Genomic DNA, 72089 nt, shown 5'->3' on the forward strand with positions numbered 1-72089 from the left:
CCGGGAGCTGGGGTTGATACTTGCCATTCCGGAGATCCAAGGAGCGCCTTTAAAAGATATCTTCCTGACTTCTGCTCCCTGAAAGATCTCACAGGGTGCTTCCATCTGCCTACCTAGGCTCCAGAACTGAAAACATCTGGAGCGTCTGCGGAGGCACGGCCCCCAGCAGGACAGCTTTCGCAGAGGTGCATAAAAGAGATTCCTATATTTCTTTCTCTCTCTCTCTCTCTCTCTCTCTCTCTCTCTCTCTCTCTCTCTCTCTCTCTCTCCTTGTCCTAACCATCTAGGACCTTTGAGAGACTTTCCTTTTAGGAACACTTATCTTAAGTCATGATCTCTAGGAAGACCGGGAATGGAATGGGGTGCTGTGGGCGGGGGGCGGGGCAGGGGATACTTGAGGGCTGCACTGAAATCCTCTGCGATGGAAATGAGGGTGCTAGGGTGCTGCCTATGAAGATCACACTCCCTCAGAGGAAGAAAGTAACGCCCTCAGGCCTTTGGGATGCAAGAACCCGCTATTCTGTAGGGCCACGCCCACCTAAAGGTGAAAAACTCTTTAAAAAGGTCTGTTTCCATTCCATAAGGTTCAAACCTAGTTCCAACTCCTCTCAATATTCAGTCTTTACTCTCTCCACCAACTCTAGGACGCCCCCTGGTGGGAAGGGGCTGAGGGCAGAAGCGATTTTGGAGAATGGGCTGGGAAGTGAGAGAGAAAGGGTACGCAGCACTCAGCCCTCCCTTGGAAATGCGGAGAAACCCAGACCTGTAGCGTCGGGGGACGCCGATCTGAAGACGCTTGTGGATTCAGCGCGACTCTGCAGCAAAGCAGACATACAGAGAAATGGCTTCTTCCTAGCAATTCTTCTTCTTCTTCTTCTTTCAATGTGGTGCTGGGGATTGAACCCAGGGCCTTGTGCATGCGAAGCAAGCACTCTTCCAACTGAGCTACCTCCCCACCCAACCCACCTCTCAGCTCTTCTTTACTATTTAAATCAAGACTCTCTAAGCCGGCCAAAGAGTGGACGGTGACGACTCCGTGATCCTCTGGGCAGCCCCCATCCTAAGGGGCAGGGACATCCACAGAGGCTCTTTCAGATGTGTATAGCTCCAAGGAAAGTTTTTCAAGTGCTTCTGAGATCTAAATGACAGATTCTAGAAGAATCTTCGTGAGGGCTTGGCTCTTTCCCTCCAGGGCCTGTGCATCCTCATCCGAAATATGCAGTGTTTTTTTTTTTTTTTTTTTTTTTTCCTGCCCTCCATCCACCACAGACCGCAGTGCCAACCGTGAGCCTTCAGTGTCTGCATTTCCCGCGGAGTCGCAGCCGCCCTGGGGTTCCTATCTCCGCTTCTTGCCTCCTTTCTGACCTCCCACCTTTGCCCTTTCTGTTTCTGCTCCTCAACACTTTGGCCAGGAAAAGGTTCTGGTGGCCGCAATATACGCTTTCTGGGCCGGCTCCGGGACTTCTCCAGGTCTGGGGTTTTCTGTGACTTGACTTAGGCGACATTTCCTCCTCCCGGCGGCGGACTTGAGGTTTGACAGTTTGCGGACCGAGGCAATCCACAGCGCCCTCTACCGGCTACATGGGATCTGCAACGTTAGAGTCCTAACGGAGAGTCTTTTTTACTAGGTCCAGGACAAAAAAATACTGATAAGTTGTCGAAGACTAGTAGTGGTTAACCTACCACTCATTTATTCACCCTAACCATTCACCATATTATCCACCCAACTGCATGTCAAGCTCCCCATAGGGCCATCCTGCGATATAGATTATGTCACTGCGATATAGATTATGATTGACTTCAGATCACCCAGCCTCCTGCACCCACTGTTTGAAAGATCCTGTGTGTATATCAGGGCCATAGGAGATCCCGTGATACCTAAAGTCCTCATCTAATTATGCTTGGCCTTGGAATTTTGTTATGCCCCATTTCCTCTCTGAGGATAATAGGACATATGGACAGTAGCTTGCACTTTCTGCATTTCCAAAGCCTGGAGAAAGCAGTAGATTTTCTTGCTTGGCAGCCTGACCTGAGGAGACTTTGCCTTGTACTGAAGCAGTAGGATCAAAGTCCCTAGAAAATAGTAGAGCAAGAAAATCTCTGGGACTAGCTACAGTTAGGTGGATGTATTCCAGTCTCCAATCTCTAGCACCCATTTATCCACATAGGCTCTCCTCCAAATTCTTCCCCCACTCTTTGAACTCCTGTCAAAAAAGAATCCTCTTCATCTTCCCCATCCCATCCCACCCAATATGCCTAAATCACACCGTAGCTCAATATATGTCTGCAGAGTAAATGCAAGAATGTCTGGTCACATTAATAATACAAAATCATTCCAATAAGATGATTTGCTATGATTTGTGTCATACGTATTTATGTTCTTTTTGGGTAGACCGTAAGCTTCTTGATTTTAAGGGCTATATCAAAACACTTAGACAATGTTCCCAGAAATGTACCCAGTGGTCTGAAGCATTTGGTGCTATTAATCACTCCATGCTCAAAATTCTCCCATTGACTTCAGAGTTACCACTCTTTCATGGTTCTCCTCTGTCTCTTGATATTTTATTCTCAGAATCCATTGCAGACTCCCGTTCTGCTTTGTATACCCATCCCCGTGGATCTTCAACTGCCACCTATTGCTGATGATTCCCAAATACTTCCCAGCCAACCTTTATCTAGAGCTTCTGACTAATATTTCCACTAAAATATCCCCATCTGAACTTATGAACACTGCCTTGTGCTTGCTTCTTATTTTGTGTTCTTGATGTAGATGATTAGCATGAGCCATTCCCACCACCCCACTACCCCATAAGCTCCTGTTTTAGTCAGCTCAGACTCCATTAAAAAAAAATACCACAGGCAGTTTCCACAGTTGACATTTTTTTTTCACAGTTCCAGAGGCTGGTAAGTTTGCAGGTTCAGCAAGATTCATTTTCTCGTGAAAATTCTTCCTAGTGTGTAGATGGCTGCCTTCTCCATGTGTCTTCACATAGTAGGGGGGAGGTTGAGAAAAAGGGAGAGAGGCATTTTTTTAAAATAAGGCCAGAGCTTGTTGAATTACGTAGAATATGTGCCTTCCAAAATTCAGATATTGCCAACATGATAGGATTAAGAATGGAAACTTGAAGAGCTTATAAACCATGGGGGCTTCTTTTTGGTTAATGGGATTAAGATCTTATAAAAGAGACTCCTTGTAGCATTCAGCTAGCTTTCTCTTGTACTCTTCTGCCATGTCATGACACAGCATTTCTTCCCTCTGGAAGATACAACAAAGGGCCTCACAAAATGCTGGCAATTTTATCTTGAATTTCATAACCCCTAGAACTATGAGAAAAAAAAATTCTAGTTTTTTAAACTACCCAGTCTCAGGCTTTCTGTTATAGTAACACAAATGGACTAAGACACCTCCCAAAGATTCTATCTTCAAGTACAGTCATGTTGAGGGTTAAGGATTCAATATTAGAATTTGAGGAGGACACCATTCAGTCCATGGAAATTCCCAAGGCTTTCTTCTTCATTACTTAATGATTATAAAGTTATTTCAATTCAGATGTCTCCTAAGTTCAGCCCCACCCCTCATAACCACTCTTCTTTCTCTGTCTTAACTACAGCCCTCCATCATCCACTGTCTCATCATTTATCTTCTGCTTCTACTGTCAGGCTTTAATCCACAACCCAGTCTGTAAGACAGAGTTCAAGCTTTCTTTCCTCTTGGCTCCCTATCTAGCCCTTTAAAATCTACTCTCCACCTGCTATAAATTTTTCATGTTTTCCCCCATTCATACAGCTTTACTGGAGTATAACTGATATGCCTTAAACTACACATATTCATAGCATAAAACGTGTAAGTTTTAAATGTTTTATATCTTATTATAAAAGATCATGTATATGTGAAATATATGATATATGTATATAAGCTTTGACAATAATATATATTATATATTGAGGTTTTCTATTTCTTTCTGGGAGAATTTTGGTAGTTTGTTTCCTTCAAGGAATTTGTCTAAGGTGTTGAAATTATTAGCATAAAATTACTCATATGAACTAATTCCTTATTATCCTTTTAGTATGTGTAGGGTCTTTAGTTATGTCATCGTAACTTTATTGCTGCTATTGGTAACTCATGTCTCCTTTGTCTGTTTCTCCCTTTCTCTTGAAAAATCTAGCTAGAACCTCCAGTTTCTCAATTTGCTTTGTGTTTCACTGCTTTTTGCATTGTTCTTCTGTTTTTCATTTCAATGATTTCTACTCCATCTTTACTATTTCTTTTTATTCTGCTAACATTGTGTTTAATTTGTTCTTTTCCTATTTTGTGGAGACATGGAAGTAGAGGTTATTGAGTGAAGACTATGGTAGTTTCCTGTGGCTGCTGTAAAAAAAAAAAATTACCACAAACTCAAAGTTTTAAAAGAATAGAAATTTATTTTCTCACAGTTCTGGGAGCTAGAAGTCTGAAATAAAGGTTATTCTGTTTTCTACCTCTTCCATATTTGGATGACTTTTGACATTCCTTGAGTGTGACTACATCACTTCAATCTCTATCTACGTTTTCATGTGGCCTCTCCTCTTTTTGCCTCTGTCTTATAAAGATGCATGGGATAGTATTTAAGGTCCATCTGGATAATTCAGGGTGATCTTCTCATCTCAAGATCTGTGAAGATTTTTTTCCTCAAATATCGTAAGGCAACTTTCACAGGTTCTGATGATTGTTTGGAGGTCAAAATTCTCTGGAGGCCACAAGTTGGCCCCCTACAGAGACCTTTCTTCTTTTCTAAAGAGGTGCTTAGTACTACAGATTCCCCTCTAAACACTGCTTTAACTGCATCATCCCATACAATTTTTATTGGTTATATTTTCATTTTTATATCAGTGAAAATATTTTTGTGTTTTCCTTTGGATGTTTTATTTGACTTGGGTTATATAATTTAATGTTAATTTCCAAATGTTCATGTATTTTCTGGAGATCTTGCTGTCATTGATTAGCAATTTGATTCTGCAGAGTCTTACTTATCACTAGAATCGTTTTAAACTTATTGAAACTTTTTTAATGATCCAGAATATGTTCTATCTTTTTGAAAAGAATGCTTACTCTGCTCTTGTTGAGTGGAGTATTCTATAAATGTCACTTAGTTCAAGTTGCTTCATAATATTATCAAGTCTTCTATGCACTTAGTAAAATTATTTCTACTTGTAAAATTATTTCTGCTTGTTCTATCAATTATAAAAAGAGAGGTGTTAAGGTTTAGATGTGGTATCCCTCAAACGCTCATGTGTGAGACAATGCAAGAAGGTTTGGAGGAGAAATGATTGGGCTATAGATTTAACCTAATCAGTTAATTGATCCCTGATTGGATTAACTAGTGACTGAAGGCACTGGAAGAAGTGGTTCATTGGGGGGCATTTATACTTTTTGTATCTGGAGAGTGGAGTTTTTCTCTCTCTGCTTCCTGGTGGTGTGAGCTGGTTCCCTCTGCTACACTACTATCTATGGATTGAGACCTTTGAAACCGTGAGCCCTTAAATACACCTTTCCTCCTCTATAATTGTTCTCTTTGGGTCTATAAGTCACAGCAGTGAAAACACCGACTAAAACAAGAAGTGTTAAAGTTCAACTATAATTGTGGGTTTCTCTGTTCTCTATATAATTCTATCAGATTTTGCTTTATCAGTTTCAAAGACTTATTATTAGGTTTGTGAACATTTAGTATTGTTATGTTCTCTTGAATCCAACACTTTGTTATTATGAAATGATCCTGTTTTATCCCTGCTAATATTCCATGTTCAGAAGTCTTCTTTTTGTGATAATATAACTTTCCTTTTATTAGTATTAGTATGGTATATCTGTTTCCTTCTTTTAGGCTTTTTGTGTCTGTATAGTTAATTTAGTTTTTTCAAAGCAGCATACAGTGGGGTCCTGCTTTTACTTTTTTATTTGACAATCTTTGCCGTAACTGGGACATTTAAACAATATCAGTTAATTATGATCATGATGATTCATATTGTTGGATTTAGATCTATCATCTTGTTGTTTGTATTATATTTGAGACTTCTCTTGTATTCTTTTTGCCTTCCTTCGAACTGAATATTTTTTATAATTCCATTTTAACTCCTTAAACAAACATTAACTATGATTTTTCTTGGTTTACTTTAGTCATCACTTTGAAATTCTACTTACAGTGTACTTTCTAATGGTGCCATGCCTTTCATGGGGTATAAGAACCGCCAACTGCATATTTCTATCTCTTCTCTTTCTGTTTTTTGTGTTTGTTGTCATACATAATAGTTCTAAATATACTATAAATTCCACAATAAATGCTTACCACCTTTATTTTACACTGTCTGTTATCCTTTAAAGAGATTTGAATACTGAGGGAAAAGCCTTTTATATTTCACACATAGTTACTATTTATGATGGTTTCCATTTTTTTTTTTTGTGTAGATCTATCTATATTTCTATCTGGTATTATTTTCTTTCTGCCCAGATAATTTTTTTCAGCATTATTTTGTTATACAGGTTGGGTGATGATGGAGTCTCTTAGCCTTTGCATAAATGAAAATGTCTTTATTTTAACTTCATTTTCCAAAGACACTTTCACTTGCCTATAGCTTTATAGATTGACATATATATATATATATATATATATATATATATATATATATATATATATATATATATATATATATATTTTACAGCACTTTAAAAATGTTCCAGTGAGTTTTGGTCTATACTGTTTCCAGGAACAGCACAAAAGTGAGGAGCACTGGAAGGACTTCACATCTACCCCAACAGTCTGCACAAACTTCCTCCAATCTCTGATACAGAAAGTTTACTTTTATTAGCTTGTGTAAGTATAGTTTCATAGCCCTGCTTCCCACATGCCCAAAAGGCATGTAAGATTGCTTTTCATCATCTTATCCTCACTGTATAAGGAAATTATAGAATTTAGAAGCTACTGCCTTTGATAAACTTCTTGCAATCTAAATAACTATAAAATTCTAAATTACAAAATGGTAAATTGTTTACAGAATTGTTTCTGATTGTTTCCAGAACAGCAACGAGTGTATTTCTATTGGGAATTTCAGAAGTAGACATTCTACATAATCCCGATGTTAAGCCCTTTTTGGGATATAATTACCATTATCATGGTTATTCTTCGCTTACCTAACATTATTATAAACTGTCCATCAAGATGCACTATTGGGAAAGTGAGGGGGGAATTACAGTGTAAGTTTTCAAAAGATTACCTTGTTTTAAAGTTGAAGTTGTTCGCTGAAGTCTTGCTCTCTTTACTAACAAAGTAGTAAAAGAACATAGAGTGAATTTCAAACTAATCATAATAAATGCATTTGCCTGGGTCTTTTGAGAACAAAGTTTGAATAATACTCTTAGATAAAAGGAACATCCTGGACCCTTCCTTCTTACCTGTTCAAGAAAATTCTCCAGGCATTTTGGCATTCATATTACAAGAGATAGATAATATTGTCCCAAATTTTATAGATGGAAAAACTGAGGCTTAGAGAGTATAACACATTGCTAGATATTATATAACTAGTAAGTAGTTGTATAAGTATTAACTTATATAACTAAGTAAGTAGTTATATAAATATTAACTAGTAAGTATTATAAAATGCAAGATGAATCAAAGCCTAAATAACAGGAACTTTAAAGAATTATCTACCTATTCACCATTTTGTAATTTAGAATTTTACAGTTATTTAGATAGCAATATAATTTTAGTATCTACATATAGTACACAAATTATATACACAAATTTTGTCACCATATTATGGGTTCTCTGGAGTAGTTTTGATGTAATTAAATTTTTACCTTAGGCATTATCACATTTAAAACTTGAGTACTATGGGACCACCTGTATGTTTCCACTCTATTAAAATGTTTCTCTGATTTTCAACAAATTGTTTCTAGTCACTTTGGGAAAGCATAGTATAAGGAACACTCTGTAGGGAAGAGTATGATAACAGTGTTTATAGGAGTTTACTTTTGGCTTTGAAGGAGTATAACTAATGTATCTGAAGAGTTTAAGTTCTTCTCCACAGTAAGGAAGATGACTTCTCAAAACACAAAGTTAAACTCAGAAGTTTATTGAAGACAGTAGCTCTCAAACTTTAGAGTACATAAGACCTATAAAGCTTGTTTTAAGTGTATTTTCTTGAATGGAAGTTCTTATTACAGTTATAGAAGCTACATCATATCAGACTATGCCTTTCCTGATAAAAATGATAAACCCTAGACACACATACACACAAACACATCTGGAGGCATCAGAAAGTGGTCAAAAGCAGGCAGAAACTGAAGGGAGTTCTAGTCTTTAATGGAACCATGCACTGGGTAAAAATTAAGTCTATGACTATTCCACTGAGGGCTCTCACACCACATAGCACAACAAAAAACAAGTAAAAAGTACAGTGTTTTTGACTTGGTATCAGAGAGCATGGAGTTAGGGGCAAAAAGAATATCTGAAAGATTTAGGTGGGAAAATCCCAGAAGAGAGGCATACTAACTTCCTAAAATGTGTTCATCATAATGAACAGATCATAATGACTTGAAAAAAATTACTAGGCATTTAAAGACATATGAGATAACACCCAAAATCAAAAGAGAATGCTGTCAACAGAAACAGAGCTCTAGGTAACCACAGTTTGGAATTAGCAGAAAAGTATACTATAGAGGTGTAAATATTTGAAGGCAAATTAAAATATTTTAAGAATAACTGAACAATTGTGGGAACATTATCAGGGAAATGGAAGCTATTTTAAAAATTAAATGGAAAAATTCTAGAACTAAAGAGATGTACCATCTGAAATGAAAAAGAAATCATAAGATGGGCTAAAGATTAGAGACAGCAAAAGAAAAGGGGACTTGAGAAGAGATCAATAGAAATTATCCAATCAGATAAAGAAAATACACAATGGAATATTATTCGGCCATAAAGAAGAATGAAATTATGGCATTTACCAGTAAATGGATGGAACTGGAGACTATCATGCTAAGTGAAACAAGCCAATCCGGAAAAAAAAAAAAAGGCTGAATGTTCTCAGATATGTGAATGCTAACACAACATAAGGGTGGGGGAGAATAGAAGTTCATTGGATTAGACAAGGGGGAATGAAGAGACTGAGGGAAGATAGGAATAGGAAAGATAGTAGAATAAATCAGACGTCACTTTCCTATGTTCATATATGAATACACTACTAGTGTAATGCCATATTATGTACAGTCACAAGAATGGGAAGTTATACTCCATGTATGTATAATATGTCCAAATATGTTTTACTGTCATGTATAAATAAAGAACAAATAAAAATAAAAATTATCCAATCCAAGCAGAGTGAAAAAAAAAACCAACCTCAGTGACAGGTAGAATAATTACCAAATGAACAAAAACATAAAGCAAAAATTAATTTTTATGCTTTATTAGATTGGACAGGTAGAGGTGAATTTTCCATTTATAAGTTATTTTACCCAGGAAAAATATTGTTGGCATGACCATCATATTTTTGGCCCATGAATAAAAATGCTTCATACCATTAGTTGGTTATAGCATGCAAGAGGTCCAGCCACTATACCAATGGTGTGGCAAACACTTCATCAGCATGATCAGGGCATTCACTTATTGGCTGTCCTGATTAAGCTTTCAGAACAAAACTTAACATCCTTCTAGACAATATAATTCAACAGAAGTTCTTCTACCTACTTATTAGCTAACCAAATGTTTAGTGCTTGGTTTGACTTTTCCTTCAACCAAAAGTTCATCAAAACCTCTGTTAAATAAGTTGTAAGTTCCTTTTTTTTCCCTCGGAGGGATTGGGGAGAGTGTTATTGAAGGAAGTCATATCACCTTGCTCTCAACTTCCTTTAGCCAAATCTCCTATTTTTGGAAATTGTAACATGCTCTTTTCACCAGTTTGTCTAGATCTACTCTGACTTGAAAGTTCAACTGAGGATTTTTTTTTTTTTTCAGTAAAATGGATACAGCCATGAGTAATTTTACAAGATCTCTCTGTATTCTGGCTAGTTGATATTCTAACAGGACTTTGATAAGAAAATATAGATTGATTCCATACATAATCATATCTAACAGGCTAGCTACTATGGTATTTGATTCTGAGGTATGAAGAAACCATTTGGTTTCTGCTGAAGGGTCTGCAATGTTTGGCCATAGAACTCCTTAGAAGATCTATGAGAAGACTCATTGATCTGATGTCTTTTCAGTCAACACTTTTCATTCTGTGAAGCTGGAGATTGTCCAACAGGAGTTAAACTAGGCATTAGGCTGGGTTCTGTACCTTACTAACTGGATGCATGCAGGCAGCAGGAACCATCCTATTCCGAGCCACCCTATTGCCGGACAGCAGGGGTCCATATACAACTGAATACACAGCTTAAAATAGCCATCATCATCTCAATGGCTCGCTAGTCACCTCTCAACCACTCCCTTCTGGCAGAATGCCATGCGTGATCCCACTGGGCTGTGGCCCTCAACAATACATTTTATAGTTGTCCTTCCCTTGTCATCACCAATGGGCTTGTATGCCAGGGTTAAATAAAGCCCCCACCCCAGAAGCAGAGTAGACTGTACTGGATTGTACACCAGTCATCATCATCACATGTGTTTGTGAGAAAGCAGCCTACAGTTGGACTCTGGAAAACCAGCAATGCTGAGTTGACAGTTCTAATTAGTTATGCATGATAGTAGAATGTATTTATGCACTTTGATGTATCATATATAAATGGGGTATGATTTCTCATTTTTCTGATTGTACATGTTGTAGAATCAATGGGTCATGCAGTCATATATGTACACAAGGTAATAATGTCTGTTTCATTTTATTATCCTTCCTATCCCCAGACCCTCTTATCCCCTTCATTCCCGTCTACCTAATCTAAAGTAACTCTATTCTTCCTTAGTGCCCCCACATTGTGAATTAGCATTCACATATTAGAGAAAACATTCAGCCTTTGTTTTGGGGGGATTGACTTATTTCACTTAGCAGTTTTATCCATTTACCAGCATATGCCATAATTTCACTCTTCTTTAAAGCTGAGTAATATTCCATTGAATGTATGTATCACATTTTTTTTATCCATTGATCTATTGAAGGGCACCTAGGTTGGTTCCATAGTTTAGGTATTGTGAATTGAGCTGCTATAAACATTGACATGGCCCTCATTGTAGTATTCTGATTTTAAGTCCTTTGGGTATAAACCAAGGACTGAGAGAGCTGGGTCAAATGGTAGTTCTATTCCAAGTTTTCTGAGGAATCTCCACACCACTTTCCATAATGGTTGCACCAATTTGCAGTCCCACCAGCAATGTATGAGTGTACATTTTTCCCCACATCCTTGCCAACATTTATTGTTGCCATTCTGACTGGGGTGAGATAAAATCTTAGAGTAGTTTAAATTTGCATTTCTCTAATTGCTAGACATGATGAACATTTTTTTCATATATTTGTTGTTTGATTATATATATCCTCTTCTGATAAGTGTCTGTTCAGGTCCTTGCCCCATTTATTGATTGGGCTATTTGTTTTTTTGGTGCTTAGCTTTTTGAGTTCTTTATATATCCTGGGGAATAATGCTGTATTTGAGGTGCATGTGGTAAAGATTTTCTCCCAATTTGTAGGCTCTCTTTTCACATTATTGATTGTTTCTTTTGCTGAGAAGCTTTTTAGTTTAAACCCATCCCATTTATTGATTCTTCATTTTACTTCTTGCACTCTAGGGAACTCATTAAGGAAGTCAGATGGTAGGCTGACATGGTAAAGATTTGGGCCTACTTTTTCTTCTCTTAGGTCTCTGTTCTAGTGCTTAAGTCTTTGATCCACTTTGAGTTTTGTGTAGGGTGAGAGATAGAGGTTTATTGAGTTGAATTTCATGGAGGGTGAGAGATGGAGATTTAATTTCATTTTGTTACATGTAGCTTTCCATTTTCCCAGCACCATTTGTTGATTTGGGATTTTAATAGGAATTGCATTAAATATGTATAACACTTTTGATAGTATGGCCATTTTGACAATATTAATTCTGCTTTTCCAGGAGCATGGGAGGGCTCTCCATTTTCTAAGGTCTTCTTCAGTTTCTTCAGTGTGCTGTAGTTTTCAGTACAGAGCTCTTTCACCTCTATTGTTTGATTGATTCCCAAATATATTTTTTGAGGCTTCTGTGAATGGGATAGTTTTCTTAATTTCTCTTTCAGTGTATTCATCACTGATGTATGGGAACACATTTGATTTATGGGTGTTGCTTTTATATCCTGCTACTTTGCTAAATTCATTTATTAGTTCTAGAAGTTTTCTGGTGGAATTTTTGGATCTTCTAAATATAGAATCATGTCATTGGCAAATAGTGATAGTTTGAGTTCTTCTTTTCCTATTTGTATCCCTTTAGTTTTTTTCTTCTAATTGCTCTGGTTAGAGTTTCAAGGATGATGTTGAATAAAAGTGGTAAAAGAAGGCATCCTTGTCTTGTTCCAGTTTTTAGAGGGAATGATTTCAATTTTTCTCCATTTAGAATTATGCTGGTCTTGGATTTAGCATATATAGCCTTTACAATGTTGAGGTATGTTCCTACTATCCCTAGGTTTTTTTTTTGTTTGTTTGTTTTGTTTTGTTTTTTTGGTGTTTTGAACATGAAGGATGCTGTATTTTGTCAAATGCTTCTTCTGCATCTATTGAGAAGATCAAATGATTTTTGTTTTTAAGATTTTTGATATGATGAATTACATTTATTAATTTCCATATGTTGAACCAACACTGCATCTCTGGGATGAACCCCACTTGATCATGGTGTATTATCTTTTTAATATGTTTTTGTATGTGATTTTCCAGAATTTTTTTTGAGAATTTTTGCATGTACGTTCATCAGGGGTATTGGTTTGAAATTTACTTTCCTTGATGTGTCTTTGTCTGATTTTTGTATCAGAGTAATATTAGCCTCATGGAATGAGTTTGGAGGGGTTTCCTTCTTTTCTCTCATGGAATATTTGAGGAGTATTGGTGTTAATTCTTCTTTGAAGGTCTTGTAGAACTTGGCTGAAATCCGTCTGGTCCTGGGCTTTTCTTCAGCCCAGGCTTACTAAATACTTTCCTCTTTGAACTGCCTTCACGGTGTCCCAGAGATTTTGATATATTGTATTGGTGTTCATTTACCTCTAGGTATCTTTTTTTTATTTCATCCTTGATTTCTTCTGCTATCCATTCATCATTCAATAGTATATTATTTAGTCTCAATGTGTTAGAGTAGCTTCTATTTTGTATTTTTATCATTGATTCCTAATTTCAATCCATTATGATCTGATAGAATGCAGGGTATTATCTCCATTTTTTTGTATTTACTAAGAGTTGCTTGGTGCCATAAGATATGGTCTATTTTATAATGATCCAACTTAAAGGACTTTTTAAACAATTTTTGTTGTTCAAGTATGCTGGCAATGAAGACTATCAATTTTTATTAGTATGGAAATGTTTTAGTTTCTTCCCATTTAAAAAAAATATATATTTTCATTGGAGATGGAATTCTAGGTTGAAACATTCTTTTCTTTTGGAACTTTAAATATGTTATTCCATTGCTTCTTTTTAATAACTCCCCTATCATTCCTATCTCTTAAACTGTTTCTAATATTTTTTCTTTGTTACTGCTTTTACCATGTTTACCATGTACCTTGGTGTTATTTTCTTTATGATTATCATGCTTGAAGTCTGTTGAATTTATTGGATACGTGGGCTTATAGCTTTCATAAAAGAAAGTTCTGGGCCATTGTTTATTCAAATAATTTTTTCTGTCCCCTTTTGGGGGGCTCTAATTATAAACTAAACTGCTTTAAACACTTCTATATATCATTTAGTATTTGTACAGTTTTCTTCTCTGTGCTCTAGTTTGAATATGTTCTAATGTCATGTATTTAATGATATTTTCTCCTATACTCTCTAGTCTTTTGTAAAGCTCATCCATGAATTTATAATTTCAGGTATTGTATTTTTGTGTCTAGAAGTTCCATTTGTTGGTGGTTTTCATGTCCTCTATTTCTCTAATTATTATATTTATGTTTTCCTTTAAGTCCTTGAAGATATTTAAAATCTACTAATCCCACCGCCTCCATCAGTTCTGGATTTCTTTCTCTCGTCTTATTTTCTTCTGTTTCAGGATTATGTTTTCCTGCTCCTCTACATGACTATTCATTTGTGTGTGAATGTGCATGCTGAAGCCAGGGCCTTATGCACGCTATGCATACATTCTACTACTGAACTAAATCCCTAGCCGCCTAGTCGTTTTTAAATTAGGTTACAATGTTGAGTGTCTACATTTTATTACTTTCTGCAATGAGTGTCGATTTTATTTTGTCAGACAAGTTTTTTTGCTGATAAGTTTGATGATTTCAAGAGCTTACATTTAAGCTCTCAGAACAAAGCTATAGTAGCCTTTGTGATTAACTTAGTTCTACTACTTAGATATAACATTTTGGGGATCCCTACTGAATATAAACAGGACTCTTTACTTCATCTTATTAGAACCCAAACACTCCCCAGTCCAGTTCAGAGTAAGCTCTCAATTTATACCTAGGTTTGTTGCCTGGACTTCTGGAATCTCCTCCTAATTATGTGAAGCTTATATTTCAGTCAGAGACTCAGGAGGACATTATGCATATTTCTGGAGCTCTTTTTTGGCATAACTCCCTCCTTCATGGCATAGCACTCTCACACATTCAAGCCATCTCATTCTCCTTTGATGTCTGTTTTCTTATCTTGGCAAGACTTTCACAGGCTGCCTGGGATATCTTCCCTATGTCACTGTCCAAGTTGTCCTGGTAGGCAGAAAGCTTGGGTGGGTCATAGAGCTCTTGTTATTGTTTTGCTTTATTATGCTCGAATTCAGGACCCCCAAAGACCACCAGAGACCCAAGATCGATGTAAGCAGCAAAGAGGTGTTTATTGCGAGCTAGCTCGGTCCTCCGCGCACACACACAGCAACTGGTGATGCTGAGAGGCCCCGAGCCCAGGGTTTGCAGCATTTTTATACATTTTTTTGGAGAGGGCAGGGACTTCACATACATCATAGCCTCTTTTAGCAAATCATCACACACCGCGGGAAAATCAAATAACAACTCTAAAACATGATTAGCACATTCACTGGCGGGAACAAGTTGGGTAGGGGTGATTGGTCAGTACAAAGGGGTATTCATTTGAACTGATTGGTTTGAGCCAAGAGGGGTGTACGTGCTGAACTACATGGTTTCCCAACTTGTTATTAACCACCATAAACCACTGGGAGGGTCATCTGGCATCCCAGGTATTTCCCTGTCTCATGCTAATTGGTGGCTGCTTGGGGGCTGCTATGGATCCCCACCTAGCCTGACTGAGTCAGGGACACCTGGCGCAGCAGATCTCTCCTGTTATTTGTAGATGTTTAGGAGTGCTCTGTGGGTTTTTCCAAGGACTAAGGTCATGTCCCTTCCTTGGACAGGCTTTGCTCTGAGGTAGAGGCTGGTTTTTCAGCTTTTTTCAGGGAATCATAGTTCTGAACTATTTGTGATCCAATGACTAAAATGTTGTTTTGTCTAGTTTTCTACTTGCATACAGTAGAAGGGGATGTTTGACACTACTTGGTCATGGCTGAAAATGGTACCCTTAGGCATGGAGTGAAATACACATCTGGGCTAGGAGTTGGAGAAGCCAAAGGAGGATCCTGGGGAAGATGGAGCTGCTGCAAACAAACCTACAGGTGAGCCAGAAGGTCACTGGCAATGTATGTACACCCTCTTAAATAATGTCTTCTGCTTCATGTTTGCCTTTCAATCTGATACAAGTACGTCTCTTGTCACCCACTCTAACTGGAAACATAAGGGAAGAGAATTCTGGGAATTGAGTTCAGCCTAGCCAGTTGACATAGTACAAAGTCACCACAGAAACACTTGTTTTCATGAAACTTGCTTGGGTTCCATTTTGCCACTGCAATTATTAAAAAGAGTGGCCATGAGAAACCTCTGAGAATAGAGCTAGTCAAGTGGCAGGGCCCTGAGACCCATGAAGCTGGCAGCAGCATAAAAGAGATTCCCAAAATACTTGTATTCAACATGAATGACTAGCTAAATAGAAACAGAGTATTCGTTTTCTGGTGCAGAAATTTAGTTTCCAACATAGCAGCTTCATTAGTCACAGTAGAGAAAGGGATCGATAGAGATGGAATTCCTCTGCTTGGATTTTTCATGTTTCTATACCCCTCTACATGCCTTAGGACTCTAGCTTACTGAAGTTTATATGAACTAGACTTCTGACTGAAAGGAAAGTATAACAGCACTGTGAGGGATAATGAGGGGACAAAGTAGAATATAGCTATCTTGTTTATGGGGGGAAACAGGCCAGCTCTTTCAAGAATAATACATAGAAAGAAAGGGAACTAACATGGGGAGAATGAAAAAAATATTACAAAACTGCAAAATGGAGGAGATAGCTTCAGGATGGGCAAGAATAAGCTTTTGAAAAAGATTTTCTGAAAGAATAGGATATCTGTTTAATGTTATAAAAAAACTTCCAACTTATTTTCTGAAATAAGACATTAAAGATGAGATAAAACAGCAGACTGAGCTAAAAAGAGATTATTTTGAGGCAGGCAGAAATATAAAAGAAGTGGGATGGCATAAGGAAAGAAACAATTAATGAAATAGCATATATTAAATTTGTATTAAAAGAAGCACAATTTAGACTTTTTTTAAAGTTACATGAATTTAAAAAAATTTTTAGTTGTTGATAGACCCTTTTTTAAAAAAGAAATTATTTATATGTGGAGCTGAGAATTGAACCCAGTGCCTCACACATGCCAGACAAGTGTGCTACCACTGAGCCCCAGCCCCAGCCCCAGCCCCAGCCCCATAATTTAGACTTTTAAAAATAATTTTAATATTTCATATTGTGAGATGTTTAAAAGACAAAAGTAGAGAGATTAACTAGTCATGTGGTGCACATTTATAATCTCAGCTACTTGAGAGGATGAGTCAGAAGGATCAAAAGTTCAAGGCCAGCCTAGGCAACTTAGTGAGACCCTGTCTCAAAATAAAAAACAAAAAGGGCCGGGGATGTAGCTTGGTTGTAGAGCAGCCTCAGGTTTAATACCCAGTTCCAGAAAAACAAAGTAAAGAGGTTAATATAATAATTGCCACTTGCTCACTGTCCAATTTATATAATTACAAATATTTTGTGAATAATTTTTAAAAAATCTATCTTTCTTAGCTCTTTTTGATTAGAATATTTTAAAGCAAATCCCAAACATAATTTTACCTGAAAAAACCTCAGTATCCCCGACACATACATAAAGCCTTTTTTTCTCCTCTTCATTTTAAAAAAATGTAACCATGATTCCATTACACATTTAGCAAGATTAATAATACTTCTTTAGTATCATCTAATACCCAGACTGTGTTCAAATTTCCTCAGTTGTCTCAACAATTGTTTTAGAAAGTTGGGTTGTCTAATCAGAATCCAAACCAGCTCCACACATTGTGTTCAAATGATATGTCTATAAAGAGTTTCAACTTGATACCCAAGGACACCAAATTAATAATATGGAGAAAATACTTGAAAGATCTACTGAAGTTATGAAGGAAAAGGATGTAGACATGAAAACAAGGAGTCAGAAGCTAGTGGTAGTGGGAAATAGAGCATTGAGGTTCTACATATGGATGGTTGAATCTTACAATCATGAGCAGTGGAGACAGAAGAAATAATCAAATATATAATAATAAAATAACTTTAATACAATAAATAAAGAATTGTGTATACAGAAGTAAAGGGATAACTAAAAATTAATGAAAACATACAAACACTTGGACCAGGGATTCTCCCCCCCACCCTTTTTATTCTTAACTATACATGACAGTAGAATGTATTTTGGTAGAATATACATACATAAAGTATAACTTATTCTATTAGGTTACCACTCTTGCAGTCATACATGATGTGGAGTTATCCTGGTCGTGTACACAAGGCTAGGAAAGTTATGACTAAGTAATGTCTTTCCTATTCCCCTCGCCCCTCACTTCTCTTCATGTCCCTTTGCCTAGTCCATTTTATTTCTGTTATTCCCCTCCCCAACCTCCCTTGTTTGGGGTTAGCATCCACAAGTCAAAGAGGACATTTGGCCTTTGATTTGGGGGGATTGGCTTATTTTGCTTAGCATGATATTTTCCCATTCCAGCCATTTACTGGCATATGCCATAATTTCATTCTTCTTTATGACAGAGTAATATCCATTGTGTATATATACTACATTTTCTTTATCTATTCCTCTGTTGAAGGACACCTAGGTTGTTTCCATAGCTTGGCTATTGTGAGTTGAGCTACATTTTCCATGGATGTGGCTGTGTCACTGTAGTATTCTGTTTTTAATGAATCAGGGATTCTTAACTTGAGGCTTTCTGTAGATGCATTTCAGGGTAGTAATGAAAATTTAGAGAGAGAGAAAAAAAAAAAAACTCAGATGTGTGGCCATATTGAACCTATCACTCCCTGACATTCAATTTCTTAATTGAGATGTATGAAAATTAGAGGGTCTTAATATTTTTGTTGGTCTTATATCCTTGTAAGGATTTAATTAAAGTTATTGATCTCCCCAGGAAAATGCACAAAATGCACAGATATTTACTATTTATCAAATATCACCATAGTATCCCACTTCCATGTACTGATTTCTCTTTCAATTAGATAATGAAGACAATTACAAGCATTTTGCAACAGTTAGAGAAATTGTGTAATGAAATGTCCAAAGCATAGTAGATTAAAACAGCAATTAGGAGGACTGGGTTGTGGCTCGGGGTAGAACAGTTGCCTAGCATGTGTGAGGCCCTGGGTTCAATCCTTAGCACTGCATATAAATAAATAAATAAATAAATAAATAAATAAATAAATAAATAAAATAAAGGCTCATTGACATCTAAAAAACTATATTTAAAAAACAGCAATTAGTTGTTTCTCATGGTTTTGTGAGTTGGCTGGAAGGTATAGGGATAATGTAGTGATTAATATGAAAATTAGCAAAGCTTAAAACTTGTTTCCATTGATGTAAAGAGTTTGTCAACTCACTACATTTTTCTTAAAGAAACATGGTAATAGAGACACAAAAAGTTTAATCAGCTTAATGATTTTGAAATAAACAATGAACTCAATCATCTTCCTAATTTAACAGAATCTTATTAAGGTAATTCTGGACAGTTTTAGTCCATTTTAAACACAATGTTATATTTTTTGTTTTGAGAAATTTTATATCACATTGCTGTATAGCTCAATGAGAACATTCTTGGTTTTTTTTGGGGGGGTGGATGGTACCGGAGATTGAACTCAAGGACACTGGACCACTGAGCCACATCCTCAGCTCTATTTTGTATTTATTTAGAGACAAAGTCTCACTGAGTTGCTTAGTGCCTTGTTTCTGTTGAGTCTGGCTTTGAACTTGCAATCCTCCAGCCTCAGCAGCCTGAGCCACTGGGATTGCAGGCCTTTGCCACCGCACCCAGCTGAGAACATTCCTTCTTTATCCTGAAATACAGACCATGGATTGCTATGCTTAACTGAGGAAGCATCAAGACCAGCAAATATTATACCAAATCAAAAACAAATTATATCAGTCAGAATGGGTCATACACTAATCATAAACAATCCCCAAATTTCAGTAGCTTGAAACAATATGTCAACAGGTTATTTAATTATAATTCCTCAGTTTTCACTTATGTATAAAGTGGAAATAATAATACCTTTGTGTGAAACTGTTATGAGGATATAATAAAAAATATGTGTAAAATTTCTTATTCTCAGTTACTTCCAGCACTATAGTGGAAATTCAATAATTTTTTTTTTTTTGCTTTTCTTTTCCCAGTTGAACAACCCAAAGCTGCAGTAACTGGGGATCACTATCTCCAAGAACATAAGAGATCCTTAAAAGGAAAGAGTCACCTCTGAAATGACTTCCAGTTCAATACTCCAGGCACTGTAAACCTTCTGAAATGGTTATTTTTCAGGGTAATCAGTTTAGGAATCATGACTCACCAAAACTACCTCAACCTATTTTTCTGATGCCTGAAATATCTTTTAACAAGAGACATTTCTGTTTTACCGGACTATGGCATTTTATGAATAGCAGTAGTGAAGACAGAAGATATGGAGTCAGAAATACTCCATATTGAAACAGTGCCATACTAACTTAACGACCATAGGCAATTCACTTAATCTTTTTACAGATGGTGAAGCACAGTCTTTGTGGTGCACAGTTTTGTTCTCACAAAGCATAACTGTGTAACCACCACTAGAATCAAAACAGTACAGGTTTATTATCCCCAATTCCCTCATGCTTAGTTAACCCTTCTTTTCCCTGCTTTCTAGCAACTACAGATCTATTTTCTGTCACTATTGTTTGGCCTTTCCCAGAATGTCATATAAACAAAAATCATATAATGTATTCATCAGATTTTCATAGCTGTGGCCCAAATACCTGACAAGAACAATTTAGGATAACTTAGAAGAGGAAAAGTCTGAGCTCATGGTGTCAGAAGTTTCATTCTAAGACTGTCTGGTTCCAACACTGTAGATCTAAGGTGAGGAGGGACATCATAGTGTAAAGGCATAGCAGAGAGAAGCTGCTCTGCTCATGGCAAAGTGGAAGTAGAGAGGAAAGGAGGAGCCAGTGGAGAAGACATAATTTCCAAGAGTCGGATGCTCCATTGACCTAACTTCCTTCAGTCATGGTCCACCTGCCTACAGTTATCACTCAGTTCATTCAGTCTAGAATGGACTGATTAGCTTTCATCTCATGACCTAATCATTTCATCTCTGAATATTTTTGCATTAACACAGGAGCTTTGGGGGGACACCTCATATCCATATAGTGTATAGCCTTTTGATTGTGCCTATTAACAGAATGTATTTGAGATTTATCAGTGTTGTTATGTTTATTCACAGTTCATTCCTTTTATTTCTGATGACTGTTCTACTTTATGGAGATACCATAGTACATTCTCTAGCTGAAGAACAATTTGTATTGTTTCAAGAAGTATTTGTGAGTGTGCGTGCTTAGGAATAAAGCTACTAGAAACACACACATGCATTTGTGTGTGTGTGTGTGTGAAAACATTGTATTCATGTCTCTGAGGTAAATCTCTAGGCATATCTGATTTCTGTCCCCTATTTTTCCACTCACAATCATATACTTAGGTACCTTTTGACCTCATTAGGGGGGAAATCTAATGTTCAGAACTACCAATAACAGGAAGAAGAGAAAAAACGATTTTTTTTTTTTTTTTTTTTTGAGAATGAAATCATAGATAGTAAATTCTTAAGCACATTCTCCACATATGCCGCGTGCTAGTTGGGTATCTTTTGGAATCATTGTTACACGTTTGGCATGGGTAGCACAAAGGTTGGTGTCTTCAAAAAAGCCAACAAGATAGGCCTTGCTTGCCTCCTGCAAAGCACCAATAGTTGCGCTGTGGAAGTGCAGATCTGTTTTGAAATCTTGGGCAATTTCTCGCACCAGACGCTGAAAGGGGAGTTTGCCAACCAGCAGTTCACTGGACTTCTGTCTGATAGAGTGTAATTTCATGGAGTGCCACAGCACTGGGCCTGGAACGATGCGGTTTCTTCACCCTTCCAGTAGAGGGTGCCTGCTTGCCAGTCGGCTTTTGTGGCCAGCTGTTACCTGGGTGCTTTACCACCAGTGGATCTGGGGGGCAGTCTGCTTTGTATGAGCCACGACAGAAAGACCTTCTTACTTGCCCGCCATCGGCTGGAGCTCCGTGAGCTAGAGGCGGCGCTGGTGTTAGAGAGTGACAACTGCGCGGTGGCGACTGCGAACACAATTCCGTTTGCTTATTTTCTAAATACAAATACAGAATGGACTGAAACCCCCATAATTTGCCGCAGTCTGGCTGGGCACAAATCACCCAGCCGCCACAAAGCACTTGTATGTTCAAACAGGAAACTTTATTGCCTGAACTCCAACAGCACTCCACGCACACTTCCCGGGAACTCTCTCAAACGCCACCCACGTGGCCCCTCTCCCACACACCACACCAACCGGAACTCCCTCCACCAGAACTTCACCAACCAACACAACTCCCCAGGAAATCCCTGCAAGAACTCCAAAGTAGCGGGCGTCCCAGGCGGACAGCAGGAGTCTATATACAATTGAATCAATCCAGCATCATCTTAATGGCTCGCCTCTCAACCATTACTTCTGGCAAAATGCCAGGGGCCATTCCGACTTGGCTCTCAACAATAATTCATATTTTGGGGAATCATGGGAGCCTGCCTACCCTGTATTCAGCAGACCACAAAGTTTGGTTCAGGTTCAAAGATGAGCAAGAACTTAGACTTTGTTCAATGTTGGTTATTTTTATTCACTCCTAAAGCAGCCAACAAAAAGGGAAAAGTTTAGACATATAAGGAAGATATAGGTAGGGAAGTGTGGCTTCCCATTGCATCTCTCACATCCCGAGGAGGAATGCTAGATGTCTAGTTCCTCTTGTTAGCCTTCCCAGAGAGAAGTGCTTCACCTGCCTGGAAAAGAGAAGACCTTTATACCCCCAGTCAAATCAGCACACACTGTGCGCCTCCACATTTAGCAATGATTCTGCACATCATTCATGTGTAATAGTTCTGGACCTTGAAGTTCTTTCAATGACAACGCTGGGGAAAATCCCTTATCAACTCCCACTGTCCAGCAAGTCTGTTGGGGAAGTCCAGCCCTAGCTATCCCATTCCCTTGTCCCACCTGGTCAGTTGTCCCAACAAACTGTGAGCATTTAAAGTGATCCCAAATCAGAAATTATTTTATGGATCTTCTAGATATACTCTTAACTATTTAATATATATGAGAATACTTTTAACCAAAAAATATTTAGTAGCCTGAAATACCCTTGTTGTCATACATAGTTATTTTGATTTTTCCTAGTTCAGGCACTAATTTGAATAAGTCTCTTCTTTGTTGTTTAGTTACTTCTGAAGGACTGAAATTAATTGTACTAGTTTTTAATAAATATTATGTCTAATTCTTAAGGAAAATTAAATAATTTGGAAAGTATACCGAAGCCAATCTATGAACATGAGTTATTTTAAACTTAAAGTTTTGAGTTTCCTGTACATGGGGGTTTACTGCAGTTATTTCCTGCAAAATCCAGTTCTGTGGCAGATTCTAATGGCCTCATCACATTCGAGATTCAGTGGAGTTAAGTGTTACTAGGTTTTCTTTTGCTAGTCGGAATGAATGGCAATCTTTTTTTCAAATCATATCCTTAAGTTCAAAAGCTCATTTCATTCACTGATCTTTTTAAATTTTTTTGTAACAGTATTTAAATTTAACAAATTGCTGCATGTGATTTATTTTCAATTTAATTACAGAGCCAAAATGCTACATATAATGATGGATGTAAGTACCAGTCAATTCTTCACCCTGATGGCTTGAGAAAGGCTGTAAAGTGTACCATAGTCTTTCTAAATAATCTCCTATGAGCCGTCTTTCCCTGCCATTGAATCAGTGCTGACAAATAAAGTATCAGAATAGTAACTAATAAGAGGTCATGCTTTTGTGCCAAGCCCACCCCTTGCTTCTCTTTCATATTGATGCTAATGTGATGCCATTTAACACAGTTCAAGAAAATTCATAAAATCAGTCTCTGCTTAGGAAGAACCTTTGATCAAAGATGGATAAATCACAGTGCCCCAGGAATTGGTTTAAAATAAGTAGCAGTGTAATATATTTCTTTTTGTTATGAGTTAAAGCTCTAAAATGTATTTTTATATTCTAGGGGGGAAAAACTCAGTTCTCTGAAACAAAATGACAAGTAAAAAAGAAAACAAAACAAAAACCCTGCCCCACCCATTGAAAACATCAATCTTAATTCTATATTATGCAACTAGTGGGTTCCAAAATAAAGTTTCAGTTCATACCTATTTTCTGAGAGTTAGTCCACACAAGTGAAGTTCTTCCTTGAGTTAGAAGTCTTATATCTTTAAAAAATTTTTAAATTGATTTTTATTATTGCATAATAATTATCATAATAGTAGGACTAGTTGTTACATATGCCTACATGCACACAACATAATTTCATTAATTTTATTACTGAGTACCTCTCCTTTCTCTCTCCTCTTCCCTTCTCCTACTTTTCTTCCTTTATTCTACTGGTCTCCCTTCTATTTTATTAGATCCCATGCCTTTTTCCCTTTTTTTGCTCTCTAGCTTCCACATTAGAGGCCTTATGTATTCTTAATATTATATATTTGTATATACATATAATCATGCAATATTACATAATGTTAAATAAATATATACCTTACTACAGTACATATGCAGGGGTCATTTTTACTAGCTGTGAGGTCTTGGGCAGGTTAATTACCTATTCTGAGTCTCAGTTTCTTCATCTATAATTTACTTACTTGTTTATTTATTTGTTTACACTACTGGGGATGGAATCCAGTGACTTGTCTATGCTAGGCAAGTGCTCTACACTGAGCTACATCCTTAGCCCTTTAAAAAAACTATTTTGACACAGGGTCTCACTAAGTTGCTGAGGACAGTTTCCAACTTGTGATCCTCTACATCAGCCTCCCAAGTAGCTGGGATTACAGGCATGCACCAGCATACCTGCTCTTTATCTGTAATTCTGAGATAACAGTCTTGGGATTGTTGTGTGGGTTAATCAGATATGTGTAATAGCACTCAGTGGAGTGCCTGGTGTATAGTAATAACCAATAGTGGCAGTTGATACTGTTAATTTATATTGAAGTTTCCTTTCCTGCTTTTTTATCCCACTTTAGTCCCTGCGGCCAGACAAATATTATATATTTATGGATTGCTTATGTATCAAAAGTTTTGGTGTTGGCAGTACCTTGTTTCTGTGGCTGTGAACCCTGGGGAATTCTGGCTTTGCTGACCCTAGCAGCCCTGTTTGGGTCAGCTCCTTTCTCTGTCCCTGTGATATGATTAAACATATCTCCCAAAGTTCACGTGCAATGGTGTTGAGAGGTGGGACCTTTAGGAGATGACTAGGTCAAGAGGGCCCTCACCTCATAAATGGATTAATGCCATTATCACCGTGGTCAGTAGGTTATCACTGGCTAGTGAGTCCCTGAGAAAAGGACGATTCTGACCACTTCCCTTCTCTCTCACTCTCAAATGTGCTCTCTTGCCCTCCTGCCTTCCACTATGGGAGAATGAGGCACAAAGGGCCTGGCCAGAAGGGGGTTCCCTGACCTTAGACTTCCCAAAACTAAAAAGTTGATCTCTGTTCTTAGAAACCATTCAGTCTAAGGGTAGTTCTTTTATAATAGTACAAAATGGACAAAGACAACCTGACTGAATGTTTTTTATACAAGTATACTTTCATAAGAGCTTAAATCAATCTTTAGTATGAATAGGGATACTTGAAGCTTATTATAACTACCAATTTAAAGAAACTAAGAAAGATTTCATAAAATAAATCATAAATCATACTTCAGTGTCTCCTACTTTCTTAGCTTTATATTTTTTCCTATGCTAATGCATTTCTAAAAGAAAACTTGGGATTCTCTTGGTTCTAAAGTGACAAAATGAGCTCTAAAAGGCTACTCTCTTCTATTTCAGTCTGGAAGGAATTCAAACAATGAGAAAAAGGAAAAGGAAGGAAGAAGAAAGGAAGCTGGAATTGGATGGAGAGGTCCACCAAAGACTAGTGCCCACTGATTTTTCTGTTGTTGTTGTTATTGTTTTTTGTGGTGCTGGGAATTAAACCCAAGGCCTCAAGCATGGTAGGCAAATATCTGCAACTGAGCTATATCCTCAGTTCTGACTTTGTTTTTTAAACCACTTTGTTGACTACAGTTTATACACCATAAATTTTTTTTCCATCATAAATACATAATTCAGTAGCTTTCTTTCTTTATTGGTGCCAGTAATTGAACCCAGGGGTGCTTAACTATTGAGCCACATCCCTACCCCTTTTTATTTTTTATTTTGAGACATGTTCTTCCAAAGTTGCTTAGCATATCACTAAGTTGCTGAAGCTAGTTTTGAATTTGCAATCCTCCTGCCTTCCAAGTCACTGGGATTATAGGTATGTGCTACAGCATCCTGCTCAGTAGCTTTAGTATATTTTCAGAGTTGTACAGGTATCATAACAGTCAAGTTTTTAGAACATTTCCATCAGCTCAAAAAGAAACCTCACATCTATTAGTAGTCATTCCCACCCCCACCCTCAGCCCTAATCAATCATTAATCCGCTTTCCCTCTATATAGATTTACCTATTCTAGGCATTTTATTTAAATGGAATAATGCAACAAGTAGTTTTTTGTAATCTGGCTTCTTTCATTTATCATAACGTTTTTCATTCTTTCTATTTATTGATTGATTTTGATGCTGGGGATCCAACCCAGAACCTTGCACATGCTAAACAAGCATTCTACCACTGAGATACATCCCCAGCACCCATTTTTTTTAGGAGAATTTTATAATTTTATTTTCATTTTCAGTGAAAATGTCAAATTTTAAGTATCTGCTGAGAAAACTGAGATACAGTACTGAGATGTGAAATATAGTACTTTATAACAAAATCTGCACGTATCAGTGCATTTCAATCAATCCTGAGTGATTGAATAAAAGGAGGAAATAATGTGATGCATATGGTAGAACTGACCTTCAAAGGGCTAGCAGAGTTTCTTGGTACTAATATTAGTTGAGAAAAATACCTTGGATAAAGAAATTAGAAATGGTAGAGAAGAGAGGATCTTTCATTGGACAATTATAATACAGCTTAGGGTCCTAGAAGGTGAGATCTAGTTCTGAAAGTTTCCACAGATAAATTGATAACTCATATAAGATATCATCACAAAGTGCCCAAAGAAGGATGTATGAAAACTATTAGGGGGACAGCCCCATCTCCCATTTTTCCTTTCCACACTCAAGGGCTGTGCCCTTCTTTAGTATGTCCTTCTGATGTCCTTTCCTATGGGAAATAGATCTGATTAGCCAACCTTCACTGAGATGTTAACTGAATGACTGTTGTTTTCACTCTACCTATTGATATTTTTATTTTTTAATACTTGCAAAGACAATATTTAATTCTAAGAAAGTATTGTAAATCTGAGGGGTTTTAGCTATCATAAAATATAGTTAAGGGAAATATTTGGTACAGAGGAATATTTCTTTTTGTATCCATTTTATTTGCATATAGAATTTTTTTTTCAGTGTTAGGGATTGAACCCAGGGCTCCCACATGCTAAGAAAGTGCTCTATCACTGAACTATATACCCAGCCCTTTTTATTTTATTTTGAGACAGGGTCTCACTAAGTTGCCCAGGTTGGCCTCAAACTTGTGATCCTTCTGCTTCAGTGTCCTAAGTAGCTACAATTGCAGGCAGGTACCACTGCTCCTGGCACAACTGTGGTTTTTTTTTTTAAATACAATTTCAAAATATTTGTTCTAAAATATGAGCAGACAACATTTTCTAACTCAATTAGTTCCCAAAGCAACTTACTTATTTCTGGGGCAAACTGTGACTTAATCAAAGATTTATAATTATAACATATTTAGACAATTATATGACATCACTGTTTAACAACTGTGTAAACTACATGGAGTAAGAGTTAGACCTGGTCACATCAGTGGGAGCTGGGGATGGAGGGCAACATTCTGTCATTGTCCTCTAAAGGAAAGGTCAGGGTCAGGCACTTGCCTCTTTGTGTCTTAGGTGAGGAATGAGGGCAACTGTCAGCTGTCTCCAGGCAGGAACTGGCACAGCTGGCAAAAGGAGGAACTGACAGGTAATGGGTAACAAACCAACGTGGAGTCATGAGGTATCCCTCACTCTGGACTCTGGACCTGTGAGCCTCTGTTCTTGTCCAGTGAGTCTCCCAAGGTCTAGGAGAGGATGTTAAATTTCTAATATTAATATAGAAGTGGATGCACTGGATTATATCTAATGATATCTGATGCTAATATCTAATAAAAACCTGATAGATGAGAGACTGAAGAAAAAACATGGGTACAATTTAGCATCACAGTGTTCCTGATTTTTTAACAAAGTATCTGGCATTTTCATTTTGTGTCATTTGGAAGGCTCTGTCACACAAGGGTGTAGAACTAGTGGCTAGAAGCCATAACTGGGTTGGGAGGGAACAACACCACCAGATAAAGGGCAAGTTTGTAGGAAAGGTCCTTCCTTTACTTTGAGGGTACATTTTATTTTGTTTACTTTTTTGCTATTAAAAGATATGAATAAAATTAAAAAATAAAATTAAAAATTAAAATTAAAAAGATATTAAAAGATATGAATAAAATTAACCAAGCCCATTTGGAATGTTGTAGGAGAGATCCAAAATGGGCACATGTTCTCCCAACCCCATCCAGATCTTCCCTACTTTTGTCAGCAAGCATCATGGAATAAACAGCACAGAAAGGGAACTCTCGGTATTATTTGGTGATGAGAACAACTTACTTGTTTGTGGTTTGACTAACAGAATCAAATTATAAGTGCAAGTCTGAAAGATCCTTAATTCAATACATAAAAAACTACAAAAGTGAGAAGTCCTCATATAATATATGTCTATTAGTAACATTTACTTTATTATTTAAGTAAAATTGAACATATTTTATTTTCAAATATATTAATTCAGAATAAAGTCTTAAAAATCCATCTAAAGTCCAACATTCCAATATTAATATTTAGTATTTTGGGTGCCAGCAAATCATTCTGCTTCCCTCCAAGGTAGCTGGTTGATAAAACTCCAATTCATCTTAGCAAGTTAAGAATGGAATTATTCACCTGGAACTCTACGTTTTTTAACTGTTCAAGGTGCTTCTCCAAGCATTCTTCTCCTAATACAGAAGAATTTATAGTTAGGACATCATGGTGAAGATACTATCCCTGATTTTCCTGGTCACAAAGAGATCATCCTTCAGTCTATGTTGAACATTTTAGTTCTAAATCTTTGTTTGGTACTAGTATTAAACTGCTCTACCACTGAACTACATCCCCAGTCCTTTTTATGTTTTTATTTCAGGATAGAGTTTCACTAAGTTGCTGAGGCTGGCCTTGAACTTGCAATCCTCCAGCCTCAACTCCTGAGTTCCTGGAATTGCAGACATGCACTGTGCCCAGCTTTAGTTCTACTCTACCATGGCATAAATAACATGGAAAAAGCTATGTTGGAAATTGCATTTTTCTTCTTTCTGCCATCTTTACTTGTCATCTAAAAGGTGATAAATGTATTATGTTAACTTATTAGGAGAATTGAGGAATGTACTGATATCTTGCTACATGTTGGTATTTCTAAATATTTAAGACTGTATTTGATCTAAAAGGGAAATGTCACTATGATTTTCAACCCCTCCCAGGTATTTCTTAATCAACAACCTTGGTTAGTGACTTTCACTCTCTTTGAGGTCTAAGTGGGTAATGGAGGGGGTTAAGCTATGCGCCACAGGCCAAGCTTCACTGTCCGTTTTATTAGAAGAACTTTTGTTGGAATACAGTTACACCCATTCATTTATTTGTTGTCCATGTTTGCTTTTACATTACAATAGCAGAGTTGAATCCTAGAGATAAAGACCATATGTCTTGCAAAGTAAAAAAAAAAAAAAAATATGCAAGCAATGGAGCTCAGTGGTAAAGCACTTGCCTATCAGGTGCAAGGTGCTGTGTTTGAACCCCAGCACCACAAAACAAAACAACCAAAAGGAAAGAAAAAGCTAACCCTTGCTTTGTTCATAATCTACCCCATGCTGTCTTACTCTCTCTGTTTAAAAAGAGAAGCAAAATATGTCCAGTTTCAGAAGAAAGATAATGTGAAATAAGCCACATACAGCGGTTTTGTCCATTTACTGTTGTCATTCATCCATTGAAATAAGTATACTCATCTCATCCTTCTATTCCCAGACAAGTGGAAAGAGTAAAACATTGCACAAGATGATTCAATTTAATATCACTTTTTAAACTGAAGAGTCTTCTCACGGTATAAGTCATTTTCAACCTTAAACTGTTGAGGCAAATTAGAAATAAAACTCCTTGTTGTCAATCAGTGTTTTCTTTATATTTCTTTTAAAAGTATAAAGCAAGGGTTTGGGACTTCAAACTTTAGTGTACTCTGGTATAGATTGATTTGTCACTCATCTAGCTAGCTAGCTAGCTTCTAGCAATTTGGCAGTGAATGTGCACAGAGGCAGGAAAAATACCAAACAAATTCACTAAGTTCAGTTATTTATAAATAATTTGCATTTATTTGTTTTATATTTCTACTTATTATACAAATCCCTGTCAGTTAAGATAGTAATTTTACATATATGTTTTACTAGATTTTTCTTTAAAAAAAAATTTAGTCAGGGACTCAGACTCAATATTTTCACTAGTGCTACCTATAATTAAAACTACTAGAAAGTCCTCACATTGCTAATGGTTTTACACATCAGAAACCCCAAAGAAATTGCGGCTTAATAACTTCACACTCCCCTCTTTTCCCCTACTACTGTTACAGTTCATCTTAGGTTATAAAAGAATAGACTCACGCTCCAGGACAAAACTTTTCTGAGGCATGTAGGACTTTCAGTGCAAACAAACAAAAACAGAAGGAAAATGTAAAATTATAAGGTATTGCATAAGTGATATTGCATTTTGATTTTTCAGAATCTAAGTGTCTAATCTCATTTTTGTCTTGAATTATCTGTTATTTAGAATAAGATGTTTGATATTTTCATATCAAAATGAAAATATCAGTATCTATCTTACATCTGTATTTTGGGGGAGATATAAACAAAAATAACTAGTCAACTAATAATCTTATATACAGAGGATTTCCGTAGCTCTAGCCTCTCTTAATTAATACAATGGCACATTTAAAAAGTGAAACATTGGGCTGCGGGTATAGCTTAGAGGTAGAATATGTGTGGAGCATACATAAAGGCCTTGGTTCAATCCTCTCTGGTCTGGGGGTGGGATGGCTGAAGGTGGAAGCAAAAAATTGAAATTGGGGGTATCTAACTTTATTGTCTTCTAAATCATTTTTTGCCAAGACTATTAAACTACTCTTTTGTCACTGAACTGAAATGGCATATTTATCATATGAACTTGGATCTATTGTTGAACTTGCTAATGAGTTCTTTGTTTATTCTAGCTATGTACCATTATCATATTTGTGATCACAGTAACTTTATAGTAGGTTTTATATTTGGGATATATTTTGCCCTTTTCAAAAACATTTTCTGGCAATTCTAATATATCTCTATGTATCCGTCTCTCTATATATTTATATATTTCAGTTCTAGGAAAATCTTGTTGAATTTTTTAGTGGAATTGATTAGATATGTATTTTTATTTTTAAGAAAGTGACATTTTTAATCATGTCATCTTGCCATCCAAGCCACATTATGCCTTCACATTTATCCATGTCTTATGTCCTATAGAAAATGTTATGATTTTTATCTGTAGGGTTTTTTATTTTTTGTTGTTGTTGTTGTGTGTGTGTGTGTGTGTGTGTGGAGTTGAGGTTCTGGTTATCAAACCCTGGACCTCAAGAATGCCAGACATAGTGCATAGCTTCTTTTTGTTCAACTTATATGTGGGTATATTTTATTTCATTGTCTTGTGCACTAACATTATCTGAATCTAACTCTTATATGGGGTGCACAAAATCTGTATTGTCCAATAGCCACATGCCACATGTGGTTATCTAAATTTAAATTAATTAAAATTAAATAAATGAATTCAGTTCCATTTTAACTAGTTAATACTATTTTCTATAAAAATTTATATTTAGCTACTTTCTCAATTTAACTTATTAATTGTAATCATTTTAAAATAAAGTTTCTCTGATTTTCTAGGTATGTAATTAAATCATCCACAGATATGTAGGAAGATATTTGGATAGCTTTAAGGTAGGGGAGAACTTCTTACATAAATTAGAAACTCAGAAACCATAAAGGATGGGTTTGGTGACATAAGATTTTTAAATTCCCATATAATGACAGCTAGCACACACTGAGCATTATTTTAAGAAATTTACATCTAGAAAAAGCTCAGGATATGGTTTTAATACTTTTGACAACTGTCTGCTGACAGTCTCATCAGTTCTTTGGGAGTTTCCAGCCATGCAAGCAGAGTATTAGGATTGAAGCCAAGCAAACGTAGGATTCAAGAAGAGGTAGGAATGGCCAGAGAAGAGAAGAGGAGCCCTCACATTGCCTGGAGAGTGGCTGTATCAGACTGTGGTTTGAGTAATTAGGCTTTTGATGGCTAAAGAGGGTAATAAACAATATAGAAGGTAATAGAGTCAGAAAGGAAACAAATATATTGGTGAGCTTCATTTTAGGGAGCACAAATTAGGAAGTAAAAGGCCCACATCTCTCCTTTTAAGCCTAATATAAGAACAAAAGTTTACCTTAACCTTATGGAGGTGACTACGTGTGGTTGTAAGTCAGTGCAGGAGGTAGCAATAGTGTCTGCATTTCTTTTCTAGACAGGTGATCAAACAGCTGTTTGGAATTTAGTGCAGTCTTCAGCCAATCTACATCATCTCTGAATTGATAGAATACAATCTGAGACCATCTCTCATCTTGAAAAATGCTTCTTGGTCTGCCTGGGGTCCTAGGATATTCCATTATTCAAGTCAGATAACCAAAATGTACAATGTTTCTAACCAGTTTTAATTGTCCTTCCATGTCCTGTTAACAAGCCCAACAATAGAAACTTATTACCACAGGGAATTTAAAATAGCATAATTAGTCCCTACATTCTTCATTATTCCATACCTTACTAGCTATGGAATTTACAAATCACATTCAGCGGCAGTTTTAGTATTAAAAATGTGTGCCCAATTCTGAAATATGTGCATCTTAAAAAATCAAATCAAATCAAATCAACCATCTTAAAGTTGTGCTCTGTATCTTGCAGATAACATTCCCCTCCACCAGAGGTCTCTAGCTCACTGACATTATTTGACTCTAACTCTTTAAGGAATATGCTCTGTGCTGTCCCATACAGTAACCACTAGCTACATGTGGCTATCCAAATTTGTTCATTAAGATTAAATTTTTAAAAATTAAATAAAATTAAAAATCCAATTCCTCAATTGCCCTAATCACATTTTAAGTGAAACAGATGCATATGGCTGGTCGCTCCCACATTGGGTAATACTCCATCACTGCAGAAAGTTCTAGTGGGCATGCTGCACTAAGTCTTGTAAATTTAATTCATAAATGTAGAAATAGTAGTTCATAATTACACTATTAGAAGGATAAAGAAGCAGCACCTCTCCAGTATCATATTTAATCCTCCCTTTATTCAGGTGGTATCTCAGATGGAAAACGAAAATGTTCTTTATGGTCATATTCAACTTAGTCTCTCCTCAATCAGCCTGATATGTCACTTTGTTTTAGCAACTCATAGATATGTTATTTTTGTCTTTTATTGAGAAAATCAGAACTAGCAAATTATAAGAAAGGAATGGTTAAGAAAGAAAGAAAAAAAGAAAGAAATCAGGTCTTAATTTTTCTCCTCAGCCCTTGACAAGTTGAGATAGTTGCTAAATTTCTCTGGGCCTACTTTTGATCCAGGATAAAATGAGTTGAGGGGGCACACATATTCTCTAAGACCTAAAACATTAGAACAAAAATCCAAAGTGCGGGAAAATAGTGGGTACTCCTAATAACTAAGACTAAGTTCTGACCCATAGAAGAGGTTGCAATATGCCAATCACACAATAGTGTAATTTTGCCAACATACTGGTAGCTTCTGCTTCATGTCAAGATGAACTCTAAAGTCACAGAATAGTGTGGCTTCAGAATGTGGTTAAGAATTGGTGAATTGTTTAGACCATATTGAAGACAATTACTATTTTTAATTTAAACATCATTTTCCATTTTATTTTGATTATTGCCTTAAGGGATAATGCGAATTCTACTTTTTATTGCTAATATGTCACAACTAATCCATTGCCTCAGTGAGAATATTTCAAAATAACACTGTGGCTTTATCCCAAGGACCTCAATTATAGACCTAATCTAAATTTTGTGGTAACTGAAAAATAAAAAAGAACAACCATCACTTCTCTGTATGGTTCCTCTCTATAAGACAGCATTCCTTAAAATGGATATCATTATTTTATAGAAACATAGACATGGACTAGATTGTCTATTCTTTATACTCACATTTTCTACAACTGTTTTTGCCTATTAAAAATTTGTTCTTTTTAGATACACATGACAGTAAAGTGTACTTTGACATATTATACAAACATGGATATAACTTAGCCTAATTAGGACCTCATTTTTGTGGTTGTACATGGTGTGGAGTTTCACTGGTCATATGTTTGCAGTACTGGAGGCTGAACCCAGGGTGCTTTATCATTGAGCTACAATCCTAGCCCTTTCTATTTTGAGACATGGTCAGGTTGGCCTTGAATTTGTAATCCTCCTGCCTTAGCCTCCAGAATAGCTGGAATTACGAGTTTGCACAAGAGAGGGTTTAAAATTATTTTAAAGACAGATGAGCTTATTTTCATTCTCATATTCCAGCTTTTCTCAAAGTCTAAATGAGAATGTTTTTGTACCTGATATTTCTCTTGCAGGTAGCATTCATCCTTCAATCTCGTCCAATCCGAATTCTCATCCATTTGTAGGTAGTTCATTGCTTGTCTGTAATTCACGGTGGGCTGATGTGGGGAAAATAAATCATAGAGTGAAGTTTAAGGAGAAAAAAATGTGGGGAGGAGGAAGCAGGTGGTTAAAATGGAAACGGTGGTCAGGAGCTTCATTGTTCTCCCAGGTGCTTTGTTGGCAGAAATTTAAAAAACAAACAAACAAAAAAAACTTTTCTATCAAACCCCACCTGAATTCTTTCAACTACAATGATGCAAAGAAAATACACGCTAATTATGAGCAGGAACATTATCTATTAATATGTTAATGAAGCAGGTTTGCTAATGGTGAAAGACCTGAATTTTAATAAAATTTTAAGAGCTTCTTGATTACGTGTTTGTTAGTCGATATGATCATTTAAAATTATCTCTAGGTGGCTTTACATGGAATAAAACCTACATTAGAACTGTATTCTAAACAGGCCTTAATGAAGCAGGTGAGGATACCATCTGTGACATAAACACTGTCAGCCAGAAATTCACTTCAAAAGAAATGTAAACTAGTTAACAGGAAACATGTCATCATATCTGCCAGTAACAGCTTTCAATGTAGGTAATTTATTTATGCATTTACTTGCTAATTTTTTTCAAACATATTTGCTTATGAAAATAATGTTCGATTGAATTAATGGATACTGCCTTTCAATATTGGAAGGGTTATTTTTCATTTTAAAAAATCCTCTAGTGTCCTGTTTTGACAACATCCCATACATTGATGAAAACTGTTTCATCCCTCTGAAGCCAGACATTTTTGAAGAAAAAAGGAGTCGCCAAAAATCCAAAAATCAACAGGAATTAGTACAGAATCCTCAATGATGTGTCTCTATGAATAGGAGAAATTGTGTTACTTTTTCCTCCATGATTTTGGCATCAAAGAGCCTGTAATCCCCATCTGCCTCTCTAGAACGGGGATGAAGGCACTTGGCATCCTCCTTCATTTTGCATATTAGAACCATGGGGCTGGGGATGTGGCTCTGGGGCTGGGGATGTGGCTCAAGTGGTGGCGCGCTCGCCTGGCATGCGTGCGGCCCGGGTTCGATCCTCAGCACCACATACAAACAAAGATGTTGTGTCCGCTGATAACTAAAAAATAAATATTAAAAAAATTCTCTTTCTCTCTCTCCCTCTCTCACTCTCTCTTTAAAAAAAAAAAAAAAAAAAAAAAAAGAACCATGAGGCTTCGATTAGCGGTGGAACCCAGAATGCATCTAAGGCTCCAGGAGAAAGAAACAGAATGGAAATTCAGGCGTTAAGGCACCAGCACTATGAGCCCAAGGAGCCTGCGGGAGGAGCTGTGATGGAGAGTCTCAGAAGCCTGTGTGCCATGGGCTTTATTTTATCATTGGAGGATTTGTGGTCTGACTGTGGGCAAAGACTATGGGCTAAGCCTCCTTTATATTTGCACTGACGACGGTATTAGCGGGCAAAGCAAAAGTGAACTCTAGAAACAAAGTAACAGTGTCCAAGAACCTAGGCTCTGGAGCCTTGAACGTCCCCTCCCTCCACCTGACCCATACAGAGGGTGGAACCCAGGGCCTCATACATCCAAGCAAGGCAAGCGCCCTATCTCTAAGCTACATCCCCAGCCCTGAGCGCCTCTATTCTTAGTGGGCCAAGAATGAAGGGCAAGTGGAGGAGGCAGGTGGGTGAGAGGAAATAGAGCAGAGAGACCTCTAGCCATGGCTCTGTCACTCTGAGGTTTGAAGAGAGCCTGCCCAGGGCAGATAGGCCAGGAAATCACTTCTGCTGGAGAAATCCCATTTGAGAAAGCACGTGCTTCTTCCTGGGCAAATCCCAGATACTTAATATTATTCATTTGATGATCTTAATAAAGCAGTACTGTGATAGCCATTAATTACAGCTAATACTTTTTAAAACTCTTGATAGTGTGTCTAATGAGATTTTTCGAAGGTCTTTTTTAAGGTCGATGAGAAACAATTGGATCTAAGGTAAGTGGCCATTTAAATGGATTCTAATTGGGCCTTGGGTGAGTTTCTTTTAGTGCATGCTGCCCTCTAGGGGCTGAAGAGAAGGGAGTAATGCAGGATTTCAGAGATGTGTGGGCCTTGTTGGAAATGACCTGCTTTCCTAGACGTGTTTGATTTTTCATAAAAATGGTTCAATCTTTTCATCCAATTGAATTTCAAGAAAAGTGTATTTCATAGAAAGTATCAACTATTCTGAAGGCCTTAAATAAAGTAATATCAGATCAATAGATTTTTTTCCCTCTCTATTTTCTTTTTTCTCTTTTTAAGAACTGCCACGAGGTGAGGTGGGAATGGAGAGAAAATGTGCAGGCATTTAAAAAAACAGAATACAGCAATTCCTAACTATTCAGAGCAGCAGTCTCTTAACCTTTATTGGATGACTTGAAATGCTCTGCGTAGGCTACTCCACACTCAAGGTATGTTTAATTCTTGCCTCAATTTTACTGAGATGATAAAGATCACAAAGCCAGGAAACTACAGAAGTAGAACCTAAGTCTCCTTATTCCATGGAGAAACCATGCACTTTTTATTTTGCCATCAAAAAGACACTACTGGCTATCACTTCACTATTTTAATGACTGGTTCTTTGACTCTTTTCTGTGTTTCTAATTTTCTACAGTAACCAGGTCTTTTAATTTCTTTTTCTTAATAAATTGAAGGATTTATAGATGTGTAAAAATATAACAACCATATATTTTTATCATTTGGCAGCACATAACCTAAAAATCTCAATTTTGCCAAGAGAGAAAAGCAAATATGAAAATTGTAGTATTCGTCAAGGGCTAAAGAGAAATCCAAGTCCCAAAGACTCTGGGAATGAAACAGAACAACAGCCATATAATTTATACTAATAGATAATAAAACTGGAGACAAGATAGACTAAGGAAAATGGAATAGGTAGACAGTGAAATGAAAACCTCCTGCAGCTGGGTGCTTCATACACCACATGAAGACAGCAGAGAGTCAGGGATGGTTCTAGGTAGGACATATACTCCCTGGAGGTTGTTTCCAGCTGGGACACTCCTTTCCCCTGCATCCCCACCCCCATGTAACACCAAACAACATTGGAAACAAAAAGGACAGAATGGGCTATAAAACCTTCTTGCTGCTACAGATGCTTATGTTTGTGAAGTGGAAAGCCACAGTCCAGAGAAAAGAAATCATTCTCAGAGTAATAAACAGTTGCAGCTGGCACTTTTACACAACTGTGCCTAACACACTTACCCACATGAGTAAATAATAGACACAGAATCTTAGATTTGAAAAGCACTCTACCGACTGGCTTTCTAATCCAACTACCTACAATGCACAAATCCTTGTCTGAGATTTCTAGCAATCTTCTAATGTTTAACAAGTCCTTGCTTAAATGACATGCACTTAAATCTGCCCTTATTTTCGAATCCATTAGTCCTAACTCTGGCTGCTGCTGGTGGATTTGAGAGGAGAAAATATTTAGTTAGATATATGTTTCTTAAATTCATTATACATAATAATAAGGAAAAACCTTCCCCCCACCCTGCTCTTAGTGACCCCTCCTTATATTTCTAATGCATTGTCCTCAGTACGTTCAATACCCAGCATGATTGCTTTTCTGATGATAGAACTGTTACCAGCAATTTTCACAATTTCTGACAACATCTCCTTGACATGGAAGAAAGAGTGCTGAGAAAGCCATAAACAAGAGGAGAATTGCTAGAGGAATAAAAGTTCTGCCACTTTGCTTAAAGTTGCCTTGGAAGTTGTCTGGTATACCCTTGTATCCTTTAAATCAGAATTGCTTTTAAAACAAACTTGGTATTAATTGATCTGCTAGACAGGGAGTAGGGGTGGAGGGAGGGAGAGGCAGAAAGTATGTGTGTGTTTGTGTGGGTGTATGTGGGTGGGTGGGTGCTGGGTCTCTCAAATTGCCACGATCATTTCCCTGTTGTCTAACCTAATACCTCCTGCTATATTTTCAGGCTCATTTCTCTAGTCTAGCCCTCAATCAAAATTCAGGGGGGATATTTAGCACCTCTACATCCTCCTCCCTCTCATTCCTTTTAGAAGTTTAAGAACTTATTTTCCTACAGAGATATTACTTTAGTCTTTGGGGGTTTCTTTCTCCAATCTTCTATAAATTTTGTTCTCTTTATCTGAAAAATATTGCTTAAGTTAAAGATACAGAAAAATGGAGGTATAGCACCTGACACCTTTAATGCTGAACACAGAGAAATACCACAAGTGTTCTTTGTAATGCACATTGGAATTTTTGTTGTCTTTCAGAAACACTGAATTTCTTATGACATCTTCTGTCCAATGTCGTCATCAACTGAAGGTCAGAGCACTCACTGATACTGAGGGGTATATTAACCTGTTGGCACATAAAGAACTACATGACCCAAAGTGAATATAGAAGAAATTTACCAAGAAAATGCTATTTTTTCTTTTCTCTCTTCTCCTGGAGATCAGTTTGGTTCTAATTCAAGGTCTACTACTCATCCCAACAAAGTGTTAAAAGTCTGAAGCACTTCTGAAACCAACCTCTTGGTTCAGTCCCTTTCTGAGAAGGCCTGGTCCTAGAGATCACTACTTTACTCACCTTCATGCATTTTACATTTATTTCCTGAAAGACTGCTGTTCCCCGAGCCCCATACAAGTTGCTGGTAATACAGACATGGACACATTTATATGATCCCTGTCTTCATGGTAAGTGAAAGAAATAAATACAATCATAGAAGTCCAATTAGAGCTGTGATGGGGAAGGGGAGTGGGCTGTGTGGTGACCAAGCAGGACTCTGTCGGTCCCTGAAGCTGGCCTGTATTGGGGGACAGTTGGGAAAAAACTCTGTGAGGAGGATATGTTTGAATCAAGGACTGAAGGATTCTTTAAAGTTAGAACAAGAGAGAACAAGCATGAATAATCAGAAGGCTGGAGTGTAGCTCAATGTTAGAGCACTCACCTCGAATGTGAGAGGCCTTGTGTTTCCCCAGTACTGGGGAAAAAAATAAGTATAAAGATGAGCTTGAGGGCTGGGGATGTGGCTCAAGTGGTAGCGTGCTTGCCTGGCATGTGCAGGGCACTGGGTTCGATTCTCAGCACCACATAAAAAATAAAGATGTTGTGTCCACCGAAAACTAAAAAATAAATATTAAAAAAAAATTCTCTCTCTCTTAAAAAAAAAAAAAAGATGAACTTGATGTTTTAAAAGAACTGATGGGGATGGGGAGTTGTCAGTATAGTGTTAAGGTCTGTAAACAAGTCAGGATGGCGCCTGGCAAATGTTAGAGTCTGTAAACAAGTCTGGATGGCGCCTGGCATTTTGCCAGAGGGAGTGGTTTGTGAAGTAACGCCAGCGAGCCATTAAGTGTGGAGATTCCTTATTGGTTGACTGCTGTATCTAGTTTATGTTAATTAAGATAAGCTGTGTGGAATGTATAAATACCTCTGTTGTCCTACAATAAAGGGCTCCTACTCCTGCTGTATCAACGTACACAAGTTGTTCGTCACCCCCCGGTTATTTTGCTGCAGCCGGACTGCGGCAGTATAGCTGATTAGACTGTGTATTTTGTGGTGAGTATAGGTCTTTGAAGACAAGGAATGGGACTAACCAATAGCTGTATCCCATTTTTACAAGTTTGGACTTGATTCTATAAGTAGGGGGTTGGCGCTGTAAGGTGTTAAGCAGATGAGCAACATGATTAGACATGCAACATATAAACATCACCATGTCTACAGTGTGAAGGTAGTAAAACTAGAAGCAAGGAGAAAACTGCAGCAGCCTAGCTGAGAGAAGACAGTGGCCCATTCACAGTAGTGTCCCTGGTCACCAGACTCATGACTAGATCAAACTCTCCAGGAATTATCACATCTCTCTCATACCTGATGAAGATAAATCTCTTTGAGGTGGGTCAATTTGTTGTAGCTGTGTATTAATCATGTTTTTTATATTCTGTATTTTATGATACTTTGAGGCTTGCCCCTCTTAGAGTTAGCTAATTCCTAAAAGTAGCAAACAACCTGTTAGCAAGTATGCCTCTTAAATGCAAACTAACCAGTATAGTGCCCCACTCCAAAACACCTCCTCTTACAATTTCTACTCTCCTGGAAGCAATGTTCCTCTGCCCAAATCATCCTATAGCCCACTGAAGAAATTCAAATATCCAATCCTCAATCTTCACAGCATTTCACCTACGTAAGCCCCACATTAAGAAAGTGTGAGAATTCATGACAAATGCTAAACAAATTTACTTAGTGCTTCTATATGTTATTTATGTCCTCAATAGTAGCTTATGTGTTCTGAAGAAGAGTTAACCATTTTCTGTGAATCTGAAATACAGGCAAGGGTTATACGGACAATTTGGAGATCATGGATGACCTTGATGCAAAGAGTTTCAGCAGAATGATGAGGTGAATGCTGGTCAGATTAAGTTTACAGAAGACTGGGGGACTTCTTTGAAGATTCTGAAGAAGTCTTCTCCCCTTTGGCTAAGTACTGATATGAACTTTCTTCACAGAAAGTTTCTTAAGGTTAAGGAAAGAGTTTCCAGAATAATTTCTGGAGGTCACACAGTGCTCAAAGGAATTCATCACCAAACTAGGGAGACTCTAATGATATATGCTAGCTAGAATCCTCAGAAGCTGCATACCTTAGTGATGAAACTAAATTAGTCCCAAAAGAAAGCTGGTGTGGTCCCAGCCTAGTAGAGCTTAAAAATCAAGTCTCAGTAGGGTCAGAATGAACCTCAAGCACCATAACTGGATCTCAGGAAAAGAACCTCAAAAATCTTTAAGTGAATACAATAAAAACCCATAGCAAATAAAGAAAGATTCACAATTCTATGTTCAATAAAAGCCACCAAGCCTTTAAAGAAGCAGAGAACTATTACTTATGAACAGAATAAAAGTCAATCAATAGAAATAGACCCAGAATAGACAGAGAATGTGGAATTCATAGTCAAGGACCTTTAAAAAAGTGCTATGCATCTTACAAGTATGTGTGAGGTTGCTAAGAGAAACAAACTTGAGAAGAAGAGAAATGGAAGATATAACAAAGAGTCATAAAAGGTAACTGAACTTGAAGATAATTCAATAGAAACTGTAGACATGAAGCACAAAGAAAAAATGAGCATGCACACACACACACAATTAGTGACTTGTGTGACAGATCAAAAAGTGCCTAGAGTTCATTTAACTGGAGTTCCAGATGGAGAGAAGGTGATATAAAATATAGAAAGAGAAAGGTGATATAAAATATAGTTGAAAAAAGAATAATAAAAAAATCTAAATTTGTTGAAAATAAAAACTCTAAAATTCAAAAATCCCAAATATAATAAACTGCCGCAGTCCGGCTGCAGCAAAATAACTGGGGGGTGACGAGCAACTTGTGTAGATTGATACAGCAGGAGTGGGAGCCGTTTATTGTAGGAAACAGAGGTATTTATACATTCCACACAGCTTATCTTAATTAGCATAAACTAGATACAGCAGTCAACCAATAAGGAATCTCCACACTTAATGGCTCGCTGGTATTACTTCACAAACCACTCCCTCTGGCAAAATGCCAGGCGCCATCCTGACTTGTTTACAGACTCTAACAGTAAACATCATCTACTTTAGGCACATCATAATCAAACTGTTGAAATCCTTTGGTAATGAAAAAAATATGAAGAGGTAGCTGGATACTATTGATGAGGTAGCTGGATACTACTGATGAGGTAGCTGGATATATACATGGAAAAAATGAACTTCAATATATATACTACATAAAGAGAAATAATGACAACAGACTATCAGAAACCACACAGATCAGAAGACAACTGAACATCTTTAAAGTTCTGAAAGGAAAAACAAAATCTGTCAATCCAGAATCCTACACACATGAAAATATAGGTGAAATAAAAACACTTTAAGACCAAAAAAGAGGGATGTATTCAACAAGTATACAATTTTTCAGTTATGCAAGATGACTAGATTCTGGACATCTGTTGTACAGCCTTGTGCCAGGAATTAATAAAACTATATTGTAGACTTAAACATTTATAAGAGTAGATGTTATGTTAAGTGTCCTTACCACAAATTAAAAAACAACAACAAAAGCTGACAAAGGTTATTACCAGTAGCCCTATACAACAAATGAAGGATTCCTCAGATCTACACAAAGAAATGAATAGTGCCAGAAATAGTAAGTATGTGGATAGATGTGAAACTTTTTCTTATTTAGATATTTTAAAAGATAATCCACTATTTAAAACACAACTAACAACATTGAATTAGATGGTTTATAGCATGCAAAGAGGCAAAGTGTCTGAGAACCATAGCACACAGGAAGGAAAGGGATTGAGAAATACCTTTGTAAGGTCTGAAACTTCTGCATGAATAAGTATAATATTTTTTGAAAGTAGGATGAAACAAGATGCATAACTGTAAACCCTATCACTTTTGAAAAACAAAACAGGTGTAGCTAATAAATCAATGGTAGAGATAAAATCATCAGTGAAATGCAAATTAAAATTACAAGGGGGCATCACTTCGCACCTGATAGGATGTCTATTACCAAACAAGAGATAACAAGTGTAGTGAAGATGTGGAGAGAATGGAACCCTTGTGCACTGTTGGTGGGAATATAAATGAGTACAACCATTATGGAAAACTTAAAAATATAACTACTTATGTGATCCATCAATTTCACTTTGGGATATATATCTGAAGAAAGTAAAAACAGTACTTGAAGAAATACCTGTATCTTCATGCAGCATTATTCAAAACAGCCAAGATATGGAAATATTTCCAACCTTTTGGAAAACTCAATATTACTAAGATACTGATTTTTCCAACATGGGTTTATAAGTTCAAAGTAATCTCCATCAAAATCCTAACAGGCTTTAACAAAATACAAATTGACAAGCTTATTCTAAAATGTATTTGATAATGCAAAACATCTAGAATAGCCAAAATAATTTTGAGGAAATAAAAGAAAGTGTTAGTGTTTACATTGCCTAATTTCACAACTTACTATTGGGCTACAGTAATCAAAAAAGTGTAGTATTCATTTAAGTATAAACATATAGGTCACCAGAACAGAGAATCCAACAATAAACCTACACATATAATAAATTCACATTTAACAAAAATACTGGTATAATTCAAAAGGAAAAGACAGAGTGTAATAATGTGCTATTCATCTATTTTAACAGGTGGGAATGTAAAGTATAAGAAAACATACTGATAAGGTAGCTGGATATATACATGGAAAAAATGAACTTCAACTCTTATTTCCCAAAAAAGATTAAATGAATCATAAACATATGAAATAAAAGTATAAAACTTCCAGAAAAAAAAAATCTTCCTGACCTTGGGGTCATGAAAGTTTCTTAAGAGCATAATCTTAGATTAGAAAAAATCTCAATAAGTTGGGCTTCATCAAAATTCAAAATTTATGTTCTTTGAAAGGCATCACTAGGAAAATAAAAATGTAAGTCACTGAGAGAAAATATTGGCAAAACTCACATCTGAAAGAAGAGAGGATTTCTTCCCAGAATACATAAAGTTCAAATCACCCAATAACAGAAATACAAACAACCTGGTTTTGTTTTGTGAATTTTTTTTCCCCAGTGATGGGAATCAAAACCACTTTGCACATGCTAGCAACTGCTCTACCCACTTAGCTATACTACCAGACCTGTTTGTTTTTAAATGGGCAGACAATTGAAACTATATGATGCTAAATAAGTACATGAAAAGAGGTCAAGGTCCTTAATCATTGGATGAATGCAAGTTAAAGACATTATGAGATACTTCTCTACAACTCACTAGAATGACTGAAATTTTAAAAGCCTGAAATCCCTGTGTTGTTGAGGATGTAGAACAACTAGACCTATCATTCTAGTTTTCATTTGTATGGAAAATACACAATAGTACAGCTAACTTGGAAAACAGTTGGAAGTTTCTTTTACAGTGAAATGTATGCTTCTTATGTGACTCAGCAATTGCATTTGTAAGTATTTACCCAAGAGAAATGGAGGCATATGTACACACAGAGACTTGTTTATGCATGTTTGTAGCAGCTTTATTCATAATAGCAAAAAGTTGATAATGACTCAAATACCCACCAATGGGTGAACTGATAAACAAATTGTGGTATATTGATATCGTGACATGAAGCTTATTAAAAAAGCAAACAACTATAAATAAAAAACAAAGTATTATACTGACTGAAAGAAGTCTTACAAAAAGGCTATGTACCTTGTAATTCCATTTATATAAAACTAGGGAAGGGCTGGGGATATAGCTCAGTTGGTAGAGTGCTTGTCTTGCATGCACAAGGCCCCGGGTTCAGTCCCCAGCACCAAAAAAAAAAAAAAAAAAAAAACAAAAAAAAAACACCTAGGGAAAAGACGTCTACCATAATTACAAAAGATCAGCAGTCATCCACCAGAGGCTAGGGGTGAGAGAAAATTAATTGCAAATAGGCATTTGGTACTTTGGGATGGGCAATGAAAAGGTCCTGTCTTAATTATCATTGCTGTATGACTGTCTATATTTGCAAAACTCATCAAATTGGTAAATCCTATTATATGCAAACCTTCCATTGATGATGGTTATAACAAGAGAATGGAAGAAGAGAAATACAAGATTGAATATAAACAAGTATTTATAGCTTTGCTAGAAGGGGACAATAGTTGGCAAGAGATAGAGGCTCAAAAGAAAATATTTATTTTAAGATGGGGGAAAAAAGCAACAGTTTATATGTGGCTGGGAATGATGCACTGCCCCAAATAATAACATAGAAGCAAAAGAACAAAATCGTTGGAGTGATAACGTTGAAGGAAATAGGAGCAGTGACTACTCATCTGTGCTAACAGTTGGGAAGATGTTATCACAGAATACTCATTATTAAGACAATAATGTGGTGGCGCAATCAAAGGATGCTCTGCCTTCTGGATGTTTCAGTTTGCACAGTGGGTTAGAAACCTGAGAATCAGGGTGGAAAAGGAGGCAGCTGAGAAGAAATAAAATGGTGTGGAAAAATTGAGGAAGATACTGAGAGAATGAATGGTCTAGAGACATCTAGCACAAGGTCCTGGCAAACTTTAAGGACTGATTTGAAGTTGGTGGTCACAAATTTAAAATGAGACCAGCCAATGTGGTTGGGCATTTTTCTCCAGCCTCATGCTGCCTGGGTGCTGGTATAGAGTAGCTAGAAGGGTTGAACTTAACAAGAATCATAATTTTGCTACCAGTACAATGAAGTAAGGGTGATAAGGGAGCTGAAGGTACATACAAGGGAGTTACTACATGATTTTTTGTGGAATGTAAGTCTGGTGAGGAAGGAAGTAAGTGTGTTAAAGGATTGGGGGATTCTGAAAAGTAGGACCAAGGAATTTGAATCAAAAGCCTTAAAGATGTACATAGCACTTCAGTCAAAAATCCATATCTTGAATATTTTTTCCTGAAGAAATATTGATGCAGATATGGAATACCTATAAGAATATTAGTTCTGTATTTTATATAAAATATTACAAATATAATACAGTTATATAAATATTCACTAGTTGAGACTTGGTTAAATTATGGTCCTAAATTAAAAACAGACTGGTAGCTGTGTTTTATCTGTTGGGTAACATATGAGGCTATGCTGTGAATTTAAATGGGAGCTGGACTGACAAACTTACTTGCTGGTATTTCTGTTGTCTGTCCTTGCATTATTCTGATGCCCATATTATAAGAAGACTCCCTAGAACAAGTAATAAAACAAATAAGAATGTAGTTGGGTCCCTGCTATGCTTTTTATCATCCTGCAGATAAGTCATGGCAGAATACACTCCACAGGAACAGCCCTCAAATTAAGCCAGTAAACACAGTGCCCTGTCTCATTTCTGATGATCATTGCTCATGGTGTGCTCTGGTGCTATCCTGCCTACCTGTAAAATTGGCCATTCTCCCAAAGGTCATCAAGAGCCTGTTGCTGTGTACAATGATGAAAAAAGATAACTCCTGATTTTTCTGGAATCTATAGTATAAATCTATTGTATATGTATGTAGCATATGTTTTTTTAAAATTTTTTGTAGTTACAGATGGACAGAATGCCTTTATTTTATTTGTTTATTTTTATGTGGTGCTGAGGATCGAACCCAGTGCCTCATGCATGCTAGGCAAGTGCTCTAGCACTGAGTCACAGCCCCAGCCCTGTAGCATATGTTTAAGGTAGTATATACTTCACAGTATAAAATATCACATTGTGGTATTTTTTCTTCTAGAAGTTACAGGGAATAATTCGAGATGGAAAGCTCTCCCATGCTCTTGGATAGGCAAGATTAATATTGTCAAAATGGCCATACTAGCCAAAGTGCTATACAGATTCAATGTGATTCCAATTGAAATACTAATGTCATTTCTTATAGAAATAGAAAAAGCAATCGTGCAATTCATTTGGAAAAATAAGAGGCCCAGAATAGCCAAAGCAATTCTTAGCAAGAAGAGTAAAGCAGAAAGGCATCACAATACCAGACCTTAAACTATACTACAAAGCTATAGTAACAAATGGCATGATATTGGCACCAAAATAGACATGTTGACCAATGGTACAGAATAGAAGACACAGAGACAAACCCACATAAATACAGTTATCTCGTACTAGACAAAGGCACCAAAAACATACATTGAAGAAAAGATATCCTCTCAACAAATGGTGCTGGGAGAACTGGAAATCCATATGCAGAAAAATGAAACTAAATTCCTATCTCTCACCATGCACAAAACTCAACTCAAAGTGGATCAAGGACCTAGGAATTAGACCAGAGACCTGCACCTAATAGAGGAAAAAGTAGGCCCAAATCTTCATCATGTTGAATTAGGCCCCGACTTCCTTAACAAGACTTCTAAAGCACAAGAAATAAAATCAACAATCAATAAGTGGAATGGATTCAAACTAAAAGCTTCTCAGCAAAAGAAAAAAATCAATAAGGTGAAAAGAGAGCATACATTTTGGGAGGTTTTGCCACACACGTCAGATAGAGCACTAATCTCCAGGATATATAAAGAACTCAAAAAACTTAACACCAAAAAAAAAAAAAAAAAATCAATAAATGGGCTAAGGAGCTGAACAGACACTTCTCAGAAGAAGATATACAATTGATCAACAAATACATGAAAAAATGTTCAATATCTCTAGTGATTAGAGAAATGCAAACCAAAAGTACTCTAAGATTTCATATCATGCCAGTCAGAAAGGAAGTTATCAAGAATACAAAAACAATAAGTGTTGTCAAGGATATATCTGAAAAGGCACACTCATACATTGATTATGGGACTGCAAATTGGTGCAGCCAATCTGGAAAGCAGTATGGAGATTCCTTAGAAAACTTGAAATGGAACCATTTAACTTAGCTATCTTACTCCTTGGTCTATACCCAAAGGACTTAAAATCAACATATTATAGTAACACAGCCACATCAATGTCTATAGCAGCTCAATTCACAATAGCTAAACTGTGGACCCAATCTAGATGCCCTTCAATAGACAAATGAATAAAGACATTGTGGTATATATATACACAATGGAATATTACTCAGCATTAAAAGAGAATAAAATCATGGCATTTGCAGGTAAATGAATGGAGTTGGAGAATATCATGCTAAGCAAAGTAAGCCAATCCCCACAAACCAAAGATTGGTTGTTCTCTCTGATAAGTGGATTGTTGATCCATAATGATCCATGGGGGTATGGGAAAAATGGAGGAACTTTGATTGGGCAAAGGGGAGGAAGGGAAGGAGAGGAGGTATGGGGACAGGAAAGATGGTGGAATGTGATGGACATTATTACTCTAGGTACATGTATGACAGCATATATTGTGCGATGCTACATCATGTACAACCAGAGAAATGAAAATTTGTGCTGAAATTGTGTACAATGAATCAAAGTGCATTCTTCTCTCATATATGCCTAATTAAAATAAATAAATAAATTATTAAAAAGTGAATAATTGGTATTGTAAACATGCATAATATTTGGCTATAAATCAAACGTTTAAGACCAGAAATGTCATATTGTATTATTATTGAATATCTTCACTGCCTCTTCCTGCAGGTTAACATCAAGCTTATCATGTGGCCATACTTTAGTTAATTTAATGTGAGAGGTGACGCATGCCCTTTTGAGTCAGAAGTGTAACAGCTACCTTATAGCTCTGCTATATTCCCTCTCCCCTCTGCCCTTTCAATGTCCTATCTAGCAGATGGATCATTCTGCCTGAGTCTCAGAATGAAAATAAATGAAGCAGAGCTTCAGGGATATACACTATAAAGAAGAAACAAACCTTGTAGTTAAGTCACTGATGTGTTGGAGTTGTGTGCTTCTGCAAAACAGTCTCAACTGACTGCCCTGATCAAGTAAACCAATTGACCCTTATACTGGACATATGTAAGAGATTTAAATGCATTCTGTAGAAATAGGAGAGACCAGCTATCAGACACTATTCATGCTCTTAATACTCACATGAACCATATTTAGTAGATGACATTATTTATGGATGAAGGTTGAAGAGTCTGAGGCTATCAGTATGACAGCCAATATTCAATTCAAAATTAAGGTTGACTGATTCCCCAAGTCCACGCTTTCTTCATTTTGTTAGTGGCCTTATGAATGAAAGAGTTCTAAGCTTAGTTGCAGCTTGACAGCATGCACCTATGGGAATTCTTTACTTCTCTTCCAATTAGTTACAGAACGCCATGTAGGCAAAGGAAGAATTCTGAAAATGAAGTCACATGAAGAGAGTTAAAAGAGTTGGGTGACTTGGAGAGGAAGGCATTTCCTAGCAAAACAGACAATCTAAAGAAGTTCCAAGGCAGGAATGTGCTGGTTGGATGATGACAGCAGGGCAGACTTCCTTGAGATGATCTCAAGGTTTCAAGCTTCAGCAGGTAAAAAATGTGGGAAGCAAGGAAGTCTTGATGAAGACCTCCCCATAACAGACAGTGAAGGAATATTTTGCGTTTCTGTGCTAGTAATGAACCCAGGCCTCATGCATGCTCTACTACTGAGCTACTTCCCAGTCCTGAAGGAAAGTTTTGAACAAGAGCCACAAGACTATAGGAAAGCATGGCCTGGTCAGAGCAACTATAGACAGGATTCACAGGGTTGAAAACATTAAGATTGTAGATTTGGATATTTTGATGAATGTTTTGGCCTTTGTCATTCTTATACACAATGATAATCTACTTTTAAAACCATATGTTTAATTGACAAATAGATTGTATATATCAAGACGTATAACATGATGGTTAAATAAGTGCATCGTGTAATGATTACCAAAATCAAATAAGCACACACATCACTACCTGTGAAGTACCTTAGACACTCAGAAATTGTTTATCTCATACCCCAAACTTTATACTCTTTGAACAACATTTCACTATTTCTCCTACCTTCCAGTTTCTGGTAACCCCAATTCTGCTTTGTTTCTATGAATTCAACTCTTATATTCCATAGTCATATAGTATTTTCCTTTCTCCATAAAACATCCCTTAGATTCATCCATATTGTTTCACATAGTAAGATTTCTTTCTTTTTTATGGCTGAATAATATCCCTCTGTGTCATGCGTATGTGCACAGGTACGAGGGCATGGGTGCACACATGCATGCACATGCCTGCATGCACACATCACATTTTCTTTATGCCTTCATCCATGGATGGTTATTTCTACCCCATTAGCTATTGTGAATAATGCTGCAATGAACAATGCAGGTACAGATATCTCTTCAAGATACTGATTTTGTTTCCTTTGGAGGGGAAATACACACACACACACACACAGAAAAAGGATTGCTAGACAACACGCTAGTTCTATTTTTGAGAAACTTCCAAACCTTTAATGGGTATACTAATTTACATTTCCACAAATGGTGTACAAGAGTTCCCTTTTTTCCACACCCTGTCCAACACTTATTGCTTGTCTTTTTTTTTAAAAAAATAATTGCCACCCTAATAAGCATGAGGTGGTATCTCATTTTAGTTTTAATTTGCATTTCTCAGATGACCATAATGTTGAGCATGTTTTCACACACTCACACTCGTTGGCCATCTTTCTTTCTTTTTTTTTTTTTTTTTGAGGAATGTCAATTTGTTTTTTAATCAAGTTATTTGTTTTTATTTATTTGTTTTGGGTATTGAAATAGATGAGTTCCTTATATATTTAAGATATTTATCTAAGGTACTGCACGGGTAGTGATGTATGTGCATTATTTGATTATGGTAATCATTACACAATGCACATATTTAACCATGTTGTACATCTTGATATATATACAATCTATTTGTCAATATTTGGGTATTGAAATAGATGAGTTCCTTATATATTTAAGATATTAAGATATCATTTATATAGGTGCATACACACACACACACGTGTGTGTGTGTGTGTGTGTGTGTGTGTGTGTGTGTGGTTTGGGAACAGAATGAGTTTCTCTCATTCTGTGGGATCAGAGAAGTTGTTTGTCTCTCAGTGGCCCCACACAGCATCAGTAGTTGCTAAGAGGATAGGGTTCTTACCTCCCTTGGAGCCCAGATGCTTTCCCTGCTCTAACCTAGGTTCTTATGCCAAAGTTCCTCAGCCTCCTTTGGTGGTCTGCAAAGCTGTCTGGCTGTGACATCATATGATGATAAAGAAGGGAGAAAGTTAATGCTACATAGTCTACAATGGTGTGTGTGTGGGTGTGTGTGGGTGTGTGTGTGTGTGTTTAAGAGGGATTGAAGGCATCAGAAAACATCTAGAAGAAGTTGTGGATTAATCATTTGCCTATGTTCTAAGCCTTTACAGACATGGGCTTTGGGTAGCGGAGTTTTCAAAAGTCCATGATTTACCAACAGCTGGTAAGGTAGAGCTTCCCTGGAAACACTATAGTCCTGTTCAAACTCATGTCCTGCCAAATAAGGAATAAACAGCCAGCTGCTTCTGTCTATTTCCTTTTGTCCTTCTTCTTAGTTTGGTTTTTACCTTTTAATGGCAGAACCCATCGTTGTAGTTCCCAATGCATGATTCTTGATAGACAGGAAGTGTCCCAGGCTATAGAGAACAGGGAAACTAAAGAATAAAGGGGAAATGTTCTTTCCAAGCCAATATGATTTTAGACATTTCTCTTTGCGGTTATAGTTTACAATGATACAGATGAAATTTCCTCCTGGCACTTTAATAGCTTACCCGAGTCTCCTATTTATTATACCAGTATTTTATTAATGAGAAACCAAATGTCATTATGGAAATGACTAGATTGGGGATGTGGCTCAGTGATGACAGAACACTTGACTAGCATGCATAAGACCCTGGGTTCAATGCCCAACACCACAAAAACAGACCACCAACAACAACAAAAAAAAAAACAAACAAACAGCTAGACTTAGGAACATAGCTTATTAACACATCGTGGTATATGTCCTTTGAGAATGAAAAACAAAATATCCATTCTATATGGGTATGAAAAATGGGATTATGAATCACAGTTTTTCTTTCTTTAAGAAAAAGAACATGGCATTTTAAAATTTCCTTCACATTCACTTACAAGTGTATTATAAGCAATTTCCTATTGTTTACATAAGTGAATGTGTTATGGACATAAGTTGTCCCATTGTTAGGCACTCCTGAGGAATTTAGGAATATGATCTCTTTCCACTTAATCACTGACAAGTTCAGTTAAGAGAGAGAGGATCCTTGTAGTTTTTCCTGGACAACAATATTCTGGGAGCTCTATTTTGTATTGTTAGTGCTCCTCCTGCTCCCACATGGTCCCACATTGATAAAATCATTGGCCTTATTTAAGATAATGTTTAATCCACAATACATGAGCAATAAGAAAATCTGCCCTGCCTCTGTGCTTTAACTGAGTTAAATATGAAATGTTCCCATCAGGGAAACAGAGCATGTTGAATACTTGGTCAAAGAGATAAATGAATCCATTAGTGTGATTAGGCAATAAAAACAGTTTCCCAGAGAACAGGATTTGGTTCTTTACTTCATATGAGGTTTCTTTGGTCTTTTCCTGGTGTTTTGTGCATTTTCCTCTGCATTGCAGTTTGCCATAAAAATTGCTTTTTGTCCTTACACTGATGCTTATGTAACTGTATCAGATCTGAGAAGTTATGATTCAGGGTTATCTCTAGTTGAGAATTTAAACCTAAGCTGATAACATCTTTAGGATTGGAGGAACTGTTGCTTCAAACACTGTCCTTAAGCAAAGCTGGAGGAGAAAGGTATAATAGGAAGAAGACAGCCTCAGGTGAGAGATTCAAGGGCCCTTTGAATGGATTTTCTTGATACCTTTGTCTCCAGTTTGATTTGCAAACAGCCTCTATTCCCATTCCTAGTAAATTCTGCAAAATACCCAATCCAGTCTCAAGGAAGGGGGGTCAGGAGGAGAGCAATTGGTGTATTAGGAAGAGAGAAAAGAGTCCAAGAGCTCTTGGGAAAGCATTTGAAAACCTGTTGACTCATAAAGGACCACCCAATCAGAAGGCAGGAGGAAGTTAAGCATGACCAAAGTCCCTTCTGATGTTCCTTCTATCACATCCTACTCATAGGAGCTATGTGAAACTGTAGCAGCTTTTGAAACTGCATGGCCTCAGTGAAGAACTTGAGATTTTTCTTTGTCCGTAGGGCAGTTTATTGAAGAGAAAATCATTTTCTACCTCTAATTTGTGATGATGTTACTTTCCTAAACAAACATTAAAATTTCTCTACTGGACATGGTTGGAAAAAATAAGAATCCCTGTGCTAGAAACTTTGGGGTAGATGAGGGAAGGAGTTGGAATAGAAGGAGAACTTACTCACTGAATAGCCTAAACAATTTTTCATCTTTCTCTAAATTTATATCATCACTCTGGCTCAGCATTGAAGGGAATGTTGTTCAATTCTTTAGTGAACTTACTGACAGTAATATAAGCACTGAGCTCAAAATAAAGAGGAAGATGCTAGACACCTTTAGTTATTAGTATATATGTGGAGTGGGGGGCGGTCAGAGAGGAGTGAAAAGGTATAGAATTAGAATTCTGAAAATAATTAAGGAACCATTTATTAAAGCCCCACCAATAGCATGACTTAGAAAAATGGTAAGTGACCTGGAGGGATACAATCATATCCATAGCAATTGTTATGCTCTGGGATAAGGAAGTACTTCTCAGCATTCTAAAAACTCCTTTGACTATCTGTTGTTCTCATGTTTACAGATAACCTGTGCAGGCTGGTTAACTGAACCACTCAGAACAGATAAACACAATTAACAAAATATTCAACCATACCAAGCCTATAACTATCCTACCTGAACATCTTATTCACAAGTCAAAAGTATTTTTAAAAGTAGTGAAGTGAGGGGTGGGGTAGGGAGAGGAGAAGAAAAATTAACTGTGTCAACAAGGCAAGAGAATAATAAACATTTAAACACCACTGTTAGAAAGGAAGATATAGGTTAACCTGGGCTCAAATAACTTCCTTCTAACCCATCAGTATCACATTATCTAAGATTCTAAAGTGCTAAATTGGTCAGATAAGAGATGTGCTAAGATGTAAGATCCTCTGAACAATGAGGAAAGAAAATTGAAGTGAAAATTGTGATCTCCACCTGCAAGAGACTTAAGTGACTTAATGTTTACAAGGGAAGAAGAGAGAGAAAATGTGAAGAGGACCATATTTACTAATAAAGATAAAACTGGAGACCTGGGAAGGAAAAAGATGACTGGGGAAAGGACTAGGAAAGCCAAAGTCATAAAGCCCCACAGGGAACTGAGCCTGGGGGTTGGGAAAAGCTTAGAGGAGCTTATCAGAGCCAGCAGGGACTCTACTGAATGCTGAGTGGACAATCTGTGTCAAGACATCAACAGCAGATGTTTTTCTGGAAGAAGAATGGTAAAATGATAGTCACAGGAGAATATTGTGACCTGCAGACAAGAGCTGTGTTTCATTGACAGCTGGACAATAACACACACAAACAAATCTAGGGGAAACACAGAGGTTATGTCCCAAAGTTAGAGATTTGGTAAATGGAAGTGGGGGGCTGGCAGGCACTACAGAACATTTCTAAAGAAGCAGGGAGGTAACTAGGACTGTCCACTGAGAGCAACAGAATATAAAGAATGAGAAATCATTCCCACCAAGTGGTTAAAAGTGTGCATCTGGAGCTAGACTTCTTGGGTTCAGAACCTCTCTGACACTAACACTATGACCCTAGGAACTTATAACTTCTTTGACCTTCAATTTCCTCATCTGGAAAGTGGGGGTAGTAGTACTATCTCATGATGTTTTTTTGAGGATTGAATGAGATAGTATTTGGGGGAAAAACTCAGAATATTTTCTGGCATGCAGGAATCAATAGGTGTTAGCAACTACTCTACTATGTGATCAGCCTCTGGGAGTGGCTCTGAGCTACACAGAGTGCTTTTGGCATGTTCTCACATACTCCCAGGCTATCCATAAGATAATTTTTGATGGTTTCATAGAATTTCTATTGTCACATCAAAATGACAATTGTCTTCCTTGAGGGCAGCTTGTAAGGAAGGTCTCTATATGTGAGTTAAGCCGAGGACAAAGGTAACTTTCTTTGAGGTTTATAACTACTTTGGGCAAGTCACCTGCCCCATCCACTGAGTCTCAGTTTCTTACCTATAAAACAGGACACACACACACAGAGTATAAAATTTCTGTGATATCAACTGTGAAAGTGTCTAGAAAAATGCCTGGAACACAGTAAGTTTCAATCAAAGTTTTCTGAGTGTGAACCTGCCTTGTGATGTTGATGATGGGTGACAAAAGTCTGAGACACTTTCATCTGGGGAGGGTGCTCTTAACTATTCTCACAGCTGTTTGTGGAGAGGCCTTGGGTTCGTTCAGCTTTTGTCAGAACCTAGAAGAATTGACCTCTTAGGTCACAAATGAACCTGACATTTATATCTATTCCAGCTTATCACAGGTGTGAACAGGAAAAAAAAAATACGACATCCTGGGGCCTCTATAATTCATGATGGGAATGCATTTTACACTTTCCCCTTTGGATTTTCCTTCCAAGCCTAAAGGAAAAAGAGTGAAAAGAAGTGAGTAATTGCTCATACATTATGTTTCCTGGTTCTACTTTCATTAGAAATTGCTGTTCTCCTCCTGTCCAGGACACACATCTTGCTGTGATTCTAACCATCTTCCTTGGAAACAACTGATTGTGTCTTCTGTCCCACTATTTGGGACCATGATGGATTTGATTGAGGATACCCTCTCTTACAAAACCTCTTGGTTTAGATAGTCTCTCCATGAGACTATATTTAATAGGCCCTGTCCACTTTGCAGATTCCAAAATCTACTTTCTCTGGAGCTCTAGGAAAAGAATGGAACAGGTAGTGCTTTCTTTCTTTAAAAATTTTTTTTTAGTTATAGATGGACACAATGTCTTTATTTGTTTATTTTTATGTGGTGCTGAGGATTGAACACAGTACCTCACACATGTGAGGCAAGTGCTGTACCACTGAGCCACAACCCCAGCCCTGTAGTGCTTTCTTTTTATTTTCTCCTCAAGGATATTTAGGAGATCTTTGTCACAACCAATGGCATTCAGTAAGCTATGACTCTTTCCCTTCATTCTTGAAGGAAGAGCATGGAAGAGCCAAGCACCCAGCCAGCTGACCATAGCTGCAAGTCTTCAGAAATCCTTTCCTGCTTTTCTTTCCCCATCTGCTCTGCCAGGGTTAACTGGGAAGCCTCTGGCAGGTCCCAATATATGTCTTACAATGTTCAGGCTCCCTCCCCAACAATCATTTAATAGAAAGGGGTTTTATGATACAAATTTGATAATCTCCCATGCACACTGGCACTGTTCTAATTGAAGTTGTAAGCCCATAAAATTCAAGCCCTTTGTCTTCCTGAAGGCCACAAGGTTTAAAAAGATACTATTGTCCTGCCTAACACCCACTACATTGTCACCAGGGACTGATTAAACAGAGTCCTGAATCCAAACAGTGCGGATTTTGTCTAGGTCCTTTTCAGGCCCGACAATGCCCTTTTCAGTTCCCAAGACAAAAGGAGGTTTAAGGAACGAGATTCTTCTAAGATAACCACATCCATATGGAAGGCAAGGTGGCCGGCAGCTGAGACCCAAACTCCCACTCCCATCCCCCTCTGTCCTTCTCCACCCCCACCCTCAAATCCCAGGTGATAACACTGCCTCCCTGTCTCCTCCTTGAACAGGAAATCTAGGGCCTCTAACAGGCTGGATAACTACCACTCACAGACCTATTAGGGGCTCCTATTCCCTTCCCCTGGACCTGATTCCCTAAACTGCTCTTCTCAGGTGCATCTTCCTGCAAGTGGATGGGGAAATGAGATCACCACTTCTTCAGAGGGACTTGCCTGCAGGGAGTTCCAAATAATGAGGAGCAGTTGCAAACCCAAGGGGTGCAAACCCAAGGGGTGGAACACTAAGACCCTGGACCCTGGAGCCTAATGTGCAATGGGAGCGCACTAGCGGACTGCGTTTTAACCTAGGGCCACCAAAGTTCCCGCAGTACAAAGCCGCTCTGAGGCAGTATCCAGGGCCTACTACTGTTGATTTCTTCTCACCGCTGCCCGACCCAATCCCACCATGGATAGGCGCTGCGTCAAGAGGAGGTGGAAAATCACAGCATAGTGAGACACTTGGGAATTAACCGCGAATTTCCTGGTGGTTTACGGGTCTCTGAGCTTTCGGTACCCAGCTTCGGAGACCCTCATTGCCCCTCATGGACCACACGGTAGAGTTTTGGAGTTTCAAAACTCCAGGAGCCCAGAGGAGCTTCAGCGACACTCTGGGACCAAGGCTACCACACGTTAACGGAATCCCCAGGATTCCTGCAAGTGGATGCAGGGAAATGAGATCACCACTGCCAGCTTCCTCCCCTCCACTCCCCTATCTTCCTAAAGCCGAGTTGGCACTGCGACCTGCCCTTCAGTCAAGGAGCTGACCGGCGCTATAAGCTCCAATGCGGTGAGCATGCTCCGACCTATACGTTCCCATTAGAAACGCTGGGGGACCCAACCCTACACATTTTATTCTTGATTCATAGAAAGAAAAAAACATTCTATTTCTTTTAAAAATAAGTCGCTTCCCATACAAATGGCTATTTAAAATATACAAATAAGACTCAGTAAAATCTAGGTCTGGGGCTGAAGGTCCAGGGAAAGGGAGATCTTAGCGAAAGGGGCGATCTTAGCGAAAGTTCACTGCGTGTGCTTCCGCGACGGCTGGAGAGGGCGTGACAGGGTTCCCCGAAGTTGGACCTGCAGGGAAGGGGCCTGCAAAGAGCGGTTCCGGACAGCTATAGGTCTTTGGCTGTAGCCTTACTGCGGTTACACAGCGCGCTCCAAAGTCTGGGATAGCCCCCAAGTACCCCGTGCGGCCTCACCAATTCCAAGAGACCAAGGCGGGGGGCGCTAAGTGCTGGTAGGCGGGGATGAGGCCGAGCGCGGAGCCGGGCCCGAAGGCCGTGTAGCCCGGCAGAGGGCAGGCCGCGGACGCGGGATAGCTGTACTTGTCCTGGGCCGACGCGGTGCCGGCCTCACTGTTGCTGCTGCATGGCTGCCCATCGTGCACCAGCACAGGCACCACCACGCGGCGCAGCAGGCCGGGCGCAGGGTGCAGCTCAGCAGAGGTTGCCAGGTCTGGCGACTCCGCGGCTCCCGGCGCGCGTGCCCGTTTCAACTTGTAGCGATGGTTCTGGAACCAGATCTTGACCTGAGTGGGCGTAAGGCGGAGCAGGCGCGCCAGCTGTTCACGCTCGGGAGCAGATAGGTAGCGCTGCTGCCGGAAGCGTCGCTCCAACTCCAGTGTCTGCGCTTTGGAGAACAGCACCCTCCGTTTCTTCCTCTTCTCGGCGTCCGAGCCCGGCGACGTAAGCTGAGAGGACACCCGCCGCGAGTCTGGCGGGCTGGTCTCCAGGCTGCTCTCGTCCGAGGCTAGGAACGGCAAAGGACACACGGTCTGGTGAGAAGCCGGTCCCCCCGAGCGTCTGGAGCCCTTTTAGGCATCAAGCCGCCAGCTGGAGGGCGTCCCCACTCGCGCGCGACTTTCAGAGCGAGGCCGTTTCCTTCACTGGGTTGGCATCTTGGTACCCACCTCTTGGAATTTACTGACCCATTCATACCATAACAGCTCACCAGGGATGAGATACTTCTTCAAAGAAACCCACCTCAGGGCCCTCTCAAAATAACAGGGATAGTGGCTGCGCTGGGAGACAAGCCGCTTCACCAAAAATGGGCCACCTCCAGATCAATTGCACTACAGTCTGCCTGAGATTTGCAAAGCCTTGAGAAGAGACATATAAGGGAGGTATTTTAAATATTTCAATATTCCGACCCGTAGGAATCCCCGGACACAGAAATACAATGTCCAGCACTAGTGCCAAGTGCAGAAATCTACTCTCTGTGCGGACCCGGACGCAAGGCAGAGATTTGAGAAACCGGCCTCTCTGACTTCAATACTGAGGAAATCCAGACTCTGGGTTGGGATTTTGGTTTCTTAGTCTTTTGCTCCCCCTTGATTTTGTTCCCCCTTCCGTCCCCCACCTCACCTCCACCCTCCACCTCAGCAATCCTCCTCTCACTCACAGGGATAGTGGCTGCGCTCAGACTCCAGCCAGTGGTCCCCACCAGGGGTGCGTGGCTCTGGCTCCCGCCTGGGCCGATGCTGCGCGTCCGGCTCGGGTAAATTCAGGAGGCTGCGAACGGTGAAGCTGAGACGTCCAGAGGTGGCCATGGTCGAAGAGGGGAAGGAGGCGGGGGCAGGGCAGGCTGAGAACTGAGGGGCAGCCGGGCACGCCGCTCCTAGGAGTGGACGTGGGAAGCGCTCGCCATGAGCTGGCGGCGGGGATATTAGCGCATTTACAGCGGAATCCGTGTTTATATAAACAGCTCTTCCCACCCGGTCGGCTTTGAAAGCCGAGGTCTGGGTCTCCAGGGTGTTAAGTACCTGAATGAGTGCTGGACTAAAGCCCGGCGGAGCCAGGAAGGTGCCACCTCCGCCCCCCACCCGCGTCCCGCCCCGCCCCGTCCCCCGCCCCTTGGCGCCCCGTTACCTCCCAGAGGCGGCAGGAAGCAGCCTTGGGCATTAGCGATTGTCTGATTAGCCCAAAGTGGGGACAGATAATGGGGATTGTTACTAGTGAATAACATCTTGGGTGGCGAGCAATGGCCACCACCCTCCCGACCGACCGAGCCCCAGCTTTCTAGTCCTCCTGGGCTGACATGGGGCCTGGCCCTGCAGAAGCACCGGGAAAGGTGGGGTCAGCATGGGTGGGTTTATGAGCGCCAAGGAATTTATTCTGTTTGCTTTATTCCTCCAGCTAGTATGCTTAAGTGTTAGTTTGCCTTAATTATCTGCAACATGATTTACAAAGCTGCGTTAAACTCTGAAGCACTTCCTTTCTCTTTTTAGTAGGGCTCCTCTAAGAATGCTGGGCGAGAAGTTCTAGGAGGGCACAGAGAGTGGCCTGGCCTTGCCAGAATCTGGGCAGAGAGTTTTGAAGGCCACTAGGAGCTTCCCTCACGTCCCCCCTCCACCCACGCATACAACATACGGCGTGCATACCCAATCTCAGGGGTGCTAGGAAAGCTCTGGGGAGCATACAGAGGACCCCAGATCAGAAAAGGTCGACATATGGCCAAGCTACTTAGCTCTTAAGTGCCCACCTGACCGCTGCCGGTCAAGGAGCCTGAATTCAGTGGCCGAACTCCTCAAAGCTGGACCTAGACCTATTCTAGGACTCACCGGTAGTACCCTACGGGGCGGCCTACCAGGGCTCTGAGGCTTCCTTGGCACAGCCAGACGCCCTGGCGCCCCCTGTGCGCCTCAGCCCTATAACTTCTGCGGCCACCACCATAGGAGGATGCCAGCGGTCTGCGCTCCCTGCTCCCAACAGCATAGCTCCTTACACAATTGCGGGGTCTGGTACAGGAATGTATAGATCGGTAGAAAGAGCACTGGGTCCGTCCAGCCAAAAATCCTGCCGATCCAGGGTTTCTCCAGGATCTTCTAGTCTCCACAACCCCACTGAGAAAATGATCAATACAAAAAGCACGAGGAACCGAGGAACCAGCAGGAGTGGACACATTTAATTGGCACGTGACCTCGCTCTGGCCAAACCTCAGTCTAGGGCTCAGAGAAGACCGTCTCAGAGGCTTCAACTGCAGCCAGTGGTTTGTGCATTTGGTTGTAAATTTTAGGGATGGCCTCTGTGCTTAGGTGACCGCACCCGAAATCCTGAGTCTGCTGGGGCTGAATTCGAACCTGATGGGATGTGGCCGCAGCCCCGCCCAGCCCCGCACACACTCCTCAGCAGCCTAGCTACCAAGCGTGCCCTAGGTGCCCGGGGCTGTGCTGCGCTCTGGGTGGTCGGGCGGAGGCAACTCCAATACAGGCCAACTGCTAGGCCGTGGACAAAGGGGAAATGGAGCTCGACGCCCCGGACCTGTTGGAAGCATTTGTTCCAGTCAAGATTTTGCATTTGTTCAGTCCCGAATAATGCTTGATTGACGCCTACTCACAATGCGCTTTAGCTTGCCGGGATAAATCGGAGCTTGTCGGGTGTTGTCATGGTTTTCAATGGGGTTCAATGGGATTGGGAGCACGATCAACTCTGCTGGCCGTCTTTCCGAGGCCCCAGCAATAGATTTATTAGTTATGTCTTTTTAAATAAGATTAAATTGAAACGACTGGGCTGTCCTCTCTGCAGACAAGGCCAGGGCGAGAGCCAGAAGTGGACAGTGGGGTCCTATGGAAGTCTTAGGATTCTCAAAATCGGACCTGAACTTCTAAGGCTGAGTCAGGTAGATGGCCTGGAAATCGGTTTGCATTCTAGTTTTGCCCCTTAGCCAGCGCTAATCACCTCATTTCTGTAAACCCGCCCCCGCCCCCCAACTGGAATAGATTTGGTAATTTCTAAGGATCTTGTTGGATTTAAAATCCCATTCCTCTGTAAACTTTCTAAACCCATCTTCATCGTGTCATTTACGAGTGGATTTTTGAACTCCCTCCTCCTGGCATTTCTTCATTTCTGGTTCCCAAACTCAGACTCCACCTTCTCCTGGATGTTCTAGGAAAGGATGTATCATCTTATAAGTTTGCCAAGGACTCTCCACAGGAGTGGGGTGTGGTGAATAACGATTTTGGAAAGAGAACCAAGTTAGGGGAAGTAAAAGAAGAATCTTCCCTGGAGTGACTGACCTCTCTTAGCCTTTTAATCTATTTAACATCCTAAGACCACACTGACGTGTAGAAATAAGTAAATGGCACTCTTCAGTTCTTAAGAGCTCTTCAGCATCAAATATTTGCTTTTACTCTTAGCGTTTGGCTCCCAAAGCACAGATACATCCCCCATTTAGCAGTTGTGCTCTAGGGAGGACTTAGATCTAGGATAAGCTCCAAATATAATTTCTAACTTCACATCCCTGGGCCTGGGAACAGTGTTCCTGGGTCCCAATGTGCACTTTGGATATCCCCCAGTACCTCTTGGTCAAAGAAAGCACTGCACTTTCCCTGCTTCATCTTGGATTCCTCCTCCTCCTTAAGCACCTTTGACATAGTCCACATTTCCTTTCAATTCTGTTCTGGGGCTTTATCTAAATTACCTCCAAGAGCTAGAGTCTGGGGACTCCAGGAGGTTTTTCCATATACAACATGCCTTCTGAAGAATCGGGGGAAGGTAGATGGAGAGCCAGAATTATTCAAGAAAGATGATCTCTTTATTGCCTCTTTATAGCTAATAAACTCAAAACTTGGGAGCAGAAAATTATTTTGATATTGAATTATTAGAAAAAGTGGAGATATTCATATAGGGGTTTTTTTTGCATATTGGAACTATATATATGAATTGTCTCCCATTCACGAGAGATCCTTAGAATCACAAGTAAACATCTAACTGGACATTCTTTCCAAATTTTCAAATGTCGTTTGGTGTCCCAGACACTTTAACTTATTTTGCAGCTCAATATAGCTTATGAATATTATTAGATAAGTATTTGTTTTCCTGTGATTTGGTGTAGTACATCTTAATTCTAGTAAGAGTTTTTAATCTTTAGAAATCTGTGATATGATGAATATGTCTAAATTGTCCACACTAATCATTCTTTCAAAAGTCTTATCCAGAGATGATCATCACTGCTGGATGCTTAAGAATTCAAGATTAGAAAATTCTGAAATGAAACTAAAGTATCTTGATTTTCAAAAAAAATGATTGTGTCTATATCTTGCTTTCTGTTTTTAAATCCTTCCATTTTGTTTAAGTGTTTCACAAAATCCTGCAAATCTATACAGTATTGAAGAGAGGCAACATTGCAAATTCCCCTTGATAGATGGAGGGCCCTCAACTGACAGGACATTTTTCTTTGCCTCATAGCAACTGCTCTCCCCTCTTTATCAGTATTCTGGTTAAAAGAGCTAACGGAAAATAAAAATGGGCTTTTGACACTTCCAAGAAGAAGTGGATGATCTTGATTGGGCATAGGATAGGAAGAAAAGACAGCATTTAAAATCAAACCTCTTTGCTTTTTCTTCTGAAAACTAGTTGCCATGAATAAGTAAACATTTCCCTCTTAATGGGGACTCATCAATTGCTTGGTGGTGGTCTGGGCCTGGCTACAATTCTTTCTTAGTCATATTGATGTTATATACACAAAGGACAGGAACAGCAATTATTTTCTGGCTGGAAATTTAGTCCATCTTTGAAATGGGCTTTAGATTTTATTAATGCCAAATGACAAGATTTGAACCATCCTATCTGATGATTCCTAAAATATGGACTTTTCATCAACTCTGCTGTTGTTCCCCATCTCTAGGGGATAGTTTTTCTTTCCTCATATGCTTATCTAGTTGTTTATACATTGCACATGAAAAGGTTTAGAGGGCAAATGGCTCCATGGATTAAAAAATAAACGTACTTAATTAACTATCCATTGTCTCCATCTCCTAAAGAGCCAGCCAATAACTTTAAAAAATTAGCTAGTTTATTACTTTTGATCTTCCCCATACCTTACAGTGGTATAATAATGGTAGATGTGTTGGCATGGCATGTAAATTATCAAAAGAAATAAAAATTTAGTCAAATATCATTTGCCTAGAACTGAAATTCTTATTTTTGTTCAATTTCTTAAGGTACCAATTTATACTGCTGATATAGTTTCTTAAACAGAATCCTAATGGATATTTATGTAATAAAGGTCCAGATCCTAAGTCACAGGTAATGTTACATACAGAGGCTGGCAAGGCAGACTGACCCTAGGAACACATTTTATGTTATTGCCCCAGTACCTCCCACAGGCCTGCTTATAAGCAACGACCAATACTTCTGTTCAAACCAATTACTATTTTTTCTCAAATTATGTATGAATTATAATGGGGTTTTTAAAAATACATATACTTTTTAAAGACCAATTTCATAAACTGATTACTCATAAATGAAGTGAGATATTATTTCTTATTTGACAACACTTTAAATACTAAATCAATAATTCTGGAAAAGTATTTGCTAATATTTGGTGAAGACAGTCTCTCAAGGGCTAAAAATCAAATATTCAGTCTTCTTATCAATGATTGTCAAAGGAGGAGTCTTTGAGATGGTGATAATAGCACTAATTTAAAAATCACTTTATATTTTGTGCATTTGAGAATGTTTTCAACTTACATTTGCACTTCTTATCCCATCCTGAGTCAGGATAGATTATCTAGAAGAAGCAAAGCTTAAGGGGAGCCTTGAAGACAAATAGACTGTGATATCCCTAGAATTGAAGAAATTAGTGTGGAGGATGAAGAGGACCTAAAGGAGAGACAAGAGTGTCTATTTAGTAGAAGATACTGGAAAAGAATGATTAAAGAGTGAGAAAGAGAGTTGGACCAGTTTAGAACTTAAATACTAAACTTAAATACTATACTGATCAAGTTCAGTGATCTTATCAATTCAGAGGAGAAAGGCATAAAAGGAACATTCCAGCTGATAGTGGGTTTTATTTTTTTTCTAATGTCTTTATATTTCTAAAAAAAAAAAAAAAAGAAAAGAATCAGTGTCAGTAAATAAACTGTAGCTTTGAAGTACTACAAATTTAACTCTTCGATTTTCCTCTAGAAAAAAAAAATCTTTCATCTCTACCAAGAGGAGGCAAAAGTGCACAACAGGAGCATGAAATAACAACCTGCAGGAATTTCCTACAAAACAAAAGTGAAAGAGCTGTATCTGTTTACTGCAGCCTCTGGAAACCCCTTACCCAGCAAAGGTGGCTGTCTTTGTATTCCTGATTAAATGGGTATTTGCACTGAAGTCGCATACCACACAAAGGAAACAAAACAAAATAAAAATGTCCTTCGTGTTCTGTTTTTCAATCGTTTGTGAGAAGGAGGTTCTTGGCCTTTATCACTGTCAGTGAAAAGTTCCTCGTTGGAAGGAGACATTCCACTCACCCTGCTTCTTGTGCACAGGGAGCTTACCATGGAAACTACCTCTGGAGTCATCAGGCAAATATATAAATGACAAAGCTCAGCACTGGGTGTTTTAGGTTTAGCAGTATCTCAATGACAGGGTATGAAGAAGGGTGTTCAGAACTTCTTGAGAAATTTATTGTTTTATTTGTCTTGCCTTGAATCTAAAAACCCATAAATTGGTCTTATTCAATTTAGGAAACAACTGAGAGATGACTTGATGTAAGAGTATTCTCTCTAATGGTATGTGCTATGTATTTAACACAATTTATGTTATGTTAAAGCTTTAGTTTTTAGGGTGATCTTTTAAAATTGTATCTTTCTTATCCCCCAAATAAGAAATTTATCTTTAATATCTTTGTATCATTTTCTTTGGGTATGTCCTTTAATTAAGTTGGTAAAAAAGAAGACCCTTACAATTTCTTCCATTGAACATGTTTCTTATATTAACAAGCTATTTCACAACTGTCCCTGGCTTAGCCTTAAAATATAGCATTTTGTTTTATCACATGAACCTAAGGAAACAAGAGGGAACTTCAGCAAACTTCACTGGATTTTTAAATTTCACCTGCTTGTCACACTCATTTAATTTATAATCAACCCCAGGTTGTTCCTAAGTGCTTCCAGCAAGTCTGTTTGCAGCTTTCGTCTGTCCATGGTCCACACAGAATAACCCTACTGACCATCTGCCCAGGAGCAGTGTGTCACCATTGCTCATTCTCCTTACCAGCTCCTCACATCCAGTCAGTTTACTCAAACTGGACCGATGTATTCCTGGATGTCTGAGACATCAGGATACACACATTTTGAATACATAACCAAGACCAAGTTATTTTCTTAATCACTGGAACTATGTGTATGTTTGGGTGGTTGAAGTTTGAAAATAAATAGATGGCCACACATCAGATTATAGTTGCGTCTTTGAATTTAGCTATACTAAAAACCAAAATCAAAACTTTCTCTTTTTAAAACTTAAAACACATAGCCAGGCACAGTGACACATGCTTGCAATCCCAGCAGCTTGGGAGATTGAGGCAGAGGATTGCGTGTTCAAAGCCAGCCTTAGCAAAAGTGAGGCACTAAGTAACTCTGAGACCCTGTCTCTAAATAAAATACAAAATAAGGCAGGGGATGCGGCTCAGTGGTTGAATGTCCATGAGTTCAATCTCCAGTACCAAAAAAAAAAGTAAATATAAAACATCAACAGTATGATTATATATAGAAGAGAAATGAAATATACTTGTTGATCCTCTTGAAAGACATGTTCAGCTATGCAATATTATCAGAAAGGTATAGATGCAATATCTTTGGAGGATCATTCCATTATCTTTTGTTTAAGCCAGAATAGCTTTTTTCCTGCTGAAGAAGAGTCATTTCCCATCTTAGTCATTTCCAATTTCCAGGATTGGTGATCCACGAGAGCTCATGTGACTTGTAGAGAGTTAAAACAACAACAAAAGGTCAAGATTAGAGGATATTTTTGCTTTAGTATTATCAGGCATTTTACTTGGTAATTAATATTTTCTATAAATACCCATGCTTCAAAAACTATTCCCTTTCAATTCTAACTTTATCTGGGATATTTTTAGCTGGGATATTTTTGAGCTACATAAGAGTATGGCAAATGTGTCTATATGTTAGGAATTCTGTTTTGTGTTGCTGTTGTAGTTGCCTTAACCATTAGAACATAGTAGGATAGAGGGTGACTGTTTGGGATCAGATGTTTCTTTCTTTTAATAAATTCATCTTATACCTTTGGGGAGGGGCTTTTACTCATTCCTTAAGCTAAACAGTTGAGTTGTAAAACAAATGTAGTGGGAGAATATCAGAGATCTATATTTGATTTCTTTTGTATTATTAAAATGATTTTAGATTGATGAACTTTGTGGAACCCCAGAAGCCAGAATGCAAGGAGTTATACAATATCATTAGCAGGTCTTCCCTGGTGAATTGTCTTCTGGCTTCTATATGAATAAAATAAAAACCACTCAGGTTCCATGAATTATCATTTTGATCATTTATTAAGAAGGGGCTGGGGATGTGGCTTAGAGCACTTGCCCAGCATATGTGAGGCTCTGGGTTTGATCCCTAGTACTGGGGAAGAAAAAAAAAACACTAATAAAATACATGACCATTTCTTTTCATGAATCATACTCTGTTTTTGTTTTATTGAGCTTTTCTAGTATTCAAAGCCTGGATCCTGATTTGCCCATCAGCTGACTGATCACAAAAACATCCCTAAGGGGCAGCATGGTGTGGGAGTAGAAGGACCTGCAGGACCTGCAGTGTCTCTAACCCAATCTGAGGTAGTTGGCAGTGGAAGTGGAAGTGACTGAGTGAAGGCAGGGAGGGAGGGAGGAGGAAGTGAGAGAGTGAGTGCCTGTCTCAATTTGTCCTCACCCATAGCCAGCCCAGGCATTGCCAGCCGAGGGTGGTAAGGGGAAGGCCAGCAGCAGGGAATCCGTTTTATCACATTTAGACTAGCACATCCACTGGAAAAGAGTAAAGAGGAAACAGGGTTTGGTGGGTTTGTTCAGATGCCAATTAAGAGACCACAAGGAGGTCTGCACATTTGAAATGTCCACCTAAAGAACAGAGGCTGATATCTAGAAATTCTGTTGTGATTTATTTATTTAGCATTTTAGTAACCAGTGGAGTGTGATTTCATGTGGTTTAAGTTGTATTTGTTTCCAAACAGCTTAGCCTCTTACAATGCTAATTGGGCAGTCTAGAAACTCCTTAGATGTTGCAGTTTTTTTTTTTTTAAAGTTAAATCTCTCTAGCAATGAACATAGATTAAAAATCAGTTAAAAGCCAGTGAGAACAAATGTGTCTTAAAAAAAACGAGGATGAAACAAAGGGAAGGTGGGGGCACATCCCCTAATGTCAATAGGCAGAAAGCCACACGTGCACAATGGGCTTGGGAGGGACCACCCAAGGTGATTCGAAATCAATTCTGGAGAGGACAGAGACCTGGAGCCTGGGACCAGGCCAGCCACCCAGAGTCCTCATCAGGAAGGAGCCAAGAATTGTCTTATTCCTGCTCCATGCTATGTTATATGCACAACCAGTTTTCTTCCAAGTACAACCAAAATATCAATAGGTATGTACTCTGGCTGCTGTGACCAGCTGTCACATTCCTGGTGGACCCTGAAGGCTGTTAATGAGAGTGACTGAGCACTAACTAGGCTGGAGTCAATTGAATTACACAAATATACAACCCCACTCCACCACCCACCAGGCTGCCCACCCACATAGCTTTATTATCAGTAGTATGCAGATTCCGCATGAGGCAAAATTTTGAGAGAATTGTAATTCCAAAATATATGGTAAGTAATTTATGGACATCAGGTACTGAGCTCACTGTTCAAGTGTGGGGAGTAGTTTAGAAAAAGCAACTTGATTTAGCTTTCCAATATACAGTACACTTGGGGATCACACAGATGATTCCCAGATCTGGGTTTAAAGTTTGGCTCTCTCAATAACACCTGAATGACCTGCCTCAAGTTTCACAATTTCTTTCAGTCCCCTCATGTATAAAATAGAAATAATAATTCATACAGGTGTTGTGAGGGTTTGTGAGATATTTTGTGTAAAGTTCCAGACATAGTACTTGCCCACAGTTAGCAGGTGCTCAATTAATTGTGGCAATTGTTACTATTATGCTAATGGATCTTGGGGAGGTGGGATATGTAGGCAGAAGTGGATGTTTTCCTCATATAATTGATTGGGAGCTGTCCTATGATAAATTTAGTGTCATTAGTCACAGAGCTAAAGTCACGTCCTTTCCAAATGCTGGGTGACTTGCTTAGCATTTCACAGATCTCAACTTGGATCCCCAATCTATGATTCTTTCTATTTCAGAAGTCACAGTGTTACAGGTCTTGAAGTCACTTTTCTTCTCCTACCAGAGTAGGGGGAAAGTGGCCTTCAGAAGAGAGTTCCTTAAACTCTGCAGCATTACCCAGATTCTCCAGGTTCAGATTTCTTACCTCAGGCCTACTTGCTCCTGTGGTTCTCAAATCTATTGGCAATACACAAGCTCTCCTTGTGCTTAATGGAGGGGAGTGACCCTGAACCCTAATGTTTTTATTTCTGGGTGCCTCTGTAGCCACTTCAGGCACCCCCCTCCCCACCGTCTCTATGCTTCAGTGTTCATTCTTTCTATTGTGTGAAGCTGTGAAGTAGCATTTGAATCCTCTCAATTCAACCAGAACATGTTGTAGAAGAAGTCCTATCTCTTTAGCACATACAAAACACCACATAAGAACAGAATTAAATGAATTAGAAACAAATACAGAAGCAGAAAGAGAAAGCAAAGGGAAATGCATTAAGATTTTAAAAAGAGTGGTGGTGGTACAATTCTTTCCCAATGCAAAGAATTGAGAAGAGAAAATGGCACTTCACAGGAAGATTTTGTCATTCACACCAGACACTTGGATTTCCCTGGGAGACTTTGTGTGGGTGTAATGGGGAAGAAGTTCTTATATTCTTCATCTGTGTCTGCCCTCCAGGGGCAGGAGAGTCCACAGTCTGCAGGGAAACGTGAGCCAGCTCCTAGAGTCTGTCCTCAAAACTGAGGACACACAACTTGCACTCTTATTTTCCAAACTCAACTGAATTGGTATAAAAGCATTTCCTGCTTGAGGTATTGTGGAATACTACAGGCAAGGGGTACATTGAGAGAGAGCTCCCTTTGAAAGAAATGGTAATCCTTTTGATCTCAGAGGAAGTTCAAAGGGATTTTGCTGTTTGTACTCAGAAGTTCTCTCCCCTTGGTCTGTATAAGACACAATAGATGATAACAGCTGATTTAGAATAGTTACAGTCTAGTGTATAAATATGTAAACATGGGTAAGTATGTATTTAGACAATTTAAAAGTGTGTCTCATTTACCCAATTATAAACAGCTGTCTGAGAGCAATTACGATTTATCATGTAAATGCTTATTTGCATAATTCAAAATATGAATATTATTTGCTTGATAAAGACTGTAAATAAATGACAACCCGAACTTTCCTATGCTTAGAGTTTTATGCTAAGTTTCTGCTATATGGAAAAAAGAGCACTTTGTTCAAAATAATAATTAAATTTGGTAATTCTAGCAGGTCCAAATAATCACTAGCTTAAAAAAAGAGCAAAAGTTTTAAAGTAAAGGTGGCTGGCTGTGAAGTAAGGAAAAAGGTCATATTATTCTGCTATGTTTATTCCTGGAACATTCTACACAATGATGATGAATTGCCTTACAATTGTTTTCATGGAATATAAATGTTTGATGGTGAATTATTTCAGGGTATTTAGCATATTATTTTGTTTTCTACAATTTGATATACATGTAATTTTCAGTAATATATGATTACTTTTAAAAATTTATTTATTTGTTCTAATTTGTTATATATGACAGCAGAATGTATTTCAGTTCAGAGTGCACAAAAGGAGCACAGTTTTTCATTTCTCTGGTTGTACATATATGATTACTTTTTAAAGTGTAGGATTACTGAGTATATCAAGTGTACTCAGGAACATTGTTCCCCTTAAAATATAACTATTCTACCTTTATGAAAACAAGTAATAAATTGTGAACATCAAAACTTCCATTCAGGTATTACCTGATATATTAGTTTCCTCGGGCTGCTATAACTGATTATCACATATTTAATGTCCTAAAACAATAGAGATTGATTCTTCTACAGTTCTGGAGGTTGGAAATCTGAAATCAACATGCATCCTCCAGAGGTTCCGGAGCAGAATCTTCCCTTGCTTTTCCTAGTTCCAGTGGCTGTGGCAGTCCTTGGTGTTCCTTATCACGCAGCTTCATGATTCCAATCTCTGTCTTCATTGTCACACGGCCTCCTCCTGTCTGTCTGTGGCTGTGTCTTCTATTCTTAGAATAACACTCATCATTGGATTCAGGGCCTACCCTAATCTCGCATCGCTTCATCTTAATGAATTACACCTGCAAAGACCCTAAGTTAGTTTTCTACAACAAGATACGCTCAACTTATAAAGAGAAAGGGTTTGTTTTGGCTCACCGTTTTCAAAGTCACCACCCACAGTCAGTTGGCTTCATTGCTTTTGGACCTGTAGCGAGGCAGCACATCATGGCAGAAGCTTGTGTTAGAGCAAAACTGCTTACCTCGTGGCTGGGAAGCAAAGGGGGAGGGAAGAAGGAGAAGAAGAAGAAGAAGAGACTTCTCCTTTTTCATTCAAGAACTTGCCTCCAATGACCTAAAGATCCCCACTAAGACTAAAGTTTCCACCACTTTCTAATAGCACCTCTGGGGGACACTCCAGACCAAATTATAGCAAACTCTATTTCCAAATGAGGTCACATGGATAAGTAATAAGGTTTAGAGTATTTTGAGAGGACACAATTCAACCCACACCCAGTGAGAACTAATACACAAAGTAATGCCCCTGAGTAAAGTATCCTGAAATATTATTCTAATAACCCTCTCCCAAGGGTAACTTGCACATTGCAGTGTTTTAATGTTATAGATAGAATATTATTATTTGAAAAATTGAGTTCATATGTGATACACATTATGTTATTGTATCATATGCTTGAGAAATATTTACTCTACTTACATTATGAGAAAATGATGTGACAAGAATTTTCTGTTGACTAGTTGACTAACCATTTAACCAGAACAACCCAAACACCTCAATCCTTTTTTCTTTTTCCTGAACTGGGAATAGAACCCAGGGGTGCTCTGCCATAGAACTATATCCCCAGCTCTTTATTATTATTTTTATTTTAAGATAGGATCTTGCTAAATTGAAGAGGTTGGTCTTGAACTTGTGATCTTCTTGCTTCAGCCTCCCAAATTGCTGGGATTGCAGTTGTGCACCATTGCACCAGGCAGAATGCACATTTTAAAGAAATCCTTATGAATGGGGTAAAGCAAAGCAGAAGAAATCAGGGCACCATGGTGGCTCAGAAAAGAGAAAACAAGCCCTAGAGTCTGAGTACAGGCACATGAGTTCTTATAGACTT

General features: G+C 38.4%; 1 protein-coding gene and 1 pseudogene across 1 annotated transcript; both read right to left on the reverse strand.

The window, feature by feature from the left end:
• Nucleotides 1–21337: 21337 nt before the first annotated feature.
• LOC114088074 (histone H3.3C-like) lies at nucleotides 21338–35599 on the reverse strand (annotated as a pseudogene).
• A 22431-nt stretch (nucleotides 35600–58030) lies between these two features.
• Nkx2-8 (NK2 homeobox 8) lies at nucleotides 58031–59383 on the reverse strand. Its single transcript, XM_027929429.2, has 2 exons — nucleotides 59236–59383; nucleotides 58031–58584 (listed from the first exon to the last, which is right to left on the reverse strand). The coding sequence occupies exons 1-2, from the start codon at nucleotides 59381–59383 to the stop codon at nucleotides 58031–58033; spliced, it is 702 nt and encodes a 233-aa protein (XP_027785230.1).
• Nucleotides 59384–72089: the final 12706 nt, after the last annotated feature.

This window comes from Marmota flaviventris, chromosome 2 (genome assembly GCF_047511675.1).
Source record: "Marmota flaviventris isolate mMarFla1 chromosome 2, mMarFla1.hap1, whole genome shotgun sequence".
Classification (NCBI taxonomy): domain Eukaryota; kingdom Metazoa; phylum Chordata; class Mammalia; order Rodentia; family Sciuridae; genus Marmota; species Marmota flaviventris.

Bases quoted from the DNA above. Each gene is read 5' to 3' on its own strand.
- Nkx2-8 (XM_027929429.2), bottom strand. From the start codon at position 59,383: ATGGCCACCTCTGGACGTCTCAGCTTCACCGTTCGCAGCCTCCTGAAT. The intron at 58,585-59,235 runs GTGAGTGAGAGG...TGCCGTTCCTAG, and splicing joins TGAGCGCAGCCACTATCCCT to CCTCGGACGAGAGCAGCCTG.